This window comes from Bos grunniens, chromosome 29 (genome assembly GCF_055505025.1).
Source record: "Bos grunniens cultivar Pamir isolate PY7600 chromosome 29, Bosgru_T2T1.0, whole genome shotgun sequence".
Taxonomy (NCBI): domain Eukaryota; kingdom Metazoa; phylum Chordata; class Mammalia; order Artiodactyla; family Bovidae; genus Bos; species Bos grunniens.
This window is the reverse complement of record NC_141193.1, coordinates 13,497,638-13,559,594: the sequence shown is the minus strand read 5'-3', so window position 1 is coordinate 13,559,594 and position 61,957 is coordinate 13,497,638. Positions and strand designations below refer to the sequence as shown.

At 44.0% G+C, this 61,957-nt stretch overlaps 2 protein-coding genes across 2 annotated transcripts; one reads left to right on the top strand and one right to left on the bottom strand.

Annotated features, from left to right (window-relative positions):
• Positions 1-4,960: 4,960 nt before the first annotated feature.
• Positions 4,961-13,405, top strand: LOC147342146 (pregnancy-associated glycoprotein 2-like). Its single transcript, XM_086384115.1, has 9 exons — positions 4,961-5,034; positions 6,110-6,395; positions 6,817-6,934; positions 7,038-7,156; positions 8,365-8,558; positions 9,668-9,784; positions 11,235-11,502; positions 11,587-11,682; positions 13,121-13,405. Exons 1-9 carry the CDS (start codon positions 4,982-4,984, stop codon positions 13,271-13,273), a joined length of 1,404 nt encoding a protein of 467 aa, XP_086240241.1. The 5' UTR covers positions 4,961-4,981; the 3' UTR covers positions 13,274-13,405.
• An 11,675-nt stretch (positions 13,406-25,080) lies between these two features.
• Positions 25,081-34,588, bottom strand: LOC147342145 (pregnancy-associated glycoprotein 2). Its single transcript, XM_086383771.1, has 9 exons — positions 34,466-34,588; positions 33,009-33,150; positions 31,935-32,052; positions 31,717-31,835; positions 30,323-30,516; positions 29,151-29,267; positions 27,285-27,426; positions 27,101-27,199; positions 25,081-25,385 (listed from the first exon to the last, which is right to left on the bottom strand). The coding sequence occupies exons 1-9, from the start codon at positions 34,516-34,518 to the stop codon at positions 25,239-25,241; spliced, it is 1,131 nt and encodes a 376-aa protein (XP_086239897.1). The 5' UTR covers positions 34,519-34,588; the 3' UTR covers positions 25,081-25,238.
• Positions 34,589-61,957: the final 27,369 nt, after the last annotated feature.

Genomic DNA, 61,957 nt, shown 5'->3' with positions numbered 1-61,957 from the left:
TTAACTTATTGGCAGTAATAGTAGAATGTTCTATCAAGATATGATTACATTTATCAATGAAATTTTGTTAACTCCTTGAAAATAAAAGTGTTAGTAGCTCAGTTGTGTCCAACTCTTGGTATCTCCATGGACTGTAGCCTGCCAGGCTCCTCTGATCTGAGGTGGACCAATCAGAGCTCTCCACTCTTCCCCAGGAGCATACTGGATACTTTCTGACTTGGAGGGCTCATCTTATGGTGTCATGTCATTTTGCCTTTTCATACTGTTCATTGGATTCTTGCAGAAAGAATACTGGAATGGTTTTTGCAATTTCTTCCTTCAGTGGACCATAATTTGTCTGAACTCTTCACTGTGACCCATATGGGTGACCTTGGCCAGCATGACTCATAGTGTCTTTGAGTTATGCAAGCCCTGTCCCCATGACAATGCTGTGACCCATGAAGTGGAAGCAGTGACAGATTTTATTTTCTTGGGCTCCAAAATGACTGTGGACAATGAGTGCAGCCACAAAATTGAAAGGTGCTTGCTTCTTGGAAGAAAAGCTATGATAAACATAGGCGATGTATTAAAAAACAGAGACATCATTTTGCCAACAAAGGTCTGTATAGTCAAAGCTATGATTTTTCTAGTAGTGTGTACAGATGTGAGAGTTGGACCATAAAGAAGGCTGAGCGCCAAGAATTGATGTTTACTTTTGGTGGTGCTAGAGAAAGCTCTTGGGAGTCCCTTGGACTGCCAAGGAGATCAAGTCAGTGAATCCTGAAGGAAATCAAAGCTGAATATTCATTGGAAGGACTGATGCTGAAGCTGAAGCTCCAATACTTTGGCCACCTGATGCAAAGAGCCAACTCATTGGAAAAGATCCTCATGCTGGGAAAGATTGAAGGCAGGAGGAGAAGGGGGCAACAGAGGATCAGATGGTTGGATGGCATCACTGACTCACGGGACGTGAGTTTGAGCAAACAAAGGGAGACAGTGAAGGACAGGAAAGCCTGGAGTTCTGCACACTGTGGGGTCAAAAAAGAGTTGGCCATCCCTTAGCGACTGAACAACAACCAAGAGGCAAAGAGAGTTCCCAAATTACAGGTGACTCAGTTATCTAAGGACCAATTATCCTCTTGCTGGAGGCCTTTAATGGGAATTTCAATTTTTTTCACCTAATTCTGCAACCCCGTGTTTCCCAGGTTTGGAACAGTCCTTAATATATCATTTTCATTTTCTTAGGCTGGACTCCTCAACATATTTAATCCTGTGGGTTTTCAGTGAACTTTGTACCTACTGCATGATTGGCACTTGGAGCCTCAATATTACAGTAATATCTACAGTCATTTGTTTCCATATCAATCAAAGCCCCAGGGACAAGTCAATAACTGTTTTTTAAATATAGTGCAATTTCTCCTGGTCTCTAGAAATCTACTCTTGAAGCCCACAGCCATTCTTTTGCCTTTCTGTTTTTGCTGTTAGCTCCAATTAGTATACAGCTCACTTATAGACAAATGCAATTCAGTGTCATTGGGTGGTACTGGCCATGAGTCTAAAGCATGCCGTATTGTACATTTAGTGGCATCAGAATCCTGTTACCGCTCATCAGCCCATTGAACTTTATAGTTTGTTTCCTAGTTACTTTGTAGATTGGAACTCAATATTTGGTTCAAATGTGAATTATGCTGTCACCAGAAACCAAATAGCCCTATAAATTTTTGATCCTCCCTTTTCGTTGGGGAGTTTTAAGTTCCATTATCTTCTGTGTAGCCTTAGGTTAAATCTCTCTATGTCCTTTGGCCCATTATAGTCCCCAAATTTAAACCCTAGGCAGGTCTCTGAATTTTGGAGGGATTATTATGGTCGCAGTGTATCTCTGCTTTAGCTATTGACAGGTGAACTTTACCTTACAGAGTCACTTTACATATTTAGCTTGTGCAAACTTTACTATGGGTATTTCAGCTACAAATTGGAAAGTGGAGACTTGGCCAGGCTATTTCAGGTATGAATTGAAAAGTGGAGACTTGGCCAGCTAAAATATAATTTTGACATTGTAACACGGACAATAATTCTTGCCAATTGCTTGACTCTTTCTCCAATTTTGATCTCTCTTCAATGAATCTTAATTTGGCTTCATGAACCTTATGGGACCAGCACCGCTTATTCTTGCCCTGTCTCAATTGGAATGACCTACAAAAGCTCAGTAACTTCTAAAGTTTTGGCCAGCTTTAATTTAGAGTCCCAATTCTCACACAATCCAGTGGATATGCCCCATTCAGTAGCAAATAAGAAGTAAGGCAAATCTTCCCATCCAGATAAAAGCTTGATTAAAAAGTGGCATTTTTCATGAATTGGCTCATAGGGGCAAATGATGTTTTGCTGGAAGTTTTATTTCATTTTAGGTTCAGAGAATCTGATAACACAATAAACAACTCCTTACAAAGAATTTCAATTTCTAAAGATAATTATTTGACAATTTCAACAAACAGTCCTTAAAGAAAAGAAATAGAAACAATAGAGAGAAGTAACAGCTTGTACTTCACCAACTTGGGCTGACAACTTGTCCAGAATTGAAGAGCCCTGGAAAGTTCCAGAAGAAGGCAATCTGGAATCCCAATTAGGAAAGAGTCCTAGGTTGTCCTTGGACATCACAGGTGGGACTACAGATTGCAGTTTTGGGGCCCTCTGCTTATAATCCAAGGCTGCAAACTGATATCACCATCAATTTCCCTATAAAAGTGCAGCTCTAGTTTGGCTTTAATTTTTTACAATGCTTTTTCTTTCACCTTGTGAATTACAAGATTTTCCAGACCGTGGGGGCTAGCCAGGCCTCAAGGGACTCAGGAAATTCCAAGACTCACTCCTTCTTCTTATCTAAGGTGCTAGTTGACATCACTGATAACAGTTGGTGTGCTTGCAGCAGGCATGTAGTCCAGGCCAAGTCCAGGGAAGGTCAGGACTTGATCAGAGGCCTGCTCTCCTAGTTCTGAAGCCTGAAGAAGACTGTCTCAATTTTCATTTCCCTAACAGCATCACAGCTTCCCAAGTGGCGCTAGTGGTAAAGAACTCCTGCCAATGCAGGAGCCACGGGTTTGATTCCTGGGTTGGGAAGGTCCTCTGGAGTAGATAATGGCAACCCACTCCAGTGTTCTTGCCTGGAGAATCCCATGGACGGAGGAGTCTGGCAGGCTACAGTCCATGGGATTGCAAAGAGTCAGACACAAAGAGCATCACATTTCTTCCAATATTGAAACTGCTCTTTTGTAATACTGCTATAGAACTTCCAACATCCGCTGGATCATTGAAAAAGCAAGAGAGTTCCAGAAAAACATCTATTTCTGCTTTATTGACTATGCCAAAGCCTTTGACTGTGTGGACCACAGTAAACTGTTGAAAATTCTGGAAGAGATGGGAATACCAGACCACCTGACCTGCCTCTTGAGAAACCTGTATGCAGGTCAGGGAGCAACAGTTAGAACTGGACATGGAACAATAGACTGGTTCCAAATAGGAAAAGGAGTATGTCAAGGCTGTATATTGTCACCCTGCTTATTTAACTTACACGCAGAGTACATCATGAGAAACACTGGGCTGAAAGAAGCACAAGCTGGAATCAAGATTGCTGAGAGAAATGTCAGTAACCTTAGATATGCAGATGACATCACCCTTATGGCAGAAAGTGAAGAGGAACTAAAGAGCCTCTTGATGAAAGTGAAAGAGGAGAGTGAAACAGTTGGCTTAAAGCTCAACATTCAGAAAACTAACATCACGGCATCTGGTCCCATCACTTCATGGCAGATAGATGGGGAAACAGTGGAAACAGTGTCAGACTTTATTTTGCGGGGCTCCAAAATCATTGCAGATGGTGATTGCAGCCATGAAATTAAAAGACTCTTACTCCTTGGAAGGAAAGTTACGTCCAACCTAGATAGCATATTGAAAAGCAAAGATATTACTTTGCCAACAAAGGTCCATCCAGTCAAGGCTATGGTTTTTCCAGTGGTAATGTATGAATGTGAGAGTTGGACTGTGAAGAAAGCTGAGCGCTGAAGAATTGATGCTTTTGAACTGTGGTGCTGGAGAAGACTCTTGAGACTCCTTGGACTGTAAGGAGATCCAACCAGTCCATCCTAAAGGAGATCAGTCCTGGGTGTTTATTGGAAGGACTGATGCTAAAGCTGAAACTCCAATACTTTGGGCAACTCATGTGAAGAGTTGATTCATTGGAAAAGACCCTGATCCTGGGAGGGATAGGGGACAGGAGGAGAAGGGGACGATAGAGGATGAGATGGCTGGATGGCATCAGTGACTTGATGGACATGGGTGTGAGTGAACTCTGGGAGTTGGGAGTTGGTGATGGACAGGGAGGCCCGGTGTGCTGCAATTCATAGGGTCACAAAGAGTCGGACATGACTGAGCGACTGAACTGAACTGATAGAACTTCGATGCAGTTTGGTGTCAATGGTGTCTCTGGTCTGTGTCATCTGTCACACTATCTAAAGCCACTCATATGTCACCGCACCGGGTTGTGTTGTGCAAGTCGTTTCAGTCCTGTCCGACTCTGCCGTTTGACCTCTCCTCTCCAACTGAGGACAGCAATGCACATCTCATGAGGTGGCTAGGAAGACCCCATGAGATCACAAATGTCTAACATGGCCCTTAACATTTACCTTTATCACTTTATTAGCAGTGTTTTACCTGCAAGTTGGGACAAGTCTCCCCACTCTTAGATTGTGCAGTTCAGTTTGGTTTTTCACCCAAGAACGAAGGAAGAGATTACAGTGGAATTTTCTGTATTATGAGAGTTTTCCAAGTCCACTCCTCACAGTCACCAATGGAGGCAAAGATTTTATCTAGAGGTTCATATTTCTCATCAGACTCATGGTGGCTTAAAGGAGAACATTAGAGCAGGTTAGCACATATATAGCTAGGTAATCTTCACTGCCAGTGCATGCTCAGAACTCAATCTGTCCTGAGCACTTCAATCGAGGACAGAAGCATGAAGTGGCTTGGACTCCTCGGGCTGGTAGCCTTCTCAGAGTGCATGGTCATGTAAGTGAGGGGACTATAAGTGACATCGTCCCTTTTTTATTTTTGTTTATTCGCGTCCTCTTATTCTTCCACCTGTCAGGGTTAGAAGGGAACGTAATCACTCCCTGACAGTCTAAAGTCAACTCTCACTTGTTGCTAAGTACTTTGCCACAGACTCTGTGAGGCCCTAGGCTCTCCAGGCAAACCTGTAGGATCACACAACTCCTGGGGTCCAGCCACGTCATGTCCTATGTAAAACTGCATTCCTTGAAGTTGTTCAGTGCACATCCTGTGCAACTGTAGGTGTGGTGTGAAGAAACAACGTTTCTCCTGTATGTGGTTCTAGGTCTCCTCTCTGGTCTCTCTTCATTTCTGTGTGAATGTGTCTGTCTTCAACTCTATCTCCCTATTTTATCTGTCTCTTTGGATGTCTCTGTGCATGCAGAACTCTCTTAGATTTTCTCCTTTTTAAAAACATTCTTCTTGGCTTCTCTTAACCTCCTTAATGTACTCCCCATCTCCTGGCCTCCTCTCTTCTGCTTGAGCCCAGAAGAAAGATCAGTAGTACTATTTCTGTGCTCTTTTAGCTCTAACAAGCAGTGTGACCTCAGCCAAGTCTCCAACTCCCTGCATTTCAAATTCCTCCCCTGTTTAAAGAGGATGATGAAGCCCTTCTACCTCCCTCCCCGAGCTTCCTTGAGAAGGATACAGTGGGATGACCACAGCAATGATACTGGCTGCCATTGCTGAGGCTTCCTGCATCTCAGGTGCATTATATCCATCATCTCTCTTAATATCCAAGCCATTCTGTGTAGGGGATGGTGTTGGTGGGGCTTTTTTTTCTTCCACCTTTTTACCAACGGGGAAATTGAGACTTCAGTGGTCATATGCCTTACCCAAGATTACGCAAAGAGCCTATGTTCAGACCTAGGTCTTTGCCATGGTCATTGCATGGCATCCTGATAATAAGGTGACACTCATAAAAATGCTTGGAAGATACACAGTGCTGTTCCAACATCAGGTATGACAGTCTTTATAACACAGACAGCTGATTGCTGCCCCTTCTTTGTTTTCTTTTCCTCATGGCCGGTGAAAGAATCCCTCTTAGGCAAATGAAGACCATGCGAGAAACCCTAAGGGAAAGAAATTTGCTGACAAATTTCTCTGAGGAACACCCTTACAACCTGTCCCAGAAAGCTGCTAATGATCAAAACATAATTTATCATCATCCCTTGAGGAGCTATAAGGATGTGAGTGTGTTGGGAGGATGGTACTCCACAGCGCCCCCTGGTGCTCTGGCTTTGCACTGGGGTTCAAGTGGAGATGCCAGTGGGGTTGTTGGGGCTAGGGCTCCTGCAGGAGGCAGAAACACGGCAGGGAATAAATAAAGTGGCCACCTGCCTGTTGTTGAGAGGTCATGGTCCGAGTTTAAAAGAAGTGGCCTGGTGTGATTGAGGAGGGCCATCTGTAAGAGAAGGGGCTCAGTTTGGAAGAGGAGACTGGAGAGCTTCTCAAATGAAGGCGCCACGATTTCCCTCTTGGTCCAGTGGTTAAGAATCTGTGCTTCCATTGAAGGAGTGGCGGGTTCCATCCTTAGTCAAGACAGTAAGATTCAGTATGCCATGCAGCCCTAACAGAAAGAAAAGGAATCACATCAGGTGGTGATCTGAGCAAAGGCTGTGTGGCGTGATTGGAGAGTGATTTCAGGAGACATGGGACACCTCAAGGGTGGCAGCAGTCTGCGAATCAAGGGTGGCCAGTGCAGCCAAGTGTTCCCTAATCACCCCACCTTGGCCTCTGTAGTTTTCCTACATCGGCAACATCAACATTGGAACACCCCCTCAGGAGTTCCAGGTCCTCTTTGACACCGGCTCATCTAGCTTGTGGGTGCCCTCCATATACTGCCAGAGTTCCAGCTGCTGTGAGTACCTGCTCCCCTCCCCACCTCGCCCATCTTGTGTTTCCCCTCCAACTCCCTTCTCCATCCTTGGCACCTGGGGGACACTCATCTCTTGTGTCTGCAGATAAACACAATAGCTTCGTCCCTTGTAACTCCTCCACCTTCAAGGCCACGAACAAGATCTTCGATACCAACTACACCGCTACATCGATAAAGGGATATCTTGTCTATGACACTGTTCGGGTAATGTGGAAACAGAAGCTAAGCTGGGGCTGCCCAGGGAGCAACCACTGCTTACAAAACAGATGCCGGACCAGCTGGCAGTACCCTAGTGACTGGATGTCTGCCCCTCAGGACCCTGTCCCTGGATAGATAGCGCCTCAGCTGACACACAAACTCCCAGAATAGCTAATCCAGACAGTGGCTTGGGGTGTGGACTTACAGCTCCTTTGCCCGTAAGCAGCTCAAGATTCATTTCACTGGGAGCAGGGAGTGGGGGAGAAAACACCACATTTATATTCTCAGACTATGCTGGCACTTTCAAGGTAATAACTCATGTGACCCTGCAGCAATCACACGCAGCAGGTACTATGATTAGCTTCATGACACAGGTGAAGGAACTGAGGTGCAGAGAGCAAGGGCCTTGCCAGGGTCACACACCTATTAAGTGGTGGCTGGCCAATCAGGACTCAAGCAGGTGTGGGAATTCAGGAAGAGGATAAAACTGATCCAGGGTCCCTGGGTCAGCACAGAGCTTCAGGTATCCAGACAGGGAAAGCAGGGGGTCAAACACGTGGGAGGGGACTGATAAATGGGTTCTCACTCAAGGGGAATTTTGACAGTATAATAAAAACTATGGCCTGACTTCCCCAAAGTGCTTGAATATTTCTGCACCCACCCCACCCTTTCTCTTTCCTCTCTCTCTTTTTTCCTGTCTTTCCTGAACAAACACATGCACACACAAACACATCCCCAAATGCGTTTCCCAGGCAGAATTTTCTGGAGGTCCTTGCCAGTGATATTATATCATGGGGCTTCTGTCTCTTTGGGCAGATGTAGAATTCATAAGCATTGCCTTGAATTCGGTTCATTTCTGTCATCACATCATAGTGATGCTGAAGAGAAGGCTATTCTGCTCTCTACTCATTTTGTCCTCAGGGGGCACCATCGGGTCCTGTCCTGACTCTTGGTTGCCCCACCTGTACAGAAGGCATGACGGCCAATTTGACTCACTCAGATGGTGTTTGCAGGAGGAGCAGGTGTTGTTAAAAACCACAGCCCCGCAAAAATGGAACAAGAATTCCTGTCCCAGCTTGGTCTAACCATCTGAGATCAGTCCAGAGTACAGCCAGGCTTCAGTTCTTCTCTGCAGTGCTAATGACATCTACACCCCAGCCCAGTCCCAGCTCCATTTCCCAATCCTTTATGTGGGAACACTCTCCTCTCTACAGATCGGGAACCTTGTTAGTGTGGCCCAGCCATTTGGCCTAAGCCTGAAGGAGTTTGGGTTTGACGATGTACCCTTTGATGGCATCCTGGGACTAGGTTACCCACGCCGCACTGTCACAGGGGCCAACCCGATCTTCGACAACCTGTGGAAACAAGGAGTCATTTCTGAGCCTGTCTTTGCCTTCTACTTGAGCAGGTAAATCTGAGGTGGGCCAGACCTCTCTAATTCAGTGGTAAGGTGCTCCCAGTTGCATGAAAAATTACAGACCACATGATCTGGAAGTTTTCTGAGAGATAGTCTAGCCCAGGGTAACTATGGCCCCAGGGCCTTGCCTGGCCCCACCACTGATATTTGTAAATAAACTTTTATTGATCAAAACTATGATCATGGGCTCAGGGACAGGGACTTGGTCCAGTGGGTGGGGGAAGAGGGAGAACAATGGAAGGTGTCAGGAAACAGGTTGGAGGAAAAAGCAATAGGATTTGCTGATGGATTTGATATGGAAGGGCTTCCCTGGTGACTCAGATATTAAAGAATGTGCCTACAATGCAGGGCACTCAGCTTTGATCCCTAGATCAGGAAGCTTCCCTGGAGAAGGGAATGGCTATCTACTCCAGGATTTTTGCTTGGAGAATTCCAAGGACAGAGGAGCCTGGTGGGCTATTGTCCATGGGGTTGCAAAGAGTCAGACACGACTGAGTGACTAATACACACACACAAACACACTTAGAAGGAGAGTGGTGGCATGAATGTTTCCTTCTGCACTAACACTTCCCCAGGAGCCCAGGACCAGCTACACAGTCTGTGGGAGCCAGTGCAAAATAAAAATGTGGGACCCTTTGTTTAACAAGTATTTGGATTTCAAGACAGGGAGAGCCCCATGAACAGCACAGGTCACAGGCTCGTGAAGCCAACCCTGGGTGAGACTGAGCCCTCACCCTCATTGTCCTTGAGCCTCGGCTGTTTTTGAAAAATGACAGGCTAGACAAGGAGGAAGCCAGACTCCTCCAGCACAGTATCCTCTGAGGGTATTTCTGAGCATTTAAGTAGCCATACAGGACCAGGTCCTCCTTAGAAAGTTGGGTGGTCAAAACCCAGCCTGGCTGCCTACCTTTGAACTTCTTCTGTGATACTCATTAGCTGTGACCAACCCGGGTCCACTACTCAATCCCTCTGAACCTCGATTTCTGCATCTGTAAAATGGATTCTGTAGTAGTGCCTCTGATGGGTGGATAAGCACAACCCTCAGATAGCGTGTGGTGTTACTCTCCTCCAGCAAGATCCTCTCTTCTTTCTCTCCACAGTCAGAAAGAGAACGGCAGCGTGGTGATGTTTGGAGGGGTGAACCGTGCCTACTATAAGGGAGAACTCAACTGGGTACCAGTGTCCCAAGTGGGCAGCTGGCATATAAACATAGACAGGTAAGCCTCTCCCTCTGAGAGCCACCCCAAGTGAGGCTCCCACATGTGCACATGGACACATGCAGACACACACGAATGCACCCCAGCTACACAGTCACACACACAGACACAGACTCCACCCAAAAAGACCCACATAGAAGCACACACAGCATCAGACTTATAAACACACAAAGGCACACAAATACCGACACAAACACGGACACATAGAGAAACAGTGATATGCAGACACACACACACACCCGAGACACAAACAGACACATGCAGACATGCAAGCACACAGATAGACACACCACCCGTGGATTGATAATCACCCCAGGCCGCCTGATCAGGGCTCTGATTAGGAGAATGGGGTCCAGAGAGGCCTGTGCAGCTGGGGGAGGGCTGCACTCATCACACTGTGAGGTGAGGAACATGTTTGAGGACCTAAAGTGTAGTGAAAAGAGGATCAGGGAGAATTTCACCAGCCTGAACATGGTTGTGATAAGATGACCAACTGTCCAGGGCTATCTGGGACTGAGAAAGTTCTCAGTACAAAGTACTGCCTGTTTAAAAACAGCGCAAGGCCTTAATAAACCGGTAAAATTGGTCTTCTTAAGGAGAAGCTACCCAGCAGTGGAGAGAGGTTGGCTGCAATCTTGAGATTTGAAAGCTAATCAAACAGAGAGATACCTTCCTAGCCATAGCTACCTGCTTTTCTTCCAAGGCACACAGTGGGGCAGGGGCTATGACAGAAGGAATCAGGAAGCTGGGATTCAGGAGTGGCCTGAAAACAAGGGGCAATAATTGATGGGAATCTGTGTGATACCCTCAGATAAATCCTTTGCTGTGTTTCAGTGGCCCTCTGGGCTAGCTCAGGCTTTGCCTGGCTGAGGGCCTCAGTGTCTGAGCCAGATGAAGGGGCGGTGCAGGAAGACAACCTTTTCCAGGGCAGCCTGGGTCTCCCTCCCACTAACACTCTGAGCACCTGCTGCCTCAGGGAACCTCCATATTCACTCTTATTATTGGTCAGACACCAGATATAGGTATCTGGATGTTCCTCATTCATTTTTTCATGGATTAATTCATTCATTCACAAGCATACACTTGCATCCCTTGTGTGCTGGGCACTTGGGGGAGGCACCGAGGACACAACTTGCCCTCCCATCTAGTGAGGCAGACGCACCCAAAATGACTCACACAGTGAATTACCACCTCGGCACCTGCTAAACATGGGGAAGAGTCTACAGAGACTGAGCAAGACAGAAGCCTGATCTGGGTTAGGGGGAAGACTTCATTGATAAAGTGACATTTAACCTGGAAACTAAAAGATGAGAAGAAATCATCTAGACCAAGGAGATAGATGGTCTTCTAGGAGGGGTGATCAGCACATGCCAAGGCCCTGAAATATGAAAGAGCTGGTGCATTCAATAACTGAAGGGAAGTCAAAGAGGATGAAATGACCAGAACAAAGGAAAACAGGGTCAGGGCAAGGGTTGAAAGGCTGTTCAGGAGACAGTCACGCAGTCATGTTCAGGGGGCAGTCGTGGGGGAGATTTCAGAGTGATGCTGGTGCCTGTTTTATCCCATTTTTTCTCAGCATCTCCATGAACGGGACAGTGGTTGCTTGTAAACGTGGCTGCCAGGCCCTCTTGGATACGGGGACCGCCTTTCTGCGTGGCCCAAGAGGATCGGTCAGCAAAATCCAGAAACTCATCCATGCCAGGCCCATCGATCGTGAGGTGAAGGGTCACTCCACGGGGTCACTCCCAGGCTCTCCACACAAAGATCAGCAGAGCCAACCTCTCTCCCTCTTTCTGTTACAGCACGTGGTTTCCTGCCAAGCCATCGGGACACTGCCTCCTGCTGTCTTCACTATCAATGGGATAGACTATCCAGTACCCGCCCAAGCTTACATCCAAGTGAGGGGATAACCCTGGGCGCTGGTTCTCAAATCTGGGACTTGCAGGAACCCTTAGACTGCTGCTGGGAGGAGGGCGCCCTCTGCAGGCTCAGCCACATGATTGCAGATGTGGCTGAGCCCACGGGGCTGGGCCAGTGTCTCCCACAAAACCAACCACTTGAGAGTAAAGGACAGTCTGGGACATCCATCCTCCTGAAATAAGTGTGGAGTCACTACCCCATGCTGGTGTGGTGGGAGTCACAAGGAGAGGGGAACACTAAGGGCCTTTGCCTTAAACAGCTTTAGTTCAAACAGAGCCCTCAGATGCACGAACATGGAAAGTCAGCTCTAGCAATCTGTGAAATAGCCAAGTGACAAGGAGGGTTGGCTGGGGACAGACCCAGTGTTCTCTCCCACTCTAGTGATTAACAGTCTCCATTCCCTTCTTGAAAGTGTCCAGGTTGGGATCATAAACTATGTGGTTACCCTAGTCCTTGGCTGCAACTTCCCCTTGCTAAGCCCCAGTGCCCCATCTGTGAGTTGGGATACCTAACTCCTCAGGTGGGTGCTAATATGAGTAAAGGGTGCACAGAGACTGCACAACTCTTGCACACGTTTGAGGCTTAATGTCAGTTCTCTATGGGAGTTCAGAGCAGGCTAATGGGCTCAAAGAAGCTTTTGAGGAAGACAGGGAATTTCATTAATTCTAAAACCCCAGACTCATGGAGACCCGAGGAATGCTTCTTGGTCAATGCAAATCTAAACTGGATTCCATGCAAATGGCACCCCTGGGGGCTGGGCAAAGGGGTTCTGGGGGCAGATTAGGGGTGATGAGGGCTACAGACTTGGGGGCACTAGGGAAAATCACCAACCCAGCCTGGAGTGACCAGGGAGGGTGAGTGTGGGTCAAGGAAGACTTCATAGAGGGCTCAAGCACAGTTTTAAGGAAAAGGGTTGTGGGGAAGGAGAAGAAACAGCATTTTCTGTAGAGAAAAGAGGGAGCAAGGAACAGCAAGGAATTACGGGCCATTCTTGTTCTCTTTTTAAAAATTTTATTGAAGTAAGTTGATTTACAATGATCTGTTTTTTCCTGCCATAAAGCAAAGATACTCAATTATATATGTGTATATATATATTTTTCATATTATTTTCCATTACTATTTATCATGGGATGTTGAATATGGTTCCCTGTATTATACAGTATGGCTTTGTTGTTTATCCATCCTCTCTATATGTTTGCATCTTATAATCCCTGCCTGTCTGCCCCTTTTCCTCCCTAATGGCAACCGCATGTCTTGGCCCTTCTAGTTCTTGGAAGAGCCCCTACTTCCACCACTGCGGAGAGAGTCACTTGATTCTTACCAGAGGAAGGAAGTAAAACCAGGAACCGTGTCAGGATATTGACGAGGGAGGCAGGTAAGGGCTTAGGCTGACTGCTCTGTGTTTTGTTTCCCCAGAGTTTGTCGGGCTACTGCTTCAGCAACTTTCTCGTGCGCCCACAGCGTGTGAACGAGTCGGAGACCTGGATCCTGGGTGAGGTCTTCCTGAGGCTGTATTTCTCAGTTTTCGATCGAGGAAACAACAGGATTGGCCTGGCTCCCGCAGTGTAAATGCTGGGCTACTTCAGGAATCAATCAGGCCCACTCCAAACACATACTCATGTGAGGGCACCCTGGGTGGGGCCAGGGATGCTGGTGAACTGTGTTTGTTGCCCTGCAAAGCCCTACTCTCTATAGAGAATAAAGGATTTCATCTCAATGGTGCTCACATGAATAGGTGCCTCTCTTTGGGTCAGGGAGGTGCATCACATTTGGGAAGGATCTAGAATCAAGTCTGAAGCACAAGTGAGAGAAGCCCAACTCCAGATGGCTTGAAGAAAAGGGGAGACTTATTGGAAGGATACTGGGGATCTGGACACACGAACCAGAGCAGAGCCAAAGATCTCTGTGACTGCACTGATTTCTCTTATGAGAAATCAGAAGCCATTGTCTCACTCTTTGTCTCCCCTGCTCCTTCCCTTTATGCATCTTTGACTCTTTAAGCCTGAAAGCCTTCTTCCCTCAGGCTTCTACACTTAGTGAAGGACTCTGAAGTTGCCTGTCTCAAAGTTTTATATCCCTAAAGTATATAGCCCAGAAGGAAAGAAGCTCAGAAAACATCACTTTACCAGTAAGAGATATAAAGGACTGGTCTACCTCAGATCATAAGTTTAGCCCTGGACCAACCATCCTGATGGGGGCAGGTGGTACTATGATTAGCTTTACTTAAGCAAGTGACCTTGCTCCCCAGCAAACATGATTGACAGCTTCCTCCAGAATCAGGTGACTGGAGTCAGGGTGAGGCACTATCAAAGAAGTGTCAGGGGGATGTTCTAGACCATGAAAGTGTTTATGACTGCCTCAACTCCATCCCCTCCTCATTTAGAAGAATGTCTGTTATTATTGTTCAGTTGCTAAGTAGTGTCTGACTCTTTGCAACCTCATGGACTATAGCATGCCAGGCCTCCCCTGTCCTTCCTTGTCTCCTCAAGTTTGCCCAAGTTAATGTCCATCGAATCGATGATGCCCTCCTACCATCTCATCTTCTGCTGCCCTCTTCTCCTTTAGCTTTCAATCTTTCCCAGTGTCAGGGTCTTTTCCAACAAGTCAGCTTTTCACATCAGGTGGCCAAAGTATGGGAGCCTAAGATTCAGTATCCATTCTTCCAATGAATATTCATAGCTTATTTCTCTTAGAATTGACTGGTTTGATTTCCTTGCTATCCAAAGAACTCTCAAGAGTCTTTCCAGTACCACAATTCAAAAGCATCAATTCTTCAGCACTCAGCCTTCTTTATGATCCAACCCTCAGGTCCATACATGACTACTGGGAAGACCACAGCTTTGACTATATGGACTTTTGTTGGCAAAGTGATATCTTTACCTTTTAATATGCTGTCTAGGTTTCTCATAGCCTTCCTTTCAAGGAGCAAGCGTCTTTCAATTTCATGGCTGTACTCACTGTCACAGTGATTTTGGAGCCCAAGAAAATAAAGTCTGATACTGCTTCTACTTTTTCCCCTTCTGTTTGCCATGAAGTGATGGAACTGGAGGTGTTGATCTTAGTTTTTTTCACTTGATCTTAACCAAAAGGCTGAGAAGCAATGATCTTAGTTTTTTTAATGTTGAGTTTTAAACCAGCTTTTTCATGTTCTTCCTTCATCCTCATCAAGAACTCTTTGGTTCCTCTTTGCTTTCTGCCATTAGAGTGGTATCATCTGCATATCTAAGGTTGTCGATATTTCTCCCAGCAACCTTGATTCCAGCTTGTAACTCATCCAGCCTGGCATTTCACATGATGTGCTCTGCATATAAGTCAAATAAGCAAGGAGACAATATAAAGCCTTGTCATATGCCTTTCCCAGTTTTAAACCAGGCAGTTGTTCATGTAAGGTTCTAACTGTTGCTTCTTGACCTGCTTAAAGGTTTCTCAGGAGACAGGTAAGATGGTCTGGTATTCCTATCTCTTTTAAGAATTTTCCACAGTTTGTTGTGATCCACACAGTCAAAGGCTTTCATGTAGTCAGTGTAACAGAACTAGATGTTTTCCTGGAATTCCCTTGCTTTATCTATGATCCAACAGACATTGGCAATTTGATCTCTGGTTTCTCTGACTTTTCTAAACCCAGTTTGTTCATCTGGAAGTTCTCAATCCAAGTACTGCTGAAGCCTAGCTTGAAGGATTTTGAGCATAACTTTACTAGCATGAGAAGTGAGTGCAATTATCAGGTAGTTTGAACATTCTCTACCACTGCCCTTCTTTGGAATTGGGATGAAAACTGACCTCTTCCAGTCCTGTGGCCACAGAAGGATGGTAAGGGGTGACAAAAATAGATTTTATTCTTCCCTTCTCAGAAGACCTTTGGCAGTGGCTTTCTTCTCCAGGGGGGATCTGGGTGAGGCTCCTCGGGATGACATATTTCCCTTCTGTCCCCCCAACCCTAGTCACCAACTCACTGGCACCCCCACTGCTGTGTCCTTTCCAGTCCCACTTCCCAGGTGACAGGCCCATTTGGATTCCTGAGAGCCACCCACCTCCTCCAGGGCTCAGCATTGCCCCTTCTCTTGACCTCTAGTACTGTTGGGGAGGATGCTAAGCATGTAATGGGGGACCTAGGGTACACAAAACCTTCATTCTTTCTGAGCTTCCTCTAGGGGCAGAGCCACAAATCCTTTGGTTGAAGCTGCATGGTTTGGCACTTTGGGAGTGGAAGCATCAGTTCTTTCCATCTGGAGACTCTAGGCAGAGACCCAGGCTGGGGACAGCAGGGGTCAGAGCTGGAGAGAGACCCAGATGAGAGAAGAAAATGGAAGGAAGAAATAAGGTGGAAAACACAATGTTTAGTATGGGCAAGAGAAGCATCAGCGAAAGGAATGTCTCCATCCCTTCCTCATCATTTCCTTCAGTACAAATTTACTACGTACATGCTATGACCAGATGCTGTAGTGGGCCCCAGGGATAGAGAGCTGGGTTAGAAATCCAGCACCAAGTCATGGAGACAGATAAACAGTTCTCTAAGGGGAGTGCAGATGGAGAAAACAACAGATGTGTGGGTAGGAGGCCAGAGGAGTGAGGGTTTTCCTCTGCAGAGAGACAGGGAAAGGCTGGATAATAGTAGTAAGGGATTCATGGATGTCACTCTTGCCATCCCATCCTGAAACACACCCTTAAACCCTGCAGTTACCATCTGTGTGCAGTTCAGCCATATGTCCACCCTTTCATATGCCTGTCTCCATTGGGGTGGCACTGGACTATAATTGGCTTGAGGGGAGTGAAAGGGGACTGGTTGCAGAGCTGATAAAGGGAGGAAAATAGAGAATAGAACTCATTGTTTATCCTTTTAATTGAAAATATCATGAACTGTACTTAATGGAGATTTATTTATTTAATGCAACTTTTAAGTTATGAAAATATGATAACACATTCACAAGAGATTTGAAAAATGCGGAGCAAAAACAGATCATTCCACTATACATCACAATTTTTTCTTTTAAGTAGATAGGCCTTACAAATAGCTGTGAAAAGAAGAGAAGCAAAAGTGAAGAAGAAAAAGAAATATATACCCATTTGAATGCAGAGTTCCAAAGAACAGCAAGGAGAGATAAGAAAGCCTCCCTGAGTGATCAATGCAAAGAAATAGAGGAAAACAATAGAATGGGAAAGACTAGATAGAGATACCAAAGGAACATTTCATGCAAAGATGGGCTCGATAAAGGACAGAAATGATATGGACCTAACAGAAACAGAAGATATTAAGAAGAGGTGGCAAGAATACACAGAAGAAATATATAAAAAAGATCTTCACAACCCAGATAATCACGATGGTATGATCACTCACCCAGAGACATCCTGGAATGCGAAGTCAAGTGGGCCTTAGGAAGCATCATTATGAACAAAGCTAGAGGGGGTGATGGAATTTCAGTTGAACTATTTCAAACTCTAAAAGACGATGCTGTGAAAGTGCTGCACTCAATATGCCAGCAAATTTGGAAAACTCAGCAGTGGCCACAGGACTGGAAAAGGTCAGTTTTCATTCCAATCCCAAAGAAAGACAATGCCAAAGAATGCTCAAACTACTGCACAATTGCATTCATCTCACACACTAGCAAAGTAATGCTCAAAATTCTCCAAGCCAGGCTTCAACAATATGTGAACCATGAACTTTCAGATGTTCAAGCTGGTTTTAGAAAAGGCAGAGGAACCAGAGATCAAATTGCTAACATCCATTGAATCATCAAAAAAGCAAGAGAGTTACAGAAAAACATCTATTTCTACTTTATTGATTATGCCAAAGCCTTTGACTGTGGGATCACCACAAACTGTGGAAAATTCTGAAAGAGATGGGAATACCAGACCACCTGACCTGCCTCTTGAGAAACCTGTATGCAGGTCAGGAAGCAACAGTTAGAACTGGACATGGAACAATAGACTGGTTCCAAATAGGAAAAGGAGTATGTCAAGGCTGTATATTGTCACCCTGCTTATTTAACTTACACACAGAGTACATCATGAGAAACGCTGGGCTGGAAGAAGCACAAGCTGGAATCAAGATTGCCGGGAGAAATCTCAATAATCTCAGATATGCAGATGATGCCACCTTTATGGCAGAAAGTGAAGAGGAACTAAAGAGCCTCTTGATGAAAGTGGAAGAGGAGAGTGAAACAGTTGGCTTAAAGCTCAACATTCAGAAAACTAAGATCATGGCATCCAGTCCCATCACTTCATGGCAAAATAGAGGGGAAACAGTGACAGACTTTATTTTTTGGGCTCCAAAATCACTGCAGATGGTGAATGCAGCCATGAAATTAAAAGATGCTTGCTCCTTAGAAGACAAATTATGACCAACCTACACAGCATATTAAAAAGCAGAGACATTACTTTGCCAACAAAGATTCATTTAGTCAAGGCTTTGGTTTTTCCAGTAGTCATGTATAAATGTGAGAGTTAGGCTATAAAGAAAGCTGAGCACCAAAGAATTGATGCTTTTGAGCTGTGGTGTTGGAGAAGACTCTTGAGAGTCCATTGGACTGCATGGAGATCCAACCAGTCAATCCTAAAGGAAATCAGTCCTGAATATTCATTGGAAGGACTGATGTTGAAGCTGAAGCTCCAACACTTTGGCCACCTGATGCGAAGAACTGACTCATTTGAAAAGACCCTGATGCTGGGAAAGATTGAGGGTAGGAGAAGGGGACGAAAGAGGATGAGATGGTTGGATGGCATCACCAACCACTGACTCAATGGAAATGAGTTTGAGTAAACTCTGGGAGTTTGTGATGGACAGGGAGGACTGGTGTGCTGCAGTCTACGGGGTTGCAAAGATTTGGACACAGCTGAATGACTGAACTGAACTGAAGTAGATAGATTCAGATTTTTAGTTGGAGTTTCAATATCAAACTCTCAGAAATTTATTGCATGAATATACAAAGAAGTAGAAGAATATAGTAGGCCTGAAAAGCATCATGAACCAATTTGACATAATTAAGATTTATACAATTTTCACAAAATGGTAGGACACAAATTCTATTCAAGTTCCCATAGAGTATTAACTAGCAGACACTGGAACATATCCAGAGACATAAGACCAGCTGCAGAAATTTAATGGTCTAAAGGTACTGAAAACATATAGTCTATTCTCTTATTACTGTGGAATTATGTTAAAGATCAATATCAAAAAATATTTGAGAATAACCCACATATTCTCAAGTGCACTGTGACATTTACCAAGAGAGGTCTTTGACTTAGCCACTGAAAGCCTCAATAAAGTTAGAAGATTGAAAAAACCCAGAGGGTGATTGCAGAGAAGAAAACATTTAAATGAGAAATTAATATAAAAAATACTTAAAAAACCCCATGTATTTGGAAATTAAACATCCAATTTTAAATGACAGGCATAACAAGGAAAATTAGAAAATATATGTAATAGAATAAAAATGAAAAGAGAATTTAGCAGAACTTGTTTTATGCACCTGAAGCTGCTCAATGCAATTAAATACAATGTGGAATCTTGAATAAGGGATGAGAACAAATAATGGACGCTAGCATAAAATTTTCTGAGATTTGAACAAAATCCAAACTTCAGTTAATAATACTGCATCACATTAATTTCCTGCCTTTTTTTTAAACAGCATAATATTTCTTTATATTCTCAGAATTGGATTAGAAGAAACTTCTTCTTTTCTTTCCTTCTTTCTTTTCTCTTTCACTCATTCTTTCCTTCCTTCCACTGTTTTGATGTCTTCTCTGATCTTTCACCCTCACAGAACTCTCAAACCCAGATGCCAACACAGGCCAGGCAGACGTGTCAGAGACCCTGTCCCCTGAAAGCTCCATCCCAACTCAGGCACCTCCTACAGGTAGGAGGGCAGGCCCAGTGTGACCAGACTTGCCTGGTCTCCAAGGGAGGCTAGAAACCCACATCACTGTGACATGTCCCCAATTTTAAATTTCAGTAACCAGTTCTAAGTTGTGGCAACTACGGGGTGAGCTGTGGTTTGTCACCTGACATCAACAACTGATGTCCCTCCATGAGAGACACGTGCGGGGAGGGCAGAGTCTATGGGAGGAAGGGGTGAGGGGGGAGGGGGTGGGGCGACCAACATTTCTCAGGTGTCCTGAAGCCCACCTTTTGTCACAGAGCCCTGTGTGGGGGCTGACAAGGCTGGAGAAGCACCAGCCCGAACCAAGGAGACAGTTTCCTGGTTCTGATCCTGGGCCTTGCTAAGGCCCACACCGTGGGGCGGGGATGCAGAGTCTCTGGGCACTGGCTCCTGCTGCTTGCATTCTTACCCTCAACATCTTTCCACTTCTTTCTATCTAGATGAAATCCAGCTCACATACCTCAAACACAGGGAACTCCATTTAGTGGAAGATAGTGAGGCCCAGAGGCAATTAAACTACCCCCAGTGGATGGAGGTCAGAGTGGCGCCCGTGGTCACCACCCCAAGCAGGAGGCTGCAAAATGTCCTGGTGGGAAGGGATACTGGTGATGGCTCAGGACAGTCATTCAGATTTGAGGTCGGTGGGGGGCGGGGGTGGGGAACAAGGTATTGATGGCTCCTGCTCAATGAGGATCTATCCTGGGACTGTCAAACTCAACTACAAATACGAAAAAAGCAAGGGAATTTCTGAAAGACATCTGCTACATTGACTACGCTAAGTTCTTTGACTGTGTGGATTACCACAAACTGTGGAAAATTCTTTAAGAGATGGGAATAACAGACCACCTTATCTGACTTGGGAATAGCAGACCACCTTATCTGACTCCTGAGAAACCTCTATGCAGGTCAGAAGAAAAAACTTACATCAAACAACTGACAGGTTCAAAATTGGGAAAGGAGTACATCAAGGCTGTATGATGTCACCCTGCTTATCTAACTTATATGCAGAGTACATCATGAAAAATGCCAGGCTTGATGAAACACAAGCTGGAATCAAGATTGCCAGGAGAAATATCAATAACCTCAGATATGCAAATGACATCACCTTTATGGCAGAAAGTGAAGAGGAACTAAAGAGCCTCTTGATGAAAGTGAAACAGGAGAGTGAAAAAGCTGACTTAAAACTCAACATTCAAAAAACCAAGATCATGGCATCTGGTCCCATCACTTCATGGCAAATAGATGGGGAAACAATGGAAACAGAGACAGATTTTATTTTTTGGGGCTCCAAAATCACTGCAGATGGTGACTTCAGCCATGAAATTAAAAGATGCTTGCTCCTTGGAAGAAAAGCTATGACAAACCTACACAGCATATTAAAAACCAGAGACATGACTTTGCCAACAAAGGTCCATCTAGTCAAAGCTCTGGTTTTTCCAGTAGTCATGTATGAATCTGAGAGTTGGACCATAAAGAAGCCTGAGTACTGAAGAATTGATGCTTTTGAACTATGGTGTTGGAGAAGACTCTTGAGAGTCCCTTGCACTGCAAGGAGGTCCAACCAGTCAATCCTAAAGGAAATCAATCTTGAATATTCATTGGAGGGACTGATGCTGAGGCTAAAGCTTCAACACTTTGGCTACCTGATGCAGAGAGCCAATGCATTGGAAAAGACCCTGCAGCTGGGAAAGATTGAAGGCAGGAGGAGAAGGGGATGACAGAGGATGAGATGATTGGATGGTATCACCAACTCAATGGACATGAGTTTGAGCAAGCTATGGGAGATGGCGAGAGGCCGGAAAGCCTGGCATGCTGCAGTCTATGGGGTTGCAAAGAGTCAGACTTGACTGAACGACTGAACAACAACAAACCAGTATCCACGACACTGGAAAATGTCACTTTTCATTCCCATCCCAAAGAAAGGCCAATGCCAAGAATGTTCAGACTACCTAACAACTGTGCTCATTTCGCATGCTAGTAAGTTTATGCTCAAATCCTTCAAGGTAGGCTTCAGCAGTATGTGAACTGAGAATTTACAAATGTACAAGCTGGATTTAGAAAAAGCAGAGAAACCAGAGATCATAGAGAAAGGGAATTCCAGAAAAACATCTGCTTCATTGATTGTGTGAATGCCTTTAACTGTGTGGATTACAACAAACTTCTGAAAATTCTTAATGTGATGGGAATACCAGTTGACCTTACCCATCTCCTGAGAAATCTGTATGCAGGTCAGGAAGCAACAGTTAGAAATTTACACTGAACAACTGACTGATGCAAAGTTGGGAAAGGAGTGCATAAAGGCTGTGTATTATCACCCTGATTATTTAACTTATATGCAGAGTACATCATGTGAAATTGCTGGGCTGGATGAATCACAAACTGGAATCAAGATTGCCAGGAGACATATCAATAGCCTCAGATATGCAGATGATACTACTCTAATCGCAGAAAGTAAAGAGGAACTGAAGAGCCTCTTGATGAAGATGAAAGAAGAGAGTGAAAAAGCTGACTTAAAACTCAACATTCAAAAAATTGAGGATCATGGCATCTGGTCCCATCACTTCAATGCACATAGAAGGAGAAAAAGTGGAAGCACTGACAGATTTTATTTTCTTGGGCTCCAAAATCACTGCAGATGTTGACTGAAGCCATGAAATTAAAAGACACTTGCTCTTTGGAAGGAAAGCTATGACAAACCTAGACAGAGTATTAAAAAGCAGAGACATCATTTTGCTGACAAAGATCCATATAGTTAAAGCTACGATTTTTCCAGTAGTCATGTTCAGATGTGAGCGTTGGACTATAAAGAAGGCTGAGTGCCAAAGAATTAGTGCTTTTGAACTGTGATGCTAGAGAAGACTCTTGAGAGTCCCTTGGACAGCAAGGAGATCAAACCAGTCAGTCATTGGAATGACTGATGCTGACACTGAAGCTCCAATACTTAGGCCACCTGATGTGAAGAGTTGACTCATTGGAAAAGACCCTGATGCTGGGAAAGATTGAAGGCCAAAGGAGAAGAGGGTGGCAGAGGATGAGAAGTTTAGATAGCATCACCATCTCAACAGGCAAGAATTTGAGCAAACTCGGGAGATAATGAAGGACAAGTAACTCTAGCATGTTGCAGGTCATGGAATGGCAAAGAATTGGACACAATTTAGTGACTGAAGAGCACCAGCATCATGGCAGTAGTCATGCTGACACCATGCATGTCTTCTGACATGGATACAGTTGTGTCATCTAGTGGAAGCATCTACTAACTTATTTATTTTTTAGTCAACATATATTTCTTGAGGGCCTACTAGATGTCTGACACCGGTGTTAGAGCCAGAAGATCCAAGGAGACTTCTTTCACTTGTACAGTGCAGGGGGTGGGAGTTACACCTTGCAAGGGATCTTGGGGAGACAGTGAGATAGCATACGTAATGAACTAGAGCTGTTATTCCTACTTTTATTGTTGATTTCTCATCTAGAGAATCATTCCTTATGGTTCTCTGGAGAACACTTGGACAATGAGTTTCACAAACTGTTCACTTGCATCACCTTTGAACCCAGTTGCTGATATTTACTGTTAAAGAAAAATAACTGATTCCGTTCTCACATTTCTCCCCTTTATCAGCTCTGCTGTTAGTCCTCTTTCACTCCCCTCAATGTGATCATAATCCAGTGCCATCCCAAAGGGGCCAGGCACAGGTAACCATGGACATGTGGCCGTTCTGCACACAGATGGAAACTGCAAGGTTGAGGGGTGTGATTCAGGGTGGGGTGAAAAGCTTGAAGTCAATGCCTTTCCCCTCGTCCTATGCCAGCCTTTCTCTGCCTCCCTGAAGAGGAAGCCCCTCACCCCTCCTGGCCCCCCAGCCACGCCTCTGCTGTTTTCTCCATCTGGGCCTCCCCATTGCAGGTTGTCTGTTTATCTGTCTCCACCACTTTGTGGTGGGCTTATCACCCATGCCTCTATCCCTGGGGCCAACTACAGCACCTGGTGCAAAATGCGTACCTGCGTGCCTAGTTGTGTCTGACTTTCTGACCCTTGGACTATGGCCATCAGGTTCCTCTGTCCATGGGGTTTTCTAGGCAAGAATACTGGCACAGGTTTCCATTTCCTTCTCCAGGGGATCTTTCTGACCCAGGGATCTAACCTGCATCTCCTATGTCTCCTGCATTGCAGGCAGATTCTTTACCTGCTGAGCCCTCAGGAAAGCCCATAGTAGCTCCTCTGTAAGTATTTGTACTGAATAAAAAAATGAAGAAAGGCAAAGGGGACACTTCTTTCACTGATGTTTCTCTTGCCTGAGTAAAGACCCCTACTATGCATTGTTTTGGGGTATGTTTTCTACTTTATCTCTTCTTTTCATTTTCTTCTATTACCTGAGTCTCCCTGCATCTCTCACCCCTACTGTCCTGAGCTTAGGTCTTTACCTAGGGTCTCCAGGTAGAAAGAAGTGATACTTCTACTCCCAAGGTGCCAGTCCATGGCAGCTCACAACCAAATGGTTTGTAACTCTGGCCCTGGAGGAAGCTCAGAGAGGCTGAACACTGTGCCCCCTGGCCCACCGTTACATGAGTGACACCTTCCCCCTCCAGCACTGGAGGCCAAGGAAGGGATGTGCTGGACCCTGGAGGAGGGGGGTGGCTCAGGGATCCACAGGGGCTGTCACATGGGAAATGGGACTGGAAAGGTCACAGCAGGTATGGGTGGCAGAGAGCTGGTGACTGAGGTGGGGGGACAAAGGAGAGCCATCTCAGTGTGAGGGGCCTCACCCAGAACCCCCTGGAGCAGAACCCTGCTGCCAATGTTCATCTAAGATGTGATGAATAGAATATTTTTATTACCCCTCATAATCCCTCTGAATGAGGAGGCAGTGGAGTTGGCATCATCCTAAACTCTTCCCTGATCTAGACCATCCCCCAGCCACTATCCTCAGGGCTGCCTCCTGCCAGCTCCAGTTATTAAGTTCTGAGGAAACTGTCAATCATGTTTGCTGCTGGGTCAGGGCCAGATGACCATGTAAAGCCACTCATAGGACCCTATGACTCTGCCATGATGGTTGATCCAGGGTTGGACATGTGATCTTAGGGGGCCATTCAGAGCACTCCCTTGAACCTCGATGTCTCTGAGCTTCTTTCCTTATGAGTTAGATGCCTTGGGAATATAAAAACCCTGGGGCAGGTAGCTTTGGACTCCCTCACTAGGTGTAGAAGCCTTAAGGAAGAAGGTTATTAGGCTAAGACCATCAAAGAAGAGAGAGGGGAAAGAGTGAAGGTCAGAAAGAGAGAACTGATGACTTCTGATTTCTTGGGTCCAGTCACTGAGACCTCTCTATCTTTTCTGGTTCCTATGTACAGGATCTCCAGTGTTCTTCTGAAAAGTCTCCTCTTTCCTTGAAACCAGCTGGAGTTGAGCTCCTCTCACTTGTGGTTCAGACTTGGTTCTAGACCCTCCCTGATTATTATGCACCTCCCAGACCCCAAAAGAAGCACCGATTTGTTTTAGCACCATTAAGAGTGAAACTTTTTATTCTTTATTGAGAATAGGGTTTGCAGAGCACCAAACACAATTCACCAGCATCGCTAGGCAGGAGTGCCCTAGTGTGAGCGAATATGTGTTAGGAGCAGCCTGATTGATTTAGTCAAATGCTTGCTGATAGTCCAAGCATTTACACTGCCGGAGCCAGGCCAATCCTTCTGTTTTTACGATCAAAAACCGAGAAGTACTGCCTCAGGAAGATATCACCAAGGATCCAGGTGTTTAGAGAGCTATTTTCTGTGCCTCCTTGAAAGACGCTGCGGCAGTTGTTTTGAATCTGGAGGAGTTAGAGACACACACCAGTCAGCCTGTGCGCTTACCTGCGACTCTCTCCTCAATATCCAGACCTGGCATACTTTTTGGTTTTATTTCCCTCTTTTGGTAAGTATCAGGTGATTTTCTCAGCAGCTGGGGATATGAGGGTTCATCCAAAACCAAAAAGGGCCAAGGCATGTGGTTGCAATATGGCAGGAGTGTGGGGAGGGGAGGATTGGGAGTTTGGAATGATCAGATGCAAAGTAATGTACAGAGGAATGATAAGCAACAAAGTCCTACTTCTAGAGCAAGGAACTATATTCAATATTTATTGACTAACTAATGAAAAAGAATATATATATATTTGTATATGTACAGCTAAATCACTTAGCTGTGCAGCAGAACTTAAGGCAATGCTGAAGATCAGCTATACTGCAATACAGTTTTTTAGAAAAGAACAAGAGAGTGTCTCCTAGTTCTCCTCACACTCTGTTTCTTTCCTTCTGACCCCTGCTCATTGTTTTCTCTGCAGAGAATGTCTGTTCTTCTCCTGCGTCCCCCAAACTGGTTCTTTTTAACTTTTATTTTTTTTGGAGTATAGCTGATTAACAATATTCTGAGTTTCAGGTGGACAGTAAAGGACTCAGTCATACATATACATGTATCCTTGTCCCAAAGACACCCCTACCATCCAGGCTGCTACCTTACATTGAGCAGTGTTCCCTGTGCTATACAGTAGCTCACTGTTGGTTATACATGTTAAATACATTCAAAGCAGCGCTCACAACACATTCTTTAAGCCTTCGCTCAGCCCCTCTGAGAAGCCTGTTTGGACCCACACTCAGCCTTTGGCCACTCCAGGCTTGGCTGGGTGACTTATTCTGGTCTCCATCCCCGCCAGTCGGTCCATAGCCCTCATCACCCCTAATAAGTCCCAGGGTCCCTTTGCAGAGCACTGCGGGGTGCCATTTGCATGGAACCCAGGGCAGATTTGCCTAGACCCAAGCAGGCCTCCCTATGGTGCCATGACTCAGGGGTTTTAGAATTACTGCAATTTCCTCTCTTCCTCAGAGCCTTCTTTGAGCCCAACAGCCTGCTCTGAACTCCCACAGGGAGCTGACGTGAAGCCTCCACCCTGTGTCAGGGCTGAGCAGTCACTGTGCACCCTTTAATCACCTTAGCATCCAACCTCCCCACAGAGGGGTCGGGTAGCCCAACTCACAGAGGGGGAACTGGGACTTAGCAAGGGGAAGTTGCAGCCGAGGTCTAAGGTAGCCATGTAATTTATTGTAACTGGGACAATTTCAATAATGAAAGGGAGACTGTTAATCATTATGGTGGGAGCACACACAGGGACTGCCACCAGCCAACCCCTCTTGTCACATGTCCTATTTTAGGGATCCCTAGTGCTGACTTTCTGAGTTCCTGCATCTGAGGGGTCTAGTTGAACTGAAGATCTATGAGGGCAGAGGCCCTTAGTGTTCCCCTCTCCTTGTGACTCCCACCATGCCATCACAGAGTGGTGTCTCCATATTTATTTCAGGAGGATGGATGTCCCAGACTGTCCTCTACTCTCAAGTGGCTGATTTTGTGGGAGGCGCTGGCCCAGCCACAGGGGCTCAGCAGCATCTGCAGTGGTGTGGCTTGGCCTGCAGAGGGTGCCCTCCTCCCAGCAGTAGCCCAAAGGTTTCTGCAAACCCTAATTTAGAGAACCAACCCTCAGGGATGGCCCCTCACCTTGATGATGTAGGCTTGAGGGCGCAGTGGATAGTCGATGCCATTGATGTTGAAGATGACAGGAGGCAGGGTCTTGACAGCATCACATGAAACCACATACTGTTAGAGAGAAGGAGAGAGGTTGGCCCAGAGGATCCTTATTATGTGGGGAGACTGGGAGTGACCCTGTGGCATGACCCTTCACCTCAGAATTCTCAAGCCTGGCGTTCATGAGCTTGTGGATGTTGGTGACCAGTTTTGTTGGGCCGTAGATCAATGATGTCCCGGTGTCCAAAAGGGCCTCACATCCACAAGAACAAGCAGTAACAGTCCCGTTCATGCTGATGCTGAGAGAGTAGGACAAAGCGGGCATCAGGGTCATGTGGAAGGCTCCCTCACAGCTCCCCCTCCCTGACTGTCTCCTGAACAGAGCTTCATCTCTTGCCCTGACTTTTCCTTTGCTCTGATCACAGTACCTTCCTTGACATCCTTGAATGCAGCACTTGAATACACCAGGTTTTTTGTACCTTGACATAAGCTGGTCTTCCTTGCTAGAAGAGCCCCCTTCCCTTTGACTAGCTAATTTCTCCTCATCTTCCAGATTCCAGCTTAACTGTCATGGTTCCAGGGAAGTCTTTCCCCTGGTGTGTATCAGTCTCCTCTCTTGGTTACTTTCTATAGACCCTTCCTCAGGTCTGGTGGTGGTGGTGGTTTAGTCGCTAAGTCATGTCTGGCTCTTGCGATCCCATGGACAGTAGCCTGCCAGGCTCCTCTGTCCATGGGATTCTTTAGGCAAGAATATTGGAGTGGGTTGCCATTTCCTTCTCCAGAGGATCTTCCCAAAGCAGGAATCGAATCCAGGTCTCCTGCATTACAGGGAGATTCTTCACCAACTGACCTATAAGGGATGCCCCTCATGTCTAGTATGTACCAAAGTGACAATTCCCTCTGTGTGTGTGTCATTTCTTGTACATTTGCCTTCTTAGATGAGAGGACAAGTTTTATTCTCATCACATCTCTAAAGTGCCTGGCACTCAGTGGATGCACAATGCTTGTCTGTTGAATGAGTGAATGAAGGCTGTGAAAATAATGAAGACCACCCAGAGAGGTATATCTGATGTCTCACCAACAATGGGACAAACACACAGTAAAGATGGAGGTTCCTGTGGCAGTAGACTCTCATAGGGGTGGGGGAGACCGGCTGCCCTGGGAGGGGATGTCTCTGAGCAGCAACCCCTCACTGGGCTCAGACACTGAGATCCTGACCAGGCGATACCTGACTAGACACAGAACCTCAAAGGACAGGTAAGCTTTTATCTGAGGGTCAAACACAGAATCTCATCAATTATTGCCTCTTCTCAAGCCACTCCTGGATCCCACCTTCCCGATTCTCTCAGTTGTAGCCCCTGACCCACTGTGCCCAGGGACGCGGGGTGTCTCTTTTTATGAGTCGCTTTTGGGTCCCAAGACTGTGGCCAACCTCTCTCCACTGCTGGCTAGCTTCTCCCTAAGGAGACCAGTTTCCCCCTTTTCTTCAGGACTTTCCCTGTTTTTAAACTGACATTTCTCTGTGCTGAGAACTTCCTTGGTCCCATGTAGCCCTGGACAGTTGGTTATCTTATCACAGCTCTGTTCAGGCTGAGGAAATTCTCCCTGATCCTCTTTTCATCACACTGTAAAGTCCTATAACCGTGCTCCCCACCTCACACTCAGGGGTGCAGCCCTCCCATAGCTGCACAGGCCTCTCTGGACCCTATGATGGACCCTGTTCAGAGCCCTGGGCAGGAGGCCTGGGGTGATTATGAACCTATGGGTGGTTTGTGTATCTATGTGTTTCTGTGTTTGTTTATGTGTGTGTTCGTATGTGGCTCTGTGTGTGTACTTGTGTGTCTCTGGCTGGTTATGTATTTTTCTATGTGCCTGCTTGTGTCTTTGCATGTGTGTCTGTGTTATTGTGGGTGGTGTGCATGTCTGTTGACTGTGTGTCTGGGAGTGCATCTGTGTATCTGCCTGTGTCCATGTACAGATGTGAGAGCATCACTTGGGGTGACCCTCAGAGGGAGAGGCTTACTTGTTCATGCTTATCTGCCAATGGCTAGTTTGGGACACTGGTATCCAGTTGAGCTCTCCCTTGTAGTAGCGGTGGTCCACCCCACCAAACATCACCACACTGCCCTCTGGCTTGTTTCTGTAGAGAGAGGAGAGGGGGAGATCCTTGGAGGACAGGAACAACAGCACTGTCTGCGAGCTGTGCTTGTCCACCTTTCAAAAAGGAGTTGAAAAAGGAGTCCCACACTTTTGTTTTGGGTCCCACTCTTTCTTTTTACACTGACTCCTGCGAATTGTTTAGCTGGTTCTGGGTACCCAGTGAAATGTTAGTGAGAAGGGAAGTACATCAAGTACACTGGTCCCCATGTACAGATGCAGAAATCAAGTCTAGGAGAGATTGAGATTAGCCAGCGACTAATGAGCGGCACAAAGGAGGTTAGAAGCCTGGCCACCTGCCTGGGCTCCACCTACTCATTCTTCAGAAGAGGTCCTGGACCTCCTGTGACGTGAGTGCTCAGAGATACCCTCAGAGGACAGTGTGCTAAAGACTTTTGGCTTCCCCCTTGTCCAGCCTGTATTTTTTCAGAAAAATCAAGGCCTGAAAGCACTAAGGGTGTGGCTTCAAGTCACCCAGGATTGGCTTCACTGGCCCGTGACCTGTGCTGTCCATTGGGCCCCACACTCAGCAGGGCCCCCACCTCTGCTCTCCCTGTCTTGAAATTCCCAGGGAGTTTGAAAAAGGAGTTGAAAAAGGAGTCCCACACTTTCGTTTTGGGTCCCACTCTTTCTTTTTGCACTGGCACCTGCAAATTGTTTAGCTGATTCTGGGTACCCAGTGAAATGTTAGTGAGAAGGGAAAGATTTCCACCTTCCCTCTCTTCCCTTCCATGTCAAATTCATCAGCAAATTCTGTTGCCTTTTCTTCCAACTCGTATCCTGACACCTTGCATTAGTCTTCCTTTTCGCTCACCCCCTACAACAAGCCCCGGCTCTTACGCCCACGAGCATGGTTGTGTACCAATAAAACTTTATTTATAAAAGCCAGTGGTGAAGCCAGGTGGGACCCTGGGCCATAGTTATCCTGGGTTAGAATATCCCTTAGGATACTTCTGTATCAATTGTTGCATAATTTTAATGCAACTGAAAGCATCTTAAAACTAATTTGGAGAGAGGGATTGTTCAGCTCAGACTTACGTGTTCAAGTAGAAGGCAAAGACAGGCTCAGAAAAGGCACCGTGTGACCACAAGTTGTCAAAGATGGGGATGGTATCTTCGATGCCCATGGGGGGAAAAGCCAAGCCCAGGATACCATCAAAGGGTAGAGAATCAAACCCGTATTCCTCCAGGCTTAGGCCAAACGACTGTTCAGGGCTAACAAGGTTCCCGATCTGTGGGTGAGAAGATTGTTCCGAAGTAAAGGTTTGTTAAGTTCGTCTAGGCTTGGGCTGAGGGAGAGATGCCATTAGCACTGCAGAGCAGAACTGAGGTCTTTCTGTGTCCTCGGTAGACTTCAGATGGTTAGACCGAGCTGGGAGGGGATTTGGATTCTATTTATGTGGGTCTGTGGACTTTTAAAACATCTGCTCCTTGAAAAACACCGTCTGAGTGAGTCAAACTGGCCTCATGCCTTCGGCAACCAAGAATCAGGCCAGAACCCAATGGTGCCCCCTTGTGGACAAAATGAGTAAAGAGCAGGAGACCCTTCTCTGGCGTCTCTCTGAACTGATGACAGAAATGAGGTGAATTGATGGTTAATGTATTTTGGGTTCTGCATCTGCCCAGAAAGACAGAAGTCCATTATACAATGTTGCTGGCAGGGTTCTTATGAAATTACTGCCTGGGAAATACACTTTTGGGGGTATGTGTGTGTTTGTGTGAGTGTGTATGAGGGAGAGAGAGAAAATAAAAGAGAGAGGCGAACTACTCAGGTACTTTGGGGGAGGGAGGCTATAGGTTTTATTAGACTCCCAAAGGCCCCATACGTTGAGAACACACTTATCAGGCCCACCTACATCTCTGGCCTTCTGCTTATCCACCCCGGATACCTGAAGTGCTTGACTGTGCCCAGGGTCCCCAGATCAGTTTTATCCTTTCCCCAAACACCCACTACCAGCTTTGGTCCTGACAAGCCAGCCTAGACCCATTGCTTACCACACGTGTGACCTCAGCAAGACCCTTGCTGTCTGCACCTCAGTTTCCTCATCTGTATTATTAGCTAATCAACATACCTGCTGCATGAGGTTGTTGTAGGTTTAAGCAAGTTATTACCACGAAAGTGCCTGGCACAGTCTGAGAATATAAAAGTCGGTGCTTTCCCCTCTCTTCTTGCTCCCAGCAAAATGAACCTTGAGCTGCTCATGGTCAGAGGAGCTGCAAGTCCACAGCCCAAGCAACTCTCTGGGTTACCTAATTCATTTGTTTGTATATCACTATGGAGACTGTCTCTCCAGGGACAGAATCCTGTGGGTAAGATGGCCAGTATCTATGGGAGTTAGGGTAGGATGGTCCTGCCAGCTGGTACTGTATCTGTTTTGTAATCAGTGGTCACTCCATAGTCAGTCCTGACTCAGCTTTTGTTTCCACGTTACCCGAACGGTGTCAGAGCCAAGAAATCCCTGAATTATCCCAGATCCATAGAAGATGGTGATAGGCGAGCCTACTTCCCGGAAGCTTGAAGAATTTTGAGGATTGAAGGTTTTGTGTGTATCTGCAGACACAAGAGATGAGTGTCAGTCAGGTGCCAAGGGTGGAGAAGGGAGTTCAGGGCAAGTAAAAGATGGGTGGGTTGGAGGGTGTTTGTACTCACAACAGGCTGGACTGGTACAGGTGATGCAAGGCACCCACAAGTTAGCTGAGCCTGTGTCAAAGACGACCCGGAACTCCTGAGGGGGTGTTCCAATGGTGATGTTACCCACGTAGGCAGTCTGTGGGGACCAAGATGGGTGGGTTAGTGCAGATCTGGCTCCCCTCGATTCCCACACTGCTGCCTCCCTCTGGGTGTCACATGTCTTCTGAGATCACTTTCCAATCACCATGCAGCTCACAGCCTTTGTTCTCAGAGGTGCCTGCATTTGATATTTTTTCTTGCACCACGTGGTGTGTGGGATATTCACTCTATGACCAGGGGTTGAAAAAGTACCTCCTGCATTCGAAGCCCAGAGTCATAAGCACTGGACCTCCAGGGAAGTCCTGGTGCCTTCATTTGAGAAGCTCTCTAGTCTCCTCTTCAAACCCAGTCTGTGCACACCCTTCTCCAGGAGGGTCTCCTTGATCAATCCCAGCCACTCCCTCTAAACTCAGACCACATCCCATAAACACTGCACAGGTGACCCTTTCATTTGTCATATATTTACTCTTTGCCTATCCCTCAGGCTGCCTGCACAATCTTGAAGACAAAATGTGCTCTTTAATCTAATAACAACATCCACAGTGTTAGATTCTTATGGCCTTACACAGAATAGGGATTCGGTAACTTTTTCCTGCTGTTATTCTTGCATCTGTGGAAGTTGAATTCTTCTGCCTGGGGATTCACAATTGCTTTGCAGTTGGCTTTATCTTTTGACTAGAGATGGCTCACCCTTCATCTGTAACTGAGTGGCTCACTTAGTTCAGAAGGAACAATCTCCCTCAAACTAATGACATCTTTGACACAGAAATGGATGTTTACCTGCCACCTGGTCATTGCTGGACCCAGTCACCACAGATCAAGAGTTGTGGATGAGAATGCCTTCTCCTCTGGAATGGGGTTCCTGTTCCCCAGTGTTTCTGCCTCCTGCAGGAGCCCCAGCCCCAACTTCCCATCTGCCACCTCCAGAAGAACCTCAGTGCTAGGCCAGAGCACCAGGGGGCGCTGTGAGAGCCATCCTCTCTACAAACTCACATCCAGATAGTTCCTCAGCGGGTGAATAGTTATTTTGGAGTCATTCTTGGACAGTCTGTAAGCTTGTTCCTCCAGGAAATTGTTCAGCAAGTTTTTTTCCCTCAGGGTTTCTCGCAAGGTCTTCATTTTCTTTAGAGGCAAACTTTCACCGAGGATTAGGAAAAGAAACAAAGGAGAAGATACCATTAGCTGTCTGTGTTAAGGTATAACTGTCATTGTAATACACTGTGTATTTTCCAAGCATTTTTATGAATGTCACCTTATTATCAGAATGCCATGCAAATACCATGGCAAGGGCGTAGGTTTAAATACAGGTTCTGTTGTGTAACATTGGGTAAGACCATCTGGATTCTCAGCTTACCCTTGGGTAAAACGGTGGAATGTAATGATTCTCATCCTCCACATAGAAAACTGGGAGATAAATGAAGTGATGGATATAATGTATCTGATATATAGTGAATCTCAACAATGACAGCTGTTAGTATTGCTATTGCCATTCCACTGTATTGTTCTCAAGGAAGCTCAGGGAAGAAGGTTGTAGAAGGGGATCATTATCCTAATTTTATGGGGAAGGAATCTGAAATTCAAAGAGTTTGTCACTTGGCTGTGGTCACACTGCTTGTCAGATATAAAATAGGGTAGAAGTAGCTCTCCCAATCTTTCTCCAAGTAGAAACGGAACAGAGGGTTGAGAGAAGAATCCAGGAGATATGAAACAAATTAGGGAAATTAAGAGGCTAAAGAAGCAAGGATGAGTCAAAACTGAAAAATTAAAAGAAGAGAAAACAACATGGAGAGATCTGCACTCACAGAGACTTCCAAGGAGATGGAGAGATAAATTAGAGAGATGCCGAGATGCAGACATAGACATATACACACTGAAGTAGAGAGAGAACAGAGAGGACACCTAGAATAAAATGTACAAAAATGCTATTCCACAGGACCACACATACATTTGTACAGGTTGTGCACTAAACAATTGCAAGGTCTTCCATTTTCAGCAGGTCACCACATGATGGGGTCCCAAGAGCTATGCAACCATGCAAACCTACACCTCAACCCTTGGGACCCACAGTTTCTATAGCAAGATGTCTGCATGCGTGCTAAGCCACTTCAATCGTGTCCAACTCTATATGACCCTATGGACCACAGCCTGCCAGGCTCCTCTGCCCGTGGGATTCTCCAGGCAAAAATATTGGAGTGGGTTGCCATGTCCTTCTCCAGGGGATATTCCCGACCTAGGAATTGAACCTGCATCTCTTACATCTCCTACATTTGCACGTGGGTCCTTTACCACTAGCACTACCTGTGAAGCCCAAGGCTAAAGAAGCAAGAATAGGTACCTATAGAAGGTGCTTATCAATAAGTAAGAGTTGAACCTTAAGACCATCAGGGAAATATTCCATTCCTTTCTAACCCAGAAAGGAAGATGATGCCACTTACAGTCCCCATACTTACATGACTATGCACTCTGAGAGGGCCACCAGCCCGAGAAGCACAAGCCACTTCATGCTTCTTTCCTGGCTCCAAGTACTCAGGGAAGCTTTAGTTCCTTGACATGCAGTGGTGACCAGGAGCTTCTAGTTATATGTGCTCTAACCTGCCCTGATTGTCCCCTTTAGGCCACTAATGGATCTGATAAAAATACAAAGCTCTTGATAAAATTTTATTTCCATCATTGTCCTTAGGGAATGGACTTAGAAAATTCTTGGAATACAGAGAATTCTCCTGTGATCTCTTACTTGAGGCTAGGCTGGAGTGAACCGCATGGACATCTAGGTGTGGAGAAACTTGCCAACCTGGAGAAAATAACTGCTAAGAACACCATAAAAATGAATACCAGGGGCCGTGCTAGACATTCATGATCTCATGTGGTCTGCCTAGCCACTTCATGAGGTATGGTTTGCTGTCCTCATTGGAGAGCTGATTGCTAGGAGGCAAAGAGGTCAAATGGAAAAGTGGAGGCTTGAGAGGCAGCCCAAGGACATATGAGTGGCTTTAGGTAGTGGGTGTAATGGCAGAGATAAGGGGCACCTATGATGCCAGTCTACATCAAAGATTTAGGGCAGAGCAGTATTTCAATTGCATGATTTCAGTATTGGAAGAAGTGCCATATGCATCCACAAGATATTTTATATCATCAGGGAAGACACATGTGCTGATGTCTGAGTTAGATGGTGGAAAGTCCAAGTTGATCAAGACACAAGTGGTCTTTATCTTAATCGAGCTATCAGTCTAGTTCTTACAAACTCATGGTCCAAGAAGCAAGAGAAATGATACAAAGCCTAGGCAGCCGTGCTCAACACTGGGCAGCACATGCCTTTCCACTGGGAGCAGCCTCTCCTCCACTTCAGCCATGCTGGAAAGTGGGTCAGTTGGCCATGTTTTTGAGAGAAGTCAAAAGTTTGGATATTTATGTGCAAGTTCTTGATTTTAATGTTAGTAACTAATTTTTATCCCCCCTAAACAGATTGGGAGCTATATTTCCACCATGGTGGGCTGGAATTAGCCTTCAGTCTATGCAGGTTTTTATTTCTGGCCTAGAAGTAGGAGTGTAGTGGGGACAGAGATGGATTTAATCTAAGTTGGTTGATTTAAAATGAGACTGAATGCATATTAAACATGTTAGTTTTCTTTCTATTTGAAAAGAAAGATCACGAGGGACATATCAATCAATGACCTTAATAATGTCAGTTTGCTGAGGATAAATAGATAGATGTCTGATATAAGTCTCCAGTAGGGTCCATGCCATGAAAAATTTTGACTGCCAAACAAAACACAGAAAAAATAATTTTGAAGTGTCTTATCAATCAAAGAAGGCAAAGAAAACCACACCAGTCTGGGCTCCAACCCAGACTGAGATGAACAGGGCTATCTGTTAAACTGTTACCACAGCCAAAGGAAAGACAATCGTGTTTCCTGGCTCTTCCAGGAAAATAGGCTCTCCCAGGGCCTATTCTTGCATGAGATCTATCCTGGCCTGTCCCTTGGATACAACAACAGGGGCCTGGTCTGGACACCAGGTATGTATAGATGGGGCACAATGTCGTAACCCTAATTTTTGCAAATTGTTTAAATCCAGTTTTGGTAGTTCCGTCTTTACAGAGGGAATATGAGAGCATCTAACAAATGACACACACATTTGCTCTTTAACTCAGCAATTCTACTCCTAGGGATCTACCCAACGACACACTGGTGAAAATATAAAAAGCTATATGCACAAGCTATCTTTTGCACATTGTTTTTAAAATCAAAATATAAGCAACATACCTGAAGTGACCATCCATGGGGGAATCTGCAACAAGACACAGGTCATCCCAACACCGGGGTATAATGTGGATGAAGGAGTAGTGGAATGGGTGACATTGTCAACTGTGTATTTAGCTTTTTAAAAAAAGAGGGTCCAAAAAAGTTCTTAGAGTTTGTTGCTTCTTATACACATGTATGTCTATTTTCATTTAGAAAGAGTAAAAGAATTAGCCAAAAACAACTAAAATGTAATTTATAGATGAGGAGCAGGGAAGTGAGATTTTTCTTGTTTTATGCTTTGATTTGCAGCCATGAAAATGTGTTATAGAATCAAAAAGTAATCATGTGCGTCAAAATTGAGAACAAAGACTAATAATAAGTCTAATCGTAACAAGTTGGTGACTAGCTGCACCTATCAAAACATTGCTTGAGTTGCTATAAAATTCAGAATTATGACTCTACATTCAGAATACTGAATGTACTCTGGCTGAGCAAGGTTTGGTTTGAGACAAGCCTATAATCAAGGGATTTGTTCCCTCTTTGATGCTCAAAAAGATCTTGGAGCTTTGAATGACTAATGAATGAGAGAAGGGAACCAGTCATGTTCTTTGGGGACTTTGCTTTATGGATCTGCTTGGAGAAAAAGGACAGACACACAGGACAAGCCTGGACATCTCTGGGTCTCAGCTGGTTGTGAGTTGAGTTCCAGCCACCAGACTTCAGGGTCAGGTGCTGATGTTCTTCACAAGCCACCTTCAGAGAAGGAATAGAGGAAAGATATTTTGCCCAGAGAGCAGTGTAGTCAGCTGATCAAGGGATCACACAAGGCAAGATGGGACAAGAGCTTTTGTTTGTCTCTTGGCTCTATCAGTTCCCTGGAGTTTCCACCCCTGAGGACAAGCACACAGAGATAGCCAGAGTCACTGGTGATGCCCCTGGCACCTGATGCCTCTGGTGATAACCAGTTTGTGTACACAGCCCTGGGCCCAGAGCTGACTCAGCCCTGTGAAAGCACCAGGGTCTCCCTTCCGGGGACGATGAGACGGTTCATTGCTGGCAACTTACAAGTAAAGTATGTAATAGGTCCTGGTTAGTGACTTGTGGCCAAGTTCCAAGCATGAATGCAATATTTGAAGTGGAAAAGTAGCTATTCATTAAGCTTGTTTACCTTGGTCCTTTACAGTGACTGTTTTTCTCACATCTAGAAAGTTCTCCCAGCTTTTTGCATTGCTGGTGTCTTTACAATGTTTAGCATCATCTAATGTGCCTCCCTCAGGCAGGCCTTCCCTGGCCACTCCAATCTCACAAGCACAGAGCCTGATCCATTCAAAGAGCCCATAGACACTGACTGCACTTCTCTCTGTGCTTTCAATGGGCACCTTTAGAGCTTGAAATTGTCCCCGATTTAAAGATGACAAAACTGAAGTTGAGAGGGGTTAAGCATCTCTGTGAAGGACATAGAGTCTGAGAGTGTTAGAGGCAAGATGTGAATCCAGGTCTGTCTGACTGCTAATACAGCTGCTTCTTAGTCCTGGGCTTAGGGGACCTGAAAGTAATGTAGAGAGGACAAGAGGGTGGGGCATGGAGGGTGGCACTGAGAAAGGACCTCACAAACTGGGGCTCTGACCTGGGACATTGTCTTCTGGGGATGCAGACTGTGGACCCTTCACCATCTGCAGAGTCACCGGTTGCCATGGCAGGGGGAGGGGTATGTGCTGATTCACGGACTGATTGTTGTGAGTAAAAAGTACTGCCTGCCCTTTGTGTTGCTGTTTAGTCTCTCAGTCGTGTCTGACTCTTTTGTGACTCCCATGAACTGTAGTCCACCAGGCTCCTCTGTGCATGAAATTTCCCAATACAGGAGTGGATTGGCTTTTCCCCCTCCATGACATCTACACATAACCTTACTCAAGGGGCTTGAATGTTCAGAATTTTGACTCTACATTCAGACTGATGTTTCAGCTTCCTGTTGGGGGAGCTGAAATGTCAAAGTGACACCACTGTATCTGCACAAATACCACCCCTCCCCATTTTTCTTTTGACACTGCAATAGTCTGAAAATCTCAAAGGATTCTATGGAGGAAGGAGAAGAATGGGAACTATGTTCTCTCCATCCTGGAGGGGAAACACTATTGAACTTGAGTTAAAGACAAAGGTATATGACACAGCTTACAAAATGAGAGTGAGCAGAGCACTTAAGAAGAGCGTTAGAGCCATATGGCCTGCATTCAAATTCCAGCTTGGCCATCTACTGGTTATGTTTCCTTGGACAAACTACTTACTGTTTTCTATCTTTAAATACAGAATAAAAGCAGAACCAACTGAGTTAATATGTGTAGGGTGCTTTGATTCATGGTAAGTGCCATATGAGTTTTACATAAAGTGTGGATTGAAAAAATACAGCACAATGTGAGAGCTTTGAGTAAAGTTTTATTTGGGACAAACAAGGACTACAGCCAGGGAGATGGCCTCTCAGTTAGCTCTGAGGAGCTTCACTGAAGAGGTGAGGAGAGGGAGGTCAGTGTGCATTTTATTGGTGAAGAGGGTACAGGCAGGCAAGCACACATTTTGGCAGAAGTTTGTTGCTAGTGAGAAAGACCAGTTGTCTATGTTAACAATTTTAGTGCTTTTTTAGATATGGGATTATACAAGATATCAAGCACATCAAATCTTTTGAAAATATTTCTTTGAAGTGTTCTTCTTCTAGTTTCCCCAGAGCAGTGAATACCTCATTCCTGACCTCTGCCCTGAAACTCCTTTCACGGTGTGCTGAAAATAAGTGACATCAGTGGCTAGTGACTCCATCCTTGTAGTGCCAGATGGTGAGCGACATTGTTTAGTTGGCAAAGTTAAACAGGTACGTGGGACTCAAATTCATACCTGTTCCACCTGCTGTATGTGAGGAGCTTGTCCAGGACTAGGGAGCCTCTTCAGGGTCATGTCATGATTTGGGCAATCATCTGGTTTTCTCTCTGGCTTCCAGATGAAGAATCAAAACCAATAGATCAGAAGAGACTTGGCCAACCTCATAGCAGACCAAGGGATGTTAGTGACAAATCAGGGACTGGGCCTCAGGCAAGTCAGAGTCCTGAGTCAGCCTCTTGAAAGCTGTGTGAGCTCTGTGCGGGGCTGTCCATCTGTGGAATGAATGGGCTGCATTGAGGGCCCCCAAGTCTGATGGGTTTAAGTGGAGGCTGTTTGACCTACAGCTGCTCTGGGGCCTGCCTTGAGACTGCTGCCTGGAGGAGAGGCAACTTTTTTCCTTCTAACATCTAGCTTGGCTTGAAGTGTTTGGGAACTTTGTTTGACCTCCTGGAGCCTTATCAAAGCAGATGCCAGTGGGGATGAAAAGCTGATGGCCTGCAATTGAAACCAAGGGGGGCCCAAACTAGAGACGAGCCTGGCCTGTCTTGGCCGATCAGTTGGTAAACAATCACATCACACCCTGCATCTTACAAATTCACAGAACTCAACAAAGAATAATGTTCACCAAAGACGATGGATGGGAGAGGGATAAAATGAGAGTTTGAGGTTAAAATATATATACTACTATATATAAAATAGAAAATCAGCAAGGACCTTTTGCATAGCACAGGAATTCTACTTAGTATTCTGTAATAACCTGTATGGGAAAGGAATCTAAGTAGAATGACACATGGATATGTATAAGGGAATTAGTTTCCCATACTACTAATACTAATACAAACTATAAGTCAACTATACTCTAATATAAATTAAAACCTAAATTGTTGAAAAAGTAAACTCTAGAGATCTGTGGGGCTCTTTTGACTCGCAACACTCCTGACGTGATGCTGGAGTGGACAGAGGAGGTGCAGGACGCCTTGACACTGTCTCAGGTTGCAATTTCCCTGTCTTTGGTGTACTTCACCTTCTAGTGAGCACTTGTGACTTGTTGTTGGAGGATCTAATACCCATAGACACCAGCTGGGTGCTACTTGAAGGCTGAGAGGTAGGTGCTGCTGGGAGTGTGAAAGCCCAGTTCCCTAGCCTTAGGCTGGGGCACTTTTGAGGCACAATTTATGTTCCAGAGTTCCCTGTGGGAACCGGCTGCAGCTTCCCTCTCTGAGCTTTCCCTGAAATCAGACCCAGGCTGATTTCATCCTTTTTCCTGTCCTACTTCCCCTGTGACCTCACTTGTTTCTTTGGGAGAAATTTCTTTTTTTAAATTCTTGGCTGCACTAGGTCTTCATTGCTGCTCAGGATTTCTCTATTTGCAGTAAGAAGTGGCTCCTCTGTAGTTGCAGTGCACTGGCTTTTCATTCCAGTGACTTCTCTTGTTGCAGATCACAGGCTCTAGGGTACACAGGCTCAGTAGCTGTGGCCCACCCACTTAGTTGCTCTGTGGCACATGGAATCTTCCAGAACTAGATCTCCAATGCATATCCCCTGCACTGGAGGTGGACTCCTAACCACTGGATCAAAAGGGAAGTCCTTCTGGGAGGAACTTTGAAATAAATCACGTTTACATGAAACCTGGCATCATGGCCTATTTGTGGAGAGATAAGATTGTCCCGTGCTTCAGGCAACCCCCTGAGACCAGGACTGATTTAGTTTCCCCTGCCAAGTGTTCCTACAGCACCTTGAAGCTGTCCCTGCCATATGGCTTTTTCCTTGCTTGTTTCTGAAACCCATGCTCTATCTTCTGGAGAGCAGGGCTCTCATTTGACTCACTTGCAAGTATATGTGACTAGATATTGTCTCTATACACCGGACTCTAATGTCAGAAGAAGGCTAATACAAAGATTAGTTATTAGATTATGAATGCTAGGTTACAAGTTCAACTGCTGTAATCAAACCCTAAATAACATTGTCTTAAATAGAATACAATTTCATTTCCCTTTCATATAATAATAGTCTAGGTTACTCCACAGTGATGGGGACCCACTTCTTTCTTCTTGCTTTGCCATCTTCCACATGTAATACTTATCTCTGGTCTGATATGGTTGCTCCAGCTCCTGTCATTACATCTGCATTCAAGCTAGAGAGAGAAAGAAGGGGAAGCAGGATATGTCCCTTTTGTTTGAGGCACAACCAGAAATTATAAAATTACTTTCACTCATTTCTTACTGGTTGCAATGAAGTCACAGAGGCAATTTTATTGAAATGGCTAGGAAAAGGAATTTTTATCTGGGTCACCCTACACTAGGTGTTTAGTGACCTGTTAACACTCGTGCTTCAGTGAAGAAGTGCTGACTTACTCTATGAAGGTATAAAACCCTCAAATTCTATGACTCCTCTTATGTAAGGTTTATTTCTCACTCACATCTGTCATGGGTGGGAGGGAGCCCTACTCATCACAGTCTTTCAGGGAGGAAAGCAGATGGAGACTCCCTCTGAATGCAGGGGAAGGGAGTGTGTGTGGCAAATTAGATTCTTGTCCTTAAAGGGTTTCACTTGGAAGTGACATATCACCTCTACTAAATTCCATTGGCCTAAGTAACTTCCACGGTCATGGCAAATATGGGGGTGGTGGGTACACAGAAGGGCAGGGGCATGTGATCCTACTGAAGAACATTCAAGATGAGCAACAAGGGCCACCACCTTTCATTCATGTCCCTGTGCTTCACTCTTCTTTGGTTCTCTCCACCCTGCTCTCAGCCTCTTTTGGCCTGTAGATATGGATTTGGATAAGACTATCAGAGAGGGCATATACTAGGCTGTTAATAAGTGTGGAATTCAAGCAAAAATAAGTAAATAAACACAAAAAATCCAAAACTATAAGAAATTACAAATTTGCATTTATACAAGATTAGGTGTAAGTGTGGTTTATGCATCAATTTAATAAAATTATAAAAGAAAGAAAAAATTTAAATATAAATTCATTCACTAACCCAACAAAACAATAATGAAGCTGTACCACATTAACTACATACTATTAACAAATTTAAGTTTATACGCACATTGCAAAAACCTAAAAGTACCATACTTTGGCCACTTGATGAGAAGAACTGACTCATTGGAATATACCCTGATGCTGGCAAAGACTGAAGGCAGGAGGAAAAGGGGATGACGGAGGATGAGTTTGTTGAATGACATCATCCACTCGATGGACATGAGTTTGAGCAAATTCCGGGATATGGTGACAGACAGGAAAGCCTGGCATCACACAGTGCATGGTATAGCAGAGTCAGATATGACTGAGAGACTGAATTGAACTGAACTGAAAAGTACCATAACTTTAACAAGGTAAAACTTAATATTTTTTCTGCCACTGTAACAAATCTGGAGGTTGGCGATCCAGAGCTTCACTGGTTTCATCTCCAAGGTGACCTGATGGTCTAGCACAATTGCAGGAATTCCAGCCATCACACCTGAAATCCAGACAGCAGTTAAGAAGAAGGCGGGGAAGGTGAAGAGATTCATCTTCCAGCTGAATCAGCTCCTTGAAAGCAGCCTTCCAAGAAATCCCTCTTTCAGGTCTGCTTATATCACAAAGTCACCAGTCTTGACTAAGAGCAAAGAAGAGAGGGAAATGCAGTCTTTAACTACCAGGCACATGATTGTATAACAAATTACATTTCTTTTTTCAAGAAATCTCAACAATGGATAATTTTGTAGAGAGCTACCAGCCTGTGCCTCATAGAACAAAACCTTTCTGGATAGATCAGACAAAACTGCTGGGCACAGTGTGAAAGCCAGGAGGAAGGAGCAGGAATGACAGACAGCTAGATGGATCTGACTTGTGTTCTAGGGGCAAAAAAAGGAAAAAAGTCTTCCTCTGAGATCTCCTGAGGACTGAACTGTAGATTATACATACCACATGGCCAAGCTTGTTTTGAAAATTGCTTTTCCATCTCAGGTCCAAAATCTCTGTCAATAACTCAGCTTCTTAAATATCTCATCTTTGTTGCCTCACCTTCTAACCCACCTGTCTCACCTTCCTTACTTCTGTTCACATCACTTCTCTATCCAGTCACCAGCATAACAAGATCCAGGACAGATGAGCCAAATGAGCATTTTTTAGAAGAAGGTAAAAACACCATGGGGCTTCCCTAGCGGCTCAAACTGTAAAGAATCCACCTGCAATGTGGAAGGCCTGGATTCGGTCCTTGGGTTGGGAAGATATCCTGGAGGAGAGCATGGTAACGCACTCTAGTACTCCTGCCTGGAGAATCCTCATGGACAGAGGAGCCTGGTTGGCTGCTCCATGGGGTCGAAAGATTCGTCAGAAACGAATGAGTGGCTAAGCACAGAGCACAGCAGCACCATGACTATTTCTACCTTAATATTTTGTGTTCCCGATCAAAGTCATCCGACAGGCTGAGGTGGCAAGAACAGGGAGATTCTTGTTTCCTCTAAAATCCCAACCAAGAAGGTGACTTCCTTGTACCTGGAGATGGTGTGTTCACGTTGAATCCACAGTACAGTGAGTCAGTGAATGTATATGGAGTGAATGAACAAGAGGAGAGTAAGGAGCAATCCTCTCTTTCTCTCTCACTTTTTGCCTGTATCAGGACCACTCTGAGTAGGAATGACATTGGGTGTAATCGAGGCCTGGCATATGGGGACATAGGTGCAAGTGATAGGGGACCAGGGTCGCAGGGAGGCTGAAAGGAGCCGGAAGTGGAAAACAGGAGGAAGCAGGTGGGAGGAGCACCCATTTCTAGTGCCACCTGCCTCTGATGACTTGAATTTCCTTCCATGTTTATCCCTTCTCTCCTTTACTCTAACTCTCTACCTGTAGTTATTCAGCAGGCCCAGCATCACCCTCTCTGCACCCCCTCCTAAGATAACTTGGCAGTGACCCAGTTGATTCAGAGAGGAGATTGTCTTTTCCTCTCAACACCCTCAGTGGGATTACTATGTCTGTCACATTTAGAAATTCTTATCATTGTTTCAGAAGTTTCTAGAGTCTGTGTAAAAAGATGTATAAAATAGTCTCTGCCTACCCTTAGAGAAGTTGCCTTCTGTAGGGATATACATATACTATATTTATACAGAGAGGCGGTGAATGTTCCATTCCAGAAAATTGTAGTAAAGGCTAAGAAAGGAAAAGAAAAGTTGTGGTGTTTGAAGAACATACAAGGAAGTTACTTACCCAGTCTTAGTGGTATAAGATGGGCTTTCCAAAAGTGGATTTTAAGACTTAAAATGTGTCAGTGATAAGTAACCCAAAACAAAAGTGGCTTACAAAGGTGGCTTATTTCCCTTTCCATGAAAGTCCTGATGTGGGCATCCGTCAGTGTCATGGGGCATGGAACTCCATGGTGTCAGGGCTCAGGATCCCCCTCCTTTGTTGTGTGGCCAGACATAGCCTCTAGTCTCCTGGTCACCTCATGGTTCAAGGTGATCACTCTAGCTCCAGCTATTGTGCCCACATTCCACTTTCCACCATGGAATCAGTAAGTGAAAGGATATCTGACCATGCTGCTGCTGCTAAGTCGCTTCAGTCGTGTCCGACTCTGTGCAACCCCATAGACGGCAGCCCACCAGGCTCCCCCGTCCCTGGGATTCTCCAGGCAAGAACACTGGGGTGGGTTGCCATTTCCTTCTCCAACGCATGAAAGTGAAAATGAAAGGGAAGTCGCTCAGTCGTGTCCAACTCTTAGCCACCCCATGGACTGCAGCCCACCAGGCTCCTCGGTCCATGGGATTTTCCAGGCAAGGGTACTGGAGTGGGGTGCCATAAACTCAAGCTAATCTACCATTAGTGCTTTCTAATGTGTTACCCTTAAGTCATACAAATAGAAGGTGAAATATTATGTAGTACAAAAGGGCGTATAACAAAACATTAAGGTCATCTACCCAGGCCCTCCCCACCCCCGAGAAACAGTTTCAACCCAGCTTTCTGGCAGCTGCTATCAGTGATAGTCACTCTGATGATATTTTCAAAGTGAAATGTTTGGAAAACCAGCTACAGCATTGCTCAAAAGAGTTTCTGATGTCTCACAAGGGTCAATAGCTGAGACAGCCTTCCTCACAAACCCCATCTTTGTTCTAACAGGTGACCACTCCTTGGAGAAGGGTGATCACTTGACCCAGTGCCATTCATACATAAGCTGCCTGGCAGCCAATGTGGAGGCAAGAACGTATAAATTCTGTCCAGTTCGGGCAACTGTGATTATCCAATAAGGCCCACTCTCTCTAGAATTTGAAATAGAAATTTGAGGTTATCTAGGTAAAGGAGGGGTGGAACATAGTGAAAAAAGAACAGGTCAAATAAGGAGAATGAGGCCAAGAATGACAATGTTCCTGGCATTGTCACCACCCATGGACTTTATTGCTCTGTGATCCAATAATTTCCAGGTCACAGAAGCTGTCCAAGTTGTGTTTCTGTCAGCAGCAATGAAGGTCTTAATTCAACATCTAATAAGTTTCTGAATTCGGGTGTCATAGATTTCTTTGGTCTAAGAAGCTGTCATTTTTCCAAAGTTGCAGTTGTGGAGGCTGCTGAGAAGCAAATAGGGAATGGGCTCTCACTCCAGGCCTGCTTGTCCAGTACTAGATGGCTAGATAAGGTGGTACTAGCAGCAGGCCTTGCTTCATGGGGCATCAGCCTAGTGATTCTGGGTGCGGGAGGGTGTGTTTCATAAGGTCCTCTCTTATTTTTAAAGCACTACCCACACTGGATGGACTAACTGTAACCTAGCTACTCTGAGTTGTTTTGAGGAACTCGCCAGTCAGTTCCAGACTGAGAACCACTGCTAGGAACCCTGGTCACCAGGTGTATAGAGATGGATGCTGTGACATAACCCTCCTTTCTGCACCTTGTTAAAATTCAGCTTTGATGGTTCAGTCCCCATGGAGGGGAGTTGACAGCATCTAGCAAATGACACACACATATGCCCTTTAACTCAACAATTCTACTCTTAGGGATCTATCCCAAAGGTACAGTGGCAAGAATGCACAAAGCCAGATGCACAAGCTATTCACTACAACACTATTTGCCAAAGCAAAAGATCATAAACAGATCTTAAGTGACCATCCATGGGGGAGTGTGGAATAAGGCACAGGGCATCCCAGCACTTGGGTGTAATGCAGATGAGGAAGGAGAGGAATGGGTGAGATGTTCAGGATACACTTTAGGTCTTTTAAAAAGAGGAACCAAAAGACTGCTGATAGTCACTCCTTTTTACATACACAGGTATGCCTATTTTCAATAAGAGTGCAAGAATAAAGCGAAAACTAACAAAAACTTTATGAATGAGAGGCAGAGAAGGGAGTGAAGTTTTACTCATTTTATAGTTTGACTTTGCAACTATGGGAATGTGTTACAGAATAAAAAATAGATAAATGTACACATCTACAGAAGTTGAGAACAAATGAAGACTAATGAGCCTAATTACATCAAGTTGCTGATGTAACTGCCCAAAACAAATCATTAGTTTAAAATGCAGAATTATTTTTAATTTTATTTTATTTTTAAACTTTACAATATTGTATTAACTTTGCCAAATATCGAAATGAATCCACCACAGGTATACATGTGTTCCCCATCCTGAACCCTCCTCCCTCCTCCCTCCCCATACCATTCCTCTGGGTCATCCCAGTGCACCAGCCCCAAGCATCCAGTATCGTGCATCAAACCTGGATTGGCAACTCATTTCATACATGATATTATACATGTTTCAAAGCCATTCTCCCAAATCTTCCCACCCTCTCCCTCTCCCACAGAGACCATAAGACTGTTCTATACATCAGTGTCTCTTTTGCTGTCACGTACACAGGGTTATTGTTACCATCTTTCTAAATTCCATATATATATGCGTTAGTATACTGTATTGGTGTTTTTCTTTCTGGCTTACTTCACTCTGTATAATAGGCTCCAGTTTCATCCACCTCATTAGAACTGATTCAAATGTATTCTTTTTAATGGCTGAGTAATACTCCATTGTGTATATGTACCACAGCTTTCTTATCCATTCATCTGCTGATGGACATCTAGGTTGCTTCCATGTCCTGGCTATTATAAACAGCGCTGCGATGAACAATGGGGTACACGTGTCTCTTTCCCTTCTGGTTTCCACAGTGTGTATGCCCAGCAGTGGGATTGCTGGATCATAAGGCAGTTCTATTTCCAGTTTTTTAAGGAATCTCCACACTGTTCTCCATAGTGGCTGTACTAGTTTGCATTCCCACCAACAGTGTAAGAGAGTTCCCTTTTCTCCACACCCTCTCCAGCATTTATTGCTTGTAGACTTTTGGATCGCAGCCATTCTGACTGGCGTGAAATGGTACCTCATAGTGGTTTTGATTTGCATTTCTCTGATAATGAGTGATGTTGAGCATCTTTTCATGTGTTTGTTAGCCATCTGTATGTCTTCTTTGGAGAAATGTCTATTTAGTTCTTTGGCCCATTTTTTGATTGGGTAATTTATTTTTCTGGAGTTGAGGTGCAGGAGTTGCTTGTATATTTTTGAGATTAGTTGTTTGTCAGTTGCTTCATTTGCTATTATTTTCTCCCATTCTGAAGGCTGCCTTTTCACCTTGCTAATAGTTTCTTTTGTTGTGCAGAAGCTTTTAAGTTTAATTAGGTCCCATTTGTTTATTTTTGCTTTTATTTCCAATATTCTGGGAGGTGGGTCATAGAGGATCCTGCTGTGATGTATGTCGGAGAGTGTTTTGCCTATGCTGTCCTCCAGGAGTTTTATAGTTTCTGGTCTTACGTTGAGATCTTTAATCCATTTTGAGTTTATTTTTGTGTATGGTGTTAGAAAGTGTTCTAGTTTCATTCTTTTACAAGTGGTTGACCAGATTTCCCAGCGCCACTTGTTAAAGAGATTGTCTTTAATCCATTGTATATTCTTGCCTCCTTTGTCAAAGATAAGGTGTCCATATGTGTGTGGATTTATCTCTGGGCTTTCTATTTTGTTCCATTGATCTATATTTCTGTCTTTGTGCCAGTACCATACTGTCTTGATAACTGTGGCTTTGTAGTAGAGCCTGAAGTCAGGTAGGTTGATTCTCCAGTTCCATTCTTCTTTCTCAAGATAGCTTTGGCTATTCGAGGTTTTTTGTATTTCCATACAAATTCTGAAATTATTTGTTCTAGCTCTGTGAAGGATACCATTGGTAGCTTGATAGGGATTGCATTGAATCTATAAATTGCTTTGGGTAGTATACTCATTTTCACAATATTGATTCTTCCAATCCATGAACATGGTATATTTCTCCATCTATTAGTGTCCTCTTTGATTTCTTTCACCAGTGTTTTATAGTTTTCTATATATAGGTCTTTAGTTTCTTTAGGCAGATATATTCCTAAGTATTTTATTCTTTCCGTTATAATGGTGAATGGAATTGTTTCCTTAATTTCTCTTCCTGTTTTCTCATTATTAGTGTATAGGAATGCAAGGGATTTCTGTGTGTTGATTTTATATCTTGCAACTTTACTATAATCATTGATTAGTTCTAGTAATTTTCTGGTGGAGTCTTTAGGGTTTTCTATGTAGAGGATCATGTCATCTGCAAACAGTGAGAGTTTTACTTCTTCTTTTCCAATTTGGATTCCTTTTATTTCTTTTTCTGCTCTGATTGCTGTGGCCAAAACTTCTAAAACTATGTTGAATAGTAATGGTGAAAGTGGGCACCCTTGTCTTGTTCCTGACTTTAGAGGAAATGCTTTCAATTTTTCACCATTGAGGATAATGTTTGCTGTGGGTTTGTCATATATAGCTTTTATTATGTTGAGGTATGTTCCTTCTATTCCTGCTTTCTGGAGAGTTTTTTGTCATAAATGGGTGTTGAATTTTGTCAAAGGCTTTCTCTGCATCTATTGAGATAATCATATGGTTTTTATTTTTCAATTTGTTAATGTGGTGTATTACATTGATTGATTTGTGGATATTGAAGAATCCTTGCATCCCTGGGATAAAGCCCACTTGGTCATGGTGTATGATCTTTTTAATGTGTTGTTGGATTCTGATTGCTAGAATTCTGTCAAGGATTTTTGCATCTAAGTTCATCAGTGATATTGGCCTGTAGTTTTCTTTTTTTGTGTGTGTGGGATCTTTGTCAGGTTTTGGTATTAGGGTGATGGTGGCCCCATAGAATGAGTTTGGAAGTTTACCTTCCTCTGCAATTTTCTGGAAGAGTTTGAGCAGGATAGGCGTTAGCTCTTCCCTAAATTTTTGGTAGAATTCAGCTGTGAAGCCATCTGGACCTGGGCTTTTGTTTGCTGAAAGATTTTTGATTACAGTTTCAATTTCTGTGCTTGTGATGGGTCTGTTAAGATTTTCTATTTATTCCTGGTTCAGTTTTGGAAAGTTGTACTTTTCTAAAAATTTGTCCATTTCTTCCTCGTTGTCCATTTTATTGGCATATAATTGTTGATAGTAGTCTCTTATGATCCTTTGTATTTCTGTGTTGTCTGTTGTGATCTCTCCATTTTCATTTCTAATTTTATTGATTTGATTTTTCTCCCTTTGTTTCTTGATGAGTCTGGCTAATGGTTTGTCAATTTTATTTATTCTTTCAAAGAACCAGCTTTTGGCTTTGTTGCTTTTGCTATGGCCTCTTTTGTTTCTTTTGCATTTATTTCTGCTCTAATTTTTATGATTTCTTTCCTTCTACTAACCCTGGGGTTCTTCATTTCTTCCTTTTCTAGTTGCTTTAGGTGTAGAGTTAGGTTATTTATTTGACTGTTTTCTTGTTTCTTGAGGTATGCCTGTATTGCTATGAACTTTCCCCTTAGGACTGCTTTTACAGTGTCCCACAGGTTTTGGGTTGTTGTGTTTTCATTTTCATTCATTTCTATGCAAATTTTGATTTATTTTTTGATTTCTTCTGTGATTTGTTGGTTATTCAGCAGCGTGTTGTTCAGCCTCCATATGCTGGAATTTTTAATAGTTTTTCTCCTGTAATTGAGATCTAATCTTACTGCATTGTGGTCAGAAAAGATGCTTGGAATGATTTCAGTTTTTTTGAATTTACCAAGGCTAGATTTATGGCCCAGGATGTGATCTATCCTGGAGAAGGTTCCATGTGCTCTTGAGAAAAAGGTGAAATTCATTGTTTTGGGATGAAATGTCCTATAGATATCAGTTAGGTCTAACTGGTCTATTGTATCATTTAAAGTTTGTGTTTCCTTGTTAATTTTCTGTTTAGTTGATCTATCCATAGGTGTGAGTGGGGTATTAAATTCTCCCACTATTACTGTGTTATTGTTAACTTCTCCTTTCATACTTGTTAGCATTTGTCTTACCTATTGTGGTGCTCCCGTTAAAATGCAGAATTTTGACTCTACATTCAGAGTGGAATAATGTCTAAGAAGAAGTATCAACAAACAAAAATATGCCCCCCCCCCCCACTCCAAAGACATTCAAAAATAAAAAAGTAAAGAAATCTGAGACTATACCCAACACTTTATTATTGGTAATATTGCTACTATTATTGTGAAAATTAGAGAAGGAAATGGCAAACCACTTCAGCATTCTTGCCTTAAGGACCCCATGAACAGTATGAAAAGGCAAAAAGGCATGACACTGAAAGATGAACTCCCCAGGTCAGTAGGTGTCTAATATGCTACTGGAGAAGAGCAGAGAAATAGCTCCAGAAGGAACGAAGAGGCTGAGCCAAAGCCAAAATGATACCCAGTTGTAGATTTTTCCAGTGGTGAAAGTAAATCCGATGCTGTAAAGAGCAATATTTAATAGGAACTTGGATTGTTAAGTCCATTAATCAAGATAAAAGACACTTGCTCTTTGGAAGAAAAGCAATAACAAACCTAGACAGTGTGTTAAACAGCAGAGACATTGCCAACAAAGGTCCCTATAGTCAAAGTTATGGATTTTCTAGTAATCATGTACAGGTATGAGATCTGCACAATAAAAAAGATTGAGCACTGAAGGATCGATGCCTTTGAATTGTGGTGCTGGATATGACTCTTACTCTTGAGAGTCCCTGAGATAGCAAGGAGATCAAACCAATCAATCTTAAAGGAAATCAAGGCTGAATATTCATTGGAAGGACTGATGCTGAAGATGAAGCGCCAACACTTTGGCCACCTGATGCGAAGAGCAACTCATTGGGAAAAATCCTGATGCTGGGAAAGACTGAGGGCAAGAGAATGGGACAACAGAGGACGAGATGGTTGGATGGCATCACCGACTCCATGAACATGAGTTTGAGCAAAATCCAGGAGATGGTGAAGGACAGGAAAGCCTGTGAGCTGCAGTCCGTGGGATCACAGGAAATGACTGAGTGACTGAACAATTACAAATTGTGAAAACTTTGTATGTATGTCACAGGCTAAAGCAGTAAGCAATTAAAACTCATGTTGTTCTGAAGCAAAATGTTCAGTGAATAGAGAAGAGTGGATAAGTATGAAACAAAAAAAGCTTAAGTAAAACCCCACAGTCTTAAATTTCAAATTGAAAGCAGAAGTTTGAACCAATCAATTCTTTTCTCTCTGTTTTTTTTTTTCCTAATTTTATTTTATTTTTAAACTTTACATAATTGTATTAGTTGTTTTTTTTTTTTTTAAAGAAAATGTGTACTTCCTAGTTCTGACAACTGGAAAGCCTAGAAATGGTGTGACCTTGTAACAGTGATGATCCTGAGGGCTAGCTTGTGGCTTCAATACATTTCTCATGAGAAAATCCATGGATTCCTGAAGAGATGGCTGATTTCAGGGCTGGGCCAAGAAAAGTACAAGATAAGCCTGGGAATCTTGAAGGACCAGAAATCTGAGGGCTTTCAAAGACTAACAAGAGTGGGACAAAAAGTTTAGGAATCCGTTTGATGAGGCCAAAAGTGGGATAGTTTTAGCATCAGATCAACTCGATTGAAACAAATTAATATATACAAAGCCAGGAGTTCCAAATGCTAATAGACTACATCTAGTTTGTTGTTGTTACAGGTTTCCAGGGCACCAACTCATGATTTTGAGCCCCAAGAAGGGGAAATAATCATCAGTTTATGCTATTTTTGTTTGCATAAGGCATGTTTCACAAAAGTACAAGTAGTTGATGGTGAAATGTTTTCTTTACTTGAAGAATTTCATGAATTGAATCAGAAGAAATGTTAGAATCAGGAAACCACTATGTGCAACAGCTTCATGAAACGATGGATCTGGGTCAAGATCATCAATGGATGCTAAAACCATTAGATGAAATGTTAAAGGGGAAGTTTATAATGGATGCAAGAGGCTGGCAACTCAGGACCCACTGCATCTACGTATCAATCAAAGTGGGGCAACTAGAAATTATAAGCCTCTTGGAATGGTGCCTTAAGAAATATATGGAACTGCTGCTGCTGCTGCTAAGTTGGGTCAGTCGTGTCCCACTTTGTGCGACCCCATAGATGGCAGCCCACCAGGCTCCTGTGTCCCTGGGGTTCTCCAGGCAAGAATACTGGAGTTGGTTGCCATTTCCTTCTCTAGTGCATGAAAATGAAAAGTGAAAGTGAAGTCCCTCAGTCTTGTCTGACTCTTCACGACCCCATGGACTGTAGCCCACCAGGCTCCTCTGTCCATGGGATTCTCCAAGCAAGAGTACTGGAGTGGGTTGCCATTGCCTTCTCCTATATATGGAACTACATATGAAATATTCCAATAAAATTTGCTGAACTCAAGTCTGGATCTAACTACCAGTTTTCAGGGAAGTACATAGATAAAGGAACAGGGAAGTAATCCTCTAAACCAGGGTTCCCAACTTTATCAGCACTAGGGACTGGTTTCCTGAAAGACAATTTTTCCACAGGCCAGAGTGAGGGGATTTCAGGATGAATCAAGGGCATTATATTTATTGTGTACTTTATCTCTATTATTATTACATTGTGATATATAATGAAATAATTAGACAGCTGTCCACAAGGCAGAATCAGTGGGAGCCCAGAGCTTGTTTTCCTGGAACTGGACTGTTCCATCTGGGGGTGATGGGAGAGCGCTGGGGAGCAGCTGTAAATATAGATGAAGCCTCACTCACTGGCCTGCTGCTCACCTTCTGCTGTGCTGCCTGGTTCCTAATAGACCAAGGACTGGTACTGGTCCTGGTACTAGTGTTGTGGAGCCCTGCTCTAAACCCAATACTTGGGACATTTATGAGACAAACCACCCCACCTATTCCCACTTCTTAAACAAATAAATGGCATAAAATTGGGGGAGATTGTTATTTAAAGTCTGAGAAAGGTCTCATGCAATATATGTGTACATTGTTTAGACTTAGATTTGAATAAAGAAACTGTTGAAAGACATTTTTCAGAGGATTAGATAAATTTGGGTTTCCCTAGTGGCTCAGATGGTAAAGAATCCACCTGCAATGAGAGAGACCTGGGTATGATCCCTGGGTTGGGATGATCCCCTGGAGAAGGGCAAGGCAACCCACTCTAGTATTCTTGCCTGGAGAATCCCCATGGATAGAGGAGCTTGGCAGGCTACAGTCCATGGGGTCACAAAAAATCGGACACAACTGAGAGACTAAGCATACCACAGATAAATTTGAACATGGACTAGATATTGGATATTAATTTTACTTGAAACAAAAGAGCTTGTTGATCATGCATTTTTTGTGAAACTCATAATCTCTTCCTTGAAATAACTTCAGCAGAAATGAATAAATATTTTAAAAGAAGAACATTTTAAATGAGGTCTGTCTTGATTTTAAAAGAAATGTCTGTGTAGTTGCTCTGTATTGAATTATGTCCACCCCCAAGCTCAAGGGCTTTCCTGGTGGCTCAGATGGCAATCTGCCTGCAATGCAGGAGAACTTAGTTCAGTCCCTGGGTCAGAAGATCCACTGGAGAAGGGAATGGCTACCCACTCCAGCATTCTTGCCTGGAAAATTCCAGGGACAGGGGAGCCTGGCAGGCTACAGTCCATGGGGTTGCAAAGAGTCAGACACGACCAAGCGACCAACACACCAAATTCAAATGCTGTGTCCCTAACTCCTGATATGATGGTATTAGGAGGTAGGGCCTTTGGGAGATGATTATCTTGAGATGGAGTCTTGATGATGGGGCCCTTATGATGGGATTAGAGCCTTTAGAAGGGCCACCAGAGAGCTTCTTCTCTCTATTTCTCTATTTTCCCCTCTCTGATTCTCCCTCTCCTTCCTTCTAACTCCCTCCTTCTTTTTCTCCCCCAGCCCTGCACCCCCCACAAAGACATGTGAGGACACAGCAAGATAGAACTGTCTGCTAGCCTGCTGTCTGCTGTCTGCTAGAAGAACACTCTCAATATTGAAGGACACTCTTCAGTAGAATACTCCACTAGGAACTCAGTTGGCCAGCACCTTAATCTTGGACCTGTAGCCTCCAGTCTACAGCCCAGACAGCCTGGGCTAACTAAGAGATTCGAGTTGCATTAATGGTTCTTGATGCTGAGTCTTGAAATACAGGGTTCACAATATTATTCTTTTTTATTTTTGTTATGTTTGAAATCTTCTTGTAATAAATTTACAAAATATCCATTTTGAAGTTTTTGTCTTTAGTGATACCCTCAGGGTCCCAAGGAAAGCAGACTCTGGCAGGTGCCATTAGTTGAGTGGTTGGAGCCAATCTGCTCATTACACCAGCTCTTCCCTTTTTATCTGATCACTGCCCCCCACTCTGAATTACACCCACACCCCACCCACTCCCATCTCCCCCTCCCTGCTAAGCTGGGTGAAATCCAGGTGGAATCTTTGATGAGCCAGGACAGGGCCTGGAGGTAGAAGGAATGGGGACATCTTTAGAAAGAATGAACTGCAGATGAATGGATAAGAAAGCTGTGGTACATATACACAATGGAGTATTAGCCATTAAAAAGAATACATTTGAATCAGTTCTAATGAGATGGATGAAACTGGAACCTATTATACAGAGTGAAGCCAGAAAGAAAAACACCAATACAGTATACTAACGCATATATATGGAATTTAGAAAGATGGTAACAATAACCCTGTGTACGAGACAGCAAAAGAGACACTGATGTATAGATCAGTCTTATGGACTCTGTGGGAGAGGGAGAGGGTGGGGAGATTTGGGAGAATGGCATTGAAACACGTATAATATCATGTATGAAACGAGTCGCCAGTCCAGGTTTGATGCACGATACTGGATGCTTGGGGCTGGTGCACTGGGACGACCCAGAGGGAGGGTATGGGGAGGGAGGAGGGAGGAGGGTTCAGGATGGGGAACACAGGTATACCTGTGGCGGATTCATTTCAATATTTGGCAAAACTAATACAATATTGTAAAGTTTAAAAATAAAATAAAATAAAATAAAAACAACAAAAAAAGAAGGAAGACAAAAAAAAAAAAAGAAACAAAATGATGTATAAATAAAGTATCTTGCAGATACAAAAATTGTATCTATACCTCAAATATTAATAAGTGTGTGTGTGGAGGAATTTATATTTTTAGTTATTTTTTTCTGAAATCTATAACATAATAAACCTTATTAATTCTAAAAAAAAAAAAAATGAATGAACTGGGCATCACTTTCCCTAGTTTTCCCCTCTTTAGTGCCATCTGCAGGTGAGGGAGAGGGCCTGTGTAGGGAGGGAGCCAAGGAGTGGGGCTCTGGGGATATTTGTAAGGGAAGGGAGGAGGAGTTCACTAGCAAGGAACCAAGATGTGGGAAGATTGCTCAGGATCCAGGAGGGAAGGAAGAAGCACTGGGGAAAGAATGGTACCCGTCAGAGGTCTAGACCCACCCTGGTCTTCCATTAAAACTTGCTGGAATTCATGTCCTTTCTGCAGGAATTCCTGCTCTTGATGTGGAGGGGACAGAGCCAGGCAGAGGAAGAGTCACACTCAGGGGCCCTTTGATTCCAGCTAACCGTGGGCATCATCCTAAGCTAGACAGCAACATGACAGGTCATCCAAAACATTTAAAATACTATCTAATTCATTTAACCATCTTGGATGTGGAAATTTCAGTAAATCAAAAAGCCTATAGGGTTAATTATAAAAGTCATCAGGCCAATTTTTTTTGAGACCAGACTTATTTCGCAAGCAAACTAGTTTTAATTTGGATATATTTAGTAGAAATCAGGGTAATTTTAGAGAGAAAAAGATTATGTTTCAATCAATGTTAAATCCAAATTTTGTAAATGGAGTTCTACATTTAGTGATTCACTTCCCAGATAGTTCCTTGCTTTTACCATATATTAAGGTAAACTTGATTAAATTATTAAAAACACATTCTAAGTTTTTTTTTTTTCCCTGAAGCTTATCTCAGTAACCTTTAGATGAAAATTAGATGCCCCATGACCTGTAGCCAGGGAATGATGTGTACTGGAATATAAAATTTAAAGGATTGTCTTCAAGCTGGATGGAAGGAGCTGTATCAGGTACCCTTAAGTAGCTCATACACAGTGAAACTGAAGGGAAAATGACTCTTGCATTATCCACTTACAAAAGCCCTACACAGGACTGGTCTACAGAGAGGACTGCTGATCTCAAACTCACCTTAAAAAATAATGCTCAAACAGATGAAACCATGCTTATAACCAGGAAAAGAAGATGACATTAGGAGTAGATGGCTTACTCAAGATGCTGGACCTGATTCATATGATCTTATAATGTTTTTTTTTACTTCTTGGACTTTTGCACATAAATCAAATGTTTTCTATCACGGAGATGACTGTATGCTAGTTTTAAAAGTCAATCCATTTGTTGGGCTGTGGCCAAATACCTGCATCTAGTACTTCTAGATTGCCTCAGGGGTTTTTCTTATCCAAGACTCTAATTGGATGACTCAGAAATTTTTGTTTTAGAAGAAGTTTCAGTACCATTCAGGCTACTCTTGATATTATTAAGGGGACCTCTCACCAGGCCAGTTAATAATATCTGATCTGACTCTGACCATAATATGAATTTTCCTCTAAGTTTCTTAAACTCAATCAGGGTAACAAGTGAAAATTAGGCAAAGAATAGAACTTCTCAGAATCAGGACTGCTCCTTAGTCCTGGCTCAGAAAATGAAGAGGTGATGCAGAGGAGATTAGAGGGTTGGGGATGGAGTGGGAAACTGAGAAAGGATCTCATCTATTAGAAAATATTCATTCTTTCATTGAGCACTTCTTCAAGGTTCTCTAAGCCTAGTATGGAAAATGCTTACTGTGAAGAAGGAGCTTAGGGTGCAGGAATACTGTGAGGCCTATGCTCAGATCACAGATGCTGGGCCCAAGGGTTGAGATGCCCTGAAGCCTAGTTTGTGATCCTTTGCCATGAGCCAGTCCCTACATGAGCTTGTCCACCTGGAGGGTCAGCTTTTCCTGCATGGCCTAGCAAGGGATCAAAACTTCAGAAAAGAAATGTGACCAGACTGTAACAGACATATTCCCAGAGTCCTGACTTGGATGGAAATTTTCGAAGGCTTCCTGGTGGCAGTGGCAACTGAGCTTTGTCTCAAAGGATTAAAAACTTTGCTGAGTGAGTGGTCAGATGGAGGGAGCAGCCATCAAAGAGGGAAGAACTGGTACCATACTGGCCTACAGGGATTGCCATTCATCTGGCTAGCTTAGCCCTAAGGTACCTTATATCAGTCAGTCTGGGCAGTATTGACAGTACAAACCATAACCAATTTCAAAATAAGAGCCTTGGGACCTCTCTGGCTGTCCAGTGGTTAACACTCTGCCCTTCCACTGAAGGAGGTGCTGGTTTAATCCCTGAAGAGGCAACTTAAGATCTTTCATGCCACATGGTGGGCACAAAAAAACAACCTCTCTGTCCATTGAAAGTTGTCTGTGGCTCTGATTAAAGAAATTTCTTAGGGATGCAGCCTGATGGAGGCTTCACCAACTGCAGTGCCACTGGTTGTCATGGCGGTGGAAGGGTCAGATACTTATTCATGTACTGACTATTGTGAATGAAAAGTATTGCCCGCCCTGTCAGTAAACAAAGAATGTTGCAGGCATCCAATCATCAGGATACAGCCACTCCCTATGGCCAGCTCTGACAAAATTCAGAAAGGCAAAAGGATGCCCTCCATCAAGCCTTCAGCTACTGAAGCTATGAAGCCACCTCCCCCCTAAAATCTGTGTGTCCATAGGTGATTCAGGATGAGAAAAATAAGTATACTGCCCTAGATAGCTAAGGTGCATATCAAAATAATGATTTCAATGAGCCCAGGCTCTTGCATCTTCTCATACATGGAAAAATACTTGAAGTTTTAAACTTTAGATATTTAATCTTCCTTTAATGAACAGTTATATTTTCATGTTCAGACTGCTTTTTGTTGCAAAAACTCTTAAATGTCCTGGCTCCTCCTTTATCTCTTCAGAGCGGTCCCTTAGAACTATGAGAGGTGGCCCTCCCCGGGCTTGAAGTTCTCAAAAAGTCGGCCGAATCAAACAGAATTGCTGACTTTTAGGTTGTACTTTTTTTTCAGTTGACAATATCAAAGCATTTGCCTGGAGTGAGCTGTGTCTCTGCTACCTGTGTTGTGTTGGTGTAAACAAGCCACAGGGCTCCAGTGAATTTTGAGGGAATATGGAAGTATAAGCCAGCGTGAGTCTAGGACAAAGACTTGAAAACTTGGACAACAGCACTAATGAATGATACACACAGGACAGTGTAGAAAAGGGGAACCAAGATCAGGTCCCAGGGTGGTTTAAGCCAATGTTCAAGATCATGGAATTTATCCTGTGGGCAGTGGGAATCTTTGAGTAGATGAGTAAAACTACAGAGAATGGGGGAGAAAAATGGAAAGTGAGGCTAAAACAGAAGGAGATTAAACATGTATAGGGAGGGAGGATGGAGGGGGGTTCAGGATGGGGAACACTTGTACACATGTGGTGAATTCATGTCGATGTATGGAAAAACCAATACAACATTGTAAAGTTAAAAAAAAAAAAAAAAAGAAAGTACATGAAGAGAACCAAGAAGCTGTAGAAACAGAATGGGAAAAACTCTGGACATGGAGTGAAGGTCATGGCCACCAGCTTCCAAACTTCCATTTCATTAGGAAGTGGGAGTGTGGACATGTATTTTGGAGGGTTGTTTACACTGGAGAATCAAGACTTTAGTAGGGGCATAAAGACCAACTTCAAGTCTCTAAGAGTTTTCACCTTAAAGAAAAGCTACATTTACTCTTTGACAAATTTTCAGAGTAAAACAATGAAAAGGCTAAATGGGATACAGGTAGATTTCACTTTAATTTGCTAACAGCTTCTGTTATTAACTTACCCTTGTCATTTGCTCTTTGGCAGCATCTTGCACAGACTGGGGCAGGTGTGTGATATTTGGAAATGTTAATTTCCTTCCAGTTCTCAGAGCCTAGGGAAGAAGGAATGAAAAGGTAATACTCTAGACTAGGAAGGGCTGGTAGTGAATAGTTTTGTGGCATTTTAGAACTCCACTGAAGAAAGCCCCCAGCTCCCTGCTCCCCACTTGTGTTTCAAAGGCAAAGTTAAATGAAGTTAAAAGGGAAAGTGGGCAAAGGAGTAAGTGCCTGGATGAAAAGGAGGAGGAGGCTCCTCTGGGGTGAGGTGGGTGGTCCACGCTGAGGCTGGTTCTCCTCCTGTCACGTCTGCAGGAAGAGGCAGAACTTCTGCTGGTGGTCCCTGGGTGCTGTGGTCTGATCCTTGAGCACATGCCCTTCATAGATGCTGGTGTGATCTCCTAGGACTGATGTTTCTTCTACCTGGGGCTTGGGAGGGGCACCTCTGTGACTTTCCCAGAGACAGTGGGCCCTGGCATATCACCTTGTGGCTGGGGGAGCTGGGATATAGTGGTGACACTACGGTATCTGCACAAACGCCATCCCCCTTCATTTTCCTTTTAACACCACGATAGTTTGTAAAATTCAAAGGAGTCTATGGAGGAGAAAAATATATGGGGACATATATTCTTTCTGACCTGGATGGGAGAAATTGAACTTGAATTAAAGTATATGACATGATTTAAAAAAATGAGAGTGAGCAGAGCATAACAGATAAAAACACAGTGTCTGAGAGCAATGCTGCTGCTGCTGCTGCTAAGTCTCTTCAGTCGTGTCTGACCCACTGGACCCCACCAGGCACCCCCATCTCTTTGATTCTCCAGGCAAGAATACTGGACTGGGGTGCCATTGCCTTCTCCGCTGAGAGCAATGACCTTGGTTCAAATCCCAGTTTAACCATCTACCAGCTCTGTGACCTTAAACAAGTTACTTATTCTTTCTGTGCCTCACGTTTCCCATCTTTAAATAGGTAATAACAATAACAGAACCTCAATGAGTTAACATGTGTTTGGTGTTTAGATTGATGATAAGGGCTAATAGAGTTTTGCCTAGAGAACGGACTGGTCATAGCAAACACCCTGTTCCAACAACACAAGGGAAGACTCTACACATGGACATCCCCAGATGGTCAACACTGAAATCAGACTGATTATATTCTTTGCAGCCAAAGATGGAGAAGCTCTACACAGTCAGCAAAAACAAGACGAGGAGGGGACTGTGCCTCAGATCATGAACTCCTTATTGCCAAATTCAGACTTAAATTGAAGAAAGTGGGGAAAATCACTAGATCATTTAGGTATGACCTAATCAAATCCCTTATGATTATTCAGTGGAAGTGAGAAATAGATTTAAGGAACTAGATCTGACAGACAGAGTGCCTGATGACCTATGGACAGAGGTTCATGACACTGTAGAGGAGACAGGGATCAAGACCATTCTCAAGAAAAAGAATTGCAAAAAAGCAAAATGGCTCTCTGAGGACACTTTACAAACAGCTGTGAAAAGAAGAGAAGCAAAAAGCAAAGGAGAAAAAGATACCCATTTGAATGCAGAGTTCCAAAGAATAGAAAGGAGAGATAAGAAAGCCTTCCTCAGAGATCAATGCAAAGAAATAGAGGAAAACAATAGAATGGGAAACACTAGAGATCTTTTCAAGAAAATTAGAGATACAAAGGGGACATTTCATGCAAAGATGGGCTCAATAAAGGACAGAGATTGTATGGACATAACAGAAGCAGAAGATGTTAAGAAAAGGTGGCAAGAATACAGAAGAACTATACAAAAAAGATCTTCATGACCCTGATAATCACAATGGTGTAATCACTCACCTAAAGCCAGACATCCTGGAATGTGAAGTCAAGTGGGCCTTAGGAAGCATCATTACAAATAAAGCTAGTGGAGGTGATGGATTCCAGTTGAGCTATATCAAATCCTGAAAGATGATGCTGTGAAAGTGCTGCACTCAATATGCCAGCAAATCTGGAAAATTCGGCAGTGGCCACAGGACTGGACGAGGTCAGTTTTAATTCTAATCCTAAAGAAAGGCAATGCCAAAGAATGCTCAAACTCTCACACAATTACACTCATCTCACATGCTAGTAAAATAATGCTCAAAATTCTTCAAGCCAGGCTTCAGCAATACGTGAACCATGAAGTTCCAGTTGTTCAAGCTGGTTTTACAAAAGGCAGAGGAACAAGAGATCAAATTGCTAACATCTGCTGGATCATCGAGAAAGCAAGAGAGTTCTAGATAAACATCTATTTCTGCTTTATTGACTATGCCAAAGCCTTTGACTGTGTGGATCACAATAAACTGTGGAAAATTCTGAAAGAGATGGGAATACCAGACCATCTAACCTGTCTCTTGAGGAACCTGTATGCAGGTCAGGAAGCAACAGTTAGAACTGGACATGGAACAACAGACTGGTTCCAAATAGGAAAAGGAGTACGTCAAGGCTGTATATTGTCACCGTGCTTATTTAACTTCTATGCAGAGTACATCATGAGAAACACTGGGCTGGAAGAAGCACAAGCTGGAATCAAGATTGCCAGGAGAAATATCAATAACCTCAGATATGCAGATGACACCACGCT

Excerpts from the sequence above, each read along its gene's own strand:
- LOC147342146 (XM_086384115.1), top strand. The coding sequence starts at position 4,982 with ATGAAGTGGCTTGGACTCCTCGGGCTGGTAGCCTTCTCAGAGTGCATG. Across the intron at positions 5,035-6,109 it reads TTCTCAGAGTGCATGGTCAT|AATCCCTCTTAGGCAAATGA; the intron begins GTAAGTGAGGGG and ends GGCCGGTGAAAG. Across the intron at positions 8,559-9,667 it reads TTTGCCTTCTACTTGAGCAG|TCAGAAAGAGAACGGCAGCG; the intron begins GTAAATCTGAGG and ends TTCTCTCCACAG.
- LOC147342145 (XM_086383771.1), bottom strand. The coding sequence starts at position 34,518 with ATGAAGTGGCTTGTGCTTCTCGGGCTGGTGGCCCTCTCAGAGTGCATA. Across the intron at positions 32,053-33,008 it reads CGCTGAGGAACTATCTGGAT|ACTGCCTACGTGGGTAACAT; the intron begins GTGAGTTTGTAG and ends TGGTCCCCACAG. Across the intron at positions 31,836-31,934 it reads CTGTACCAGTCCAGCCTGTT|ATACACACAAAACCTTCAAT; the intron begins GTGAGTACAAAC and ends TTGTGTCTGCAG.